The sequence below is a fragment of the Lathamus discolor genome, chromosome W (assembly GCF_037157495.1).
Source record: "Lathamus discolor isolate bLatDis1 chromosome W, bLatDis1.hap1, whole genome shotgun sequence".
NCBI classification, from domain to species: domain Eukaryota; kingdom Metazoa; phylum Chordata; class Aves; order Psittaciformes; family Psittacidae; genus Lathamus; species Lathamus discolor.
In genome coordinates, this window is record NC_088908.1 from 2,147,636 (window position 1) to 2,205,415 (window position 57,780).

The 57,780-nt window shown below is 47.4% G+C and overlaps 1 protein-coding gene across 3 annotated transcripts; it reads left to right on the forward strand.

Annotated features, from left to right (window-relative positions):
• The first annotated feature begins 11,240 nt into the window (after positions 1 to 11,240).
• LOC136004330 (zinc finger protein 319-like) lies at positions 11,241 to 32,388 on the forward strand. Of its 3 annotated transcripts, none has more exons than XM_065660753.1 (2): positions 11,241 to 11,841; positions 28,480 to 32,388. In XM_065660753.1, exon 2 carries the CDS (start codon positions 28,852 to 28,854, stop codon positions 30,505 to 30,507), a length of 1,656 nt encoding a protein of 551 aa, XP_065516825.1. In that variant the 5' UTR covers positions 11,241 to 11,841; positions 28,480 to 28,851; the 3' UTR covers positions 30,508 to 32,388. The 3 variants fall into 3 exon arrangements, with proteins under 3 accessions (XP_065516825.1, XP_065516823.1, XP_065516824.1); XM_065660751.1 differs by lacking the exon at positions 11,241 to 11,841 and adding an exon at positions 26,382 to 27,045; XM_065660752.1 differs by lacking the exon at positions 11,241 to 11,841 and adding an exon at positions 26,382 to 27,035.
• Positions 32,389 to 57,780: the final 25,392 nt, after the last annotated feature.

The following is a 57,780-nucleotide window of genomic DNA, read 5'->3' on the forward strand; positions in this document are numbered from 1 at the left end:
TGATGTATCCAAGCAGGCTGTTCCTTTATCTTCACTGCTGTAAAGGTAGTCAGTAATACCTGGTATGGTCCGCTCCACTTCTCCTGTAGAGGATGTCCTGAAAAATTCTTAACATAAAACCAGTCTCTGGATCTGAAAGGGTGAGTTGGATAATCCAAACCTCTCGCTCTTGTCTCTAATATTCTCTTATTTATTTCTTCTAATTGTTTTCCCAGATTGATCAGAAACTGCTGGAGATACCCTTCTCCCACTTCCTGAAGACTTTCTTCTTTAAACTGGGACTGATATGGTCTTCCATATAAAATTTTACATGGGTCAGCCTCTTCTTTCGACCGAGGTTTAGTTCAAATTCTTAATAGAGCCAGTGGTAAGGCTTGGTACCAATATAACCTGACATATTTTATTAATCTGTTGTTTGATCAAATGGTTCATCTTTTCTACTTGCCCACTGGCCTGAGGCCTGTATGGAACATGTAGTTGCCAATCAGTTTCTAATTTTTTGCTAATTTCTTGTAACTATTTTGCCCTAAAGTGCAAGCCTTGGTCAGAAGAAATTGCCTCTGGTACTCCAAAACAAGGTATTATATCGTTTAACAATGTTCCAATTACTTGTCTTGCATTATTTATTCTACAAGGGAATGCTTCTGGCCACCCTGAAAAGGTATTCGTTAAAGCCAACAAATATTGGTAACCTCCTGTTCTCTGTAATTCAGAAAAATTTATTTGCCAATGCTGTCCCGGATAACTTCCTCCCCAGTTGTACCAATTTGATTTCTATTTTCAATTTTAGGATTATTCTTGAGACAGAGCTGACATTGTCACTAATTGAACTATGGTATATAGATTCCTTCCTACAATTTGTTCATCTAGGTATTTATACAAAGAGTTGATCCCCCAATGAGTTTTATTATGTTCCTCCTGAACTAGCTTCCAGAATTGATTATAGGGAATTACAATTCGCCCATATCAGGTATCTGAACCCAACCCTCTTTGTTTTCCTGTCCTTTTGAGATCTTCAATCAATTTTCTATCCTCAAGGAGCTCCAGACATTCCTGGGAATGACTGGATGGTGCAGACTTTGGATCCATGATTATGGTGTTCTGGTAAGACGACTATATGTACTGTTAAAAGGAAATACTTTTGAACACACAAGAGAAACAGATTAAACATGCTACAGAAATTCTACAATTGCTAGAAGCTGTTCAGCTACCTGACGAAGTAGCTATTATGTACTTTAAAGGACATCAAGGTGACTGATCAGGAAATTGGAAATAATTTGGCCGATTTTGAAGCCAAACAAGCAGCTGAACAATCTAAAATCATGTCCTTAATCCCTGATGGCAAACTAACAATTGAGAAATCTAAACCTAGGTATTCAAAAGAGGATAGAAAATTGATTCAAGATCTAAAAGGACAGGAAAATAAAGAGGGTGGGGTTCAGATACCTGATGGGAGAATTGTAACCCCCTATAACCAACTCTGGAAGTTAGTTCAGGAGGAACATAATAAAACTCATTGTGATAGTAACTCTTTGTATAAACACTTAAACAAACAAATTGTAGGAAGAAATCTATATACTATAGTTCAATTAGCGACAAAACAATGTCAGCTATGTCTTAAGAATAATCCTAAAACTGAAAATAGAAATCAAATCAATTGTGAAAGGAAGTGGGGGACAGCAGTGGCAAACAGATTTTTCTGAATTATCAAGAAAAGAAGGTTATCGGCAATTGTTGGTGTTAAAGGATACTTTTTCAGGCTGGCCAGAAGCATTCCCTTGTAGGATAAATAATGCAAGACAAGTGATTAAAATATTATTTAACGAGATCATACCTCGTTTTGGAGTACCAGAGGCAATTTCTTCAGACCGAGGTTCGCAATTTAGTGCAAAATTGTTACAAGAAATTAGGAAAAAATTAGAAATTGATTGGCAACTACGTGTTCCATACAGGCCTCAGGCCAGTGGGCAAGTAGAAAATATGAACCGTCTGATTAAACAGATTAGTAAAATATGTCAGGAAACAAATTTATATTGGTACCAAGCTTTACCACTGGCTCTATTAAGAGTTCGAACTAAACCTTGGTCAAAAGAAGAGGTTAGCCCATTTGAGATTTTGTATGGAAGACCATATCAGTCCCAGTTTAAAGGAGAAAGTCTTCAGGAAGTGGGGGAAGGCTATCTCCGACAGTTTCTGATCCATCTGGGAAAACAGTTGAAGGAGATAAATAAGAGAACAGTAGGGACAAGAGCAAGAGGTCTGGATTATCCGATTCACCCTTTCAGATCTGGAGACTGGGTTTATGTTAAGAATTTTTCAGGACATCCTCTACAGGAGAAGTGGAGCGGGCCGTACCAGAGATTACTGGCCACCTTTACAGCAGTGAAGATAAAGGAACAACCTGCTTGAATACATCACTCAAGAATAAAGAAAGCACCAGAGCCAGAGAAGACATGGCAGGTCAAACCTTCAGGACCCTTGCATATGAAATCTCATAATTTGGACTCATATGATAACTGGCGCACAAACTTGGGACCAGAACTTATACCTGAAATTAGTGCAGAATGTCACTAAGGTTTTCAATCGTAGTGACTGTTGGGTGTGTGCACAGTTGCCTAAATCAGGAGAAAGCCTGGATCTCCCATTAATTGGAGTTCCAATTCCTAACACTGTCTCATGGACAAATTTGTGGGTGAACACTAGCAATCTGTATTCAAAGGAAAGGTTAAAATTTGGAATAGTTAATCCTAATGCAGGTAATAAATATTACACCTGTGCACAAAGATGTATTACACCGGGAACCAGGGTAGGAAATCATGCTTGTTTAAATGCCACAGATGTAGGTCACCATTCAAATTGCAATCACACTATTAATATAGATGGTATCGTAGTTCAGTGGTGGCCTATTCCTAAAGGGAAAGGATGGTATTGGTTATGTGGAGAAAATGCTTATAAGACTCTAGCCCCCAACTAGAAGGGGGCATGCACCTTAGGTGCTGTAATACCCAATTTTGCTAAACAGATTAAGCAAGGATTTAACCCTATTATTGAACAGCACACTGCATTTCATAGTTTTGTAAGAGGGCTAATTCCATCTTTGGGAATAAGTGAATTATAAATTATAAATATCTCAGCAACCATAGAGGAAATGGAAAATAAAAACATTGATATAATCTAGGCAGAACGAGAGATAACTAGCCTGTCTAAGGTGGTATTACAAAACCGAATGGCACTAGACATCACAAGGAGGGGTTTGTTCCATAATCAGTGAAAGTTGTTGCTCCTATATAGACCAAAGTGGCAGAATTGAAACAGATCTGGAGGAAATTTGGAAACAAACTAAGATATTTCATGAAATGGCCATGGATGACACCTCCTGGGGTTTTGAAAAAAAATATGGAAAGAGTTAACTTCATGGTTACCTGATCTCTCCTGGTCGAGGCAACTGGTTGCAGGTATATTGGTGTTAATTATTTGAATATTGATTACTTGTGGTATGATACAATGTTCTCTCTGGTGTTGTAAATGCTATGATAAATTATGAAGACTGGAAAAGGAGTGAAATCAAGCACCAAGTAGAAACGGGAAATTATTTCAAAAGACTTTTGATGATAATGGTAATATATAAAATGTTGCAAAAGAATTTGCAAAAGGACAGAAAAAGGGGGGATTTGAAACAAGGGGGACAGAAAATCACAAAATGGAATATATAAACCTTTAGAATCAGTTTTAAGTAATGTTAAGTTTGATGGCTTTGTAACAGCAGCAATGGAAAATTACTAAAGTGCAGGATACATAGAAAAAAAATAGAATGCAGCTAGAGAACACACTGAGCATTCTTGTACAAGATAAATCGTTATAGTTGACAGAGTTTTAAGAAAAACAGTCTAGAGGAACAGGACACAGGGATAAGGAGTATCTGGGAATGGCAGGTGTCCAGGATGGGCTACAGTTAAACTAACTGATAAGTAGGAGGATAGGAGGATTATTATGTCTCCTGTGCTAACGAACCAGTTAAACTGGTATGAGCATCTACTGCGTGTACTCCAAAGCCTGCCAGAAGTGATGAAGATTGTTGGAAGAAGTAAACAACCCTCAGAGACCACCACCACAATTCTGTACGCATGCGGGGAACTTTCTGGAAAATGACGTAATGTATGTATGCCCAGGGACTATATAAGGACAGCTTGTGGAGCAACAGAGGGACACACGTTAGGAGGAGCTATCCCCCATGTCTCCCGGCGCCGCAATAAAGAATACCTGCTTGTCAGCTTGAAAACTTTGTTGGCAAGTTTGTTCCTGGAGTTTTCTCCGAATCAAGAGGGACCTTGACACGCTTGTGAGGTGGGCTGATGCCAACCTTATGAAGTTCAACCACGACAAGTGCAAGGTACTACACCTGGGTCAGAGCAATCCCAGGCACAGCTACAGACTGGGCAAAGAAGAGATTCTGAGCAGCCCTGCAGAGAAGGACTTGGGGGTGCTGGTCGATGAGAAAATGAACATGAGCCGGCAGTGTGCGCTCGCAGCCCAGAAAGCCAACCGTATCCTGGGCTGCATCAAAAGGAGTGTGACCAGCAGGTCAAAGGAGGTGATCCTGCCCCTCTACTCTGCTCTCATGAGACCTCACTTGGAGTATTGTGTGCAGTTCTGGTGTCCTCAACATAAAAAGGACATGGAACTGCTGGAACAAGTCCAGAGGAGGGCCACGAGGATGATCAGGGGACTGGAGCACCTCCCGTATGAAGACAGGCTGAGGAAGTTGGGGCTGTTCAGCCTGGAGAAGAGAAGGCTTCTTGGAGACCTCATAGCAGCCTTCCAGTATCTGAAGGGGGCCTATAGGGATGCTGGGGAGGGACTCTTCATCGGGGACTGTAGTGACAAGACAAGGGGTAACGGGTTAAAACTTAAACAGGGGAAGTTTAGATTGGATATAAGGAGGAAATTCTTTCCTGTTAGGGTGGTGAGACACCGGAATCGGTTGCCCAGGGAGGTTGTGAGTGCTCTATCCCTGGCAGTGTTCAAGGCCAGGTTGGATGAAGCCTTGTGTGGAATGATTTAGTGTGAGGTGTCCCTGCCCATGGCAGGGAGGTTGGAACTAGATGATTTTGAGGTCCTTTCCAACCCTAACTATTCTATGATTCTATGATTCTATGGTCAACGGTTGTGGAGTTTGACAAATGGCCTCTTTTGTAGCAGTTCCAAGTTCTCTCTGTCCTCCTGTTATTTCATATCCTAGGCAGGAAACTTGGGTTTGAACTAGTTGGGGCCTTTTGTTTCGATACCCAATAACCATTCAGTCCCAGAAAATTTAATAATTCCACTGTCCACTGGATACATTCTTACTTTGTTTCTGTGGAAATTAATAGGTCTTCCACATATTGTAACAGAGTCCCCGTCTGAGTGGGTGGTTCTCATGATTCTAGTTCCAGTGCTAACTGATTTCCAGAAATCATTGGACTATTTTTAAACCCTTGAGGTAATACCGTCCAAATTAATTGGGTTTTCCTTCCTGTGTCAGGATTTTCCCATTCAAAAGCAGATAAATTCTGGTTTTCTTTGGCCAATGTTAAACAAAAGAAAGAGTCCTTTAAATCCAAGATGGCAAACCGTTTTTGATTATTATTCAATTTAGTCAATAAGGTATTTGAATTAGCTACTACTGGATGAATATCTTCTGCAAATCTGTTTATTGCTCTGAGATCTTGAACCAATCTGCAACTTTATTTCTTTACTGGCAAGATAGGATTGCTATATTCCAATTCGCATTCAATTAATAATCTATATTTTAAAATTGAACAGTGATTTTTTGATTTTGATTCTCCTTGATCTTCTAATTTTAAGGAATATTGTTTTATTCTAATTGGGCAGGCCCTCCTTTTTATTTCCACTTTAACAGGCAAAGCATTTTTCTCTTCACCTGGAACTTCAGATGCCCATACTCCCAGATATACCTGATTAGGGATTTCTTCTATTTCAGGGAGGTCCTCCTGTTTGCTTTTCTGTTGAATTAAAGGTAAACTCAAAACTGCAATTAATTGATTGTTTTTAACTCTTAATTCCATTTTGCCTTCTTTAAATGTTGCTTCTCGCCCTAATAAAGATTTTGAAGAATTCGGCATGTATAAAAATTTATGCATTCCTGTTTGTTTTCCCAATTTGTACTTTAAGGGTTTCAGAAAGAATGCTTCCCCCCCCCCCCTTTTTTTTTCTTGGTGGCCAGTAGCTCCCACAACTGTAACAAATTCTTTTCCCTCTTATTTAACGCCAAATAAGTTGCTTCTGTATCCACTAAAATTCCACTTTATTTCCTCTTGTCCCTAGTTTTAATTTAACCAGTGAATCAGTAGATTCCTCAGGTCTCTTTCAGTCTAGTTCCAGTTCGGTCCCTGGAGCCACCCCATAGCACTCCCCCCAGGGCAGTCTCACTTCCAACGTCCAAACTTCCCACAGCACGCACAGCGATCCAGTTCCACAGGAGAAGAATCCACTCCCCCACCTCTGCCCAACATCCCTCCACCTCTGCTTCGCCAGCACTCATCCCACGCTCAAACACAGGAGCTGCCCAAGCTCCCCTCCTTTCCCCCTTGGTTTTCCTTAACTTTAAGCATCTTTCCCTAGTATCACAGTCTGAACAACATCTCTCCAGCTTAGCTTTCATTTTTCTCTGTCATTTTCCAAAGCCAAAAATGAACGGATTTGGCAGAGCTATATCAATTTTGCATTCCTTCTGTCACTTGGGGTGGTTTCTTAAAGTGAAAAACATATCCGCATACATTACTTCATTCCATTTTCCTTGCCACCTCAAAGCCAACATTAATTGTAACAATGTATCATAGTTCAAAGTTCCATTTTTAGGCCATTCTTCAGGGCATACATGCCATGCCAGACCTTGATGTGAGGGATTGCCTCCCCTGTTATCAGAGAGCCATCCAGGAGAAAAAGGGCAGGCCTAGCAGCCTGTGGTTGGCATATGTAGGAGATATGATCTAGTCCAAATCCCCTGCTCAAGTAGGGTCATCTAAAGAAGGTACTGATAGTAGATATATAAAACAAAAAAAGGGGAATGCAAGGATTTTCTCCACACAGACAGTTAGCAAAAGTGCAATTTGTACTAAATTCTTTAAATTTCTCTAGTTTTGATTCTCTTTCCACAATACAGTGCTTGCGACGTCTGACGGATGATTCCTTGCCCAAACCACCAGTTCTATATAAAGACCTAAGCACTTTGTTCAGTTGTTACAAACAGAATTAAGCGTTATATAGGTTGGCTTTTATTTGCTATAATTTTGGCTATCGCAGTAATTCAGAGGGTTAGCCAATATACAAGGGGGTTAGAGGAATTCACTTGCTTAATCAAAAGTATTGTCTGTTGTAAACACCTATCATGCCTACTAAGCAGAACAAAGGCACAAACTACTGATAAGGGGAGAAGCAGAGGTCTGGTTCTACTGATAAGCAACTATTGACAAGGAAAAGAGGAGGCCTGAGTCTATGGATAAGGGGGAGAAACAGATGGTTTATGGCTGGGATACCGACCAAACCCTAAGGCTATGCGTGAAGACTAAAAGGTGAAAAGTTTAAGAAGAGGAAGACTCATTTACTTCATCTTGAAGACCCCTGCCCACAGGAGGAAGACTCATTTACTTCATCTTGAAACCCCTGCCCATGACCAGAGGGGGGCACTGCGCAGGCACAAAGGACCTTCTAGCTCATTATAATACGAAGCGGGGACAGATACTAAATATGTATAGGCGTATCAGTAATTTAATGCATATGTATAACTTAAGAGAATAAATGTAAAGGGAAAAACGACCCTGGGTGTGCATACTTTGGAGGTGCTATCCCCATGCACCTCAGCGCTGAATAAAGCATACCTACTTTACAACTTTAACGAGTTGTTGAGTCAATCCACGTATAAATTTGGCGAGCCAGGCAGGAGACCTCTGTTCTGCTGCAGGATCGGCTGAGGGGCGGACATCCTAGGCGCCCCAGGCCGCTTGCCTGGAGGAGCTCTGCTTCTCATCCGCTCACTGCAGGGACAGACAACAACCTGTACCGGCTGTGCCAGAAATGGTATGCTTGGAATTTAGGTACTTTAAGGGGCCTGTAAGGCGTACGCATGTCCCGGGGCTGCTGGTAAGGCATGCAGAGACATCCGGCGCACAGCGGAGTTCCCCTTGGCAGGTAGGGCTTGCAAGCAGGGGGCTCCTAGACCGATAGGGCGGCTGCAAGCGATCCTGAAGGCGGATCGGGTGAGCCCGGGTTTTCGCTGCATCCCAAGTTTTGGGAGCCAGGATGGACCTGCTAAGGGAAGCAGGTGAAGGGTAGGCAAACCCACCAGGTCTCCGCTGCATCTCAAATTCTGGGAACCAGGATGGACCTGCTACTGTAAGAAGCAGGAGAAGGGTAAGCGGAACCATAGTGTGAGTGTGTAGGATCCCATGTGTAAGTGTTTGTGTTTCTGTGTGACTGAGACATAGCTACGAAGCGAGTGTGGAGTCCTAATCTGCGGTTCCGTGTCTCTGAGAAGGGAGCGGCCGGAGAGGGATGAAGTGTTTATGTTTTTCTGTCTTGTGTCTTGTCTGTGTATAATCATTAAGCAGCTTAGAAAGTGGGGTAAGGTCCGGCTACCCCTCCCGCAGTGGACAGCTTTAAGAAATACAAGGGCAAGGGAATTCCCTATGTGCGAGTGTAACTGTATGTGACGGGTGGCATTTCACGTGGATATTGTGGCAGTGCTTTTGGCGTAGATTCCACTTTTATAACCACTCAGGGTACCGGTGGGACAGAGACTGCTCGGGGTGTCTTAGGAAACACTGGTGGGTGGGAAATTATAGTTATGCAATCAGTTATTCTCTGGGACCAGAAATAAAAATATTACTTTGTGGAGAAAAGCCACAAAATCCCGGAGGACTTCCGGGAAGTTAGAAAGGAAAACAGAGAAAGGGTTTGTAAAAGGTATCAAAGAAAATTTAAGGAGATGTGGTTACAAAGGAGAAAGTAAGATGGGAATATAACAATTAGTGTCTCTCTTTTTGGGACAATACACGGGGATATTAGGAAAAAGCTTCGTAACCTGACATATGAGTGCATAGTAACTTTTGAACAGTGGAACCTGCCGTGGATACTAGGGCAGTGTAAATTTTGCTGGAACTGAAACTATGATCTAACGACAGGGGAGTTGATCTGCAGAACCCAGAGATATTATTTTACTGAATCCCCTGAGAATATCATAAAACTTATGTGTAGGTGCTCTCATATATTTTTAAGTGCATTTGCAAAGCACTGGGAAAGAGAAGCTATAGAGATTTGTAAAAGATTGTTTGAGATGGGAGCCGGTCAAAACAAGGGAATTCTGAAGAAAAGCCCATTGGGTTACATTTTGGCACATTGGAAAGAACTGGGAGGGTCTTCTGGGGGCTCGGTAAACAAGAAAAAGTTGGTAAAATATTGTAACCAATGGTGGCCTTTATATACTTTGGAAGATCAGGAGAAATGGCCTAAAAATGGAACTCTGAATTATAATACATTTTTACAATTAATGTTGTTTTTGAGGTGGCCAGGAAAATGGGATGAAGTAATGTATGCAGATATGTTTTTCATTTTAAGAAAGCACCTGGAGTGGCAGACAGAATGTGAAATTAATATAGCTCTGCCAGATCCGTAATTTTGGCTTTGGAAAAGGACAGGGAAAAACAGAAAGCTAAGCTGGAGAGATGTTCAGCCTGTGATATTGGGATAGTAATCAGGAAAATTTTATATCACAGGTACCTCCGAGAGGAGCACCCTCTGCCTCTGTCTTATCAGATATTGATAAGGAGGAGGAGATTGCTGTCACTGGCAACAAGCAGCACATTCACATTCAGAGTTAAGAAAGGGTTAAACCAGAAGTGCTGTTGCAGAGGCAGGCATCTGCAGCCGCTGCAGAGCAGGGTGAGCAACTGTGAGAGAAAAAAAAAAGGAAAACCAAGGGAAAGGAGGGGAGCTCCCGCAGCTCCTCTGTTGGAGCATGGGATGGGTGCTGGGGCAGGCAAACAAGTGGGAACAGACATGTTGACAGACGGGACTGAGGGGTTGTTGAATAAATGTGGACGGGAGTGAAGGAGGAAGTATGGAGAGTGTATAGGAATCAGAAACAGATAGAAAAGTAAAAGCTGTGTCGTGCTTTAGCCACGGCTGCGCTGGTTGCTTTGAAACTGGTGGAGGAGGAACGTCGGTAACAAGTGGGGAGTGGCCTCCTCTTCTGGGGAACCGGATCGGTGTGTGTGCTATGAGGAGTTTGGACGCGGGGAGTGAGACTGCCCTGGTGGGGGGAGTGCCATGGGATGGCTCCGGTGACTGAACTGGAACTAGGCTGACGGGGATCAGGGGAATCTTCCCTAGCAGATCCACTGGTTATAATGGAGCCAGGGGACAAAAAAAAAAAAAAAAAAAAAGGAAGTGGAATTTTTGGTTGGTACGGACGCAAGGTATTCAGTTTTAAACAAAGCTTTAATGCCTTTGGGGACGATTATATTATAGTAAAAGGGGTGACTGACCAAGGTGAAAAGGCTTATTTTTGTAAACTATTAAAATATCAGTCGGGAAAACAATGGGGCATCCATAAGTTTTTGTATATGCCTAACTCCCCAAAAGCTCTTTTGGGGAGAGATTTGTTAGAACACTTGGGAGCGACCATTACTTTCAAAGGAGGTGAGATCACTTTAAAAGTAAACGACCAACAGTTTATAGAGGTATTAAAGCTTAGGTTTGATCACTAATCATGTCGAGGGAGAAGTCAGATTGAAGATATACTGGATCAGGTATTCCCAGGGGTATGAGCTACAAACATACCTGGAAGGGCCAAAAATGCACACCCCCCCCGGCAACCCCCCCCCCCCCCCCCCCCCCGATACAGAATAAGCTCAAGGAGAGAAAACAGCCAGCCAGGATTAAACAATACCCCCTGACCCCCCCCGAAAAGGGAAGATAGGGAAGGAATTTGTCCAATGACTGAAAATTTCCTACAGCTAGGACTGCTAAAAGAGTGCCAATCTGATTTTAACACCCCTATTTCACCTGTTCGTAAACCTGATGGGTCATACCGGGTGGTACAGGACTTACAGGCTGTTAAAATAACTGAGGATCCTTACCCTGTAGTAGCAAATTCATACACTTTGCTAACATGCTTAACATCAGAGATAACTTGGTTTACCGTTCTAGATTTGAAGAATGCTTTCTTTTGCCTCCCTCTCCATGAAGCCAGCCAGAAAACCTTTGCATTTGAATGGGAAAGCCCTAAAAGTGGGTGCAAAACCCAGCTCATGTAGAGGGTGTTGCCTCAAGGATTTAAGAACAGTCCCACTCTGAAGAACAACTTTCAAAAGACTTAGAGTCCTGGGATGCTCCGACAGAAGAAGGGAAGCTATTGCAGTATGTAGATGACATCTTAATTGCCACCCAGATAGAAGAGACCTGTGTGGCTTGGACAGTAAGCCTTTTAAATTTCCTGGGACTCCAGGGATATAGGGCGTCTAAGAAAAAGGCCCAGGTAGTGAAACAGAAAGTGATTTACCTGGGCTATGAGGTTAGCGCTGGACAACGGACTTTAGGGCAAGATCGTAAGGAAGCAATATGTCAAACCCTGAAACCCCGGACAATAAAAGAACTGCGGACCTTCCTGGGCATGACGGGGTGTTGCAGGTTGTGGATTTACAACTATGGGCTGTTTGTAAAGCCCCTATATACACTCATTGTCAATGGAAATAGAGACCTCCAGTGGACAAAGGAGGCCACGCGGGCCTTTGACCAGCTGAAGAATGCTCTCATGTCAGCTCCAGCTCTAGGACTTCCAGACACGTGAGTAAACCATTATTTTTATTTTCTCATGAGAGACAAGGGATTGCCCTGGGAATACTAGCACAAGTCTTCGGTCGATACCGATGAGAAGTTGTTTATTTTTCTAAGCAGTTAGACGTAGCAGCCAAAGGATGGCCTGGGTGCCTCAGAGCTGTTACAGCAGTCGTGCTGAATATCCAAGAAGCACGCGAATTTACCTTGGACCAGAAAATGACAATGCTAGTGTCCCATACAGTGTCTGCAGTGTTGGAAGTGAACTGTCATGGTTTAAACCCAACCACAAACCTCATTCACTCACTCCCCCCTCTTCTTGCCCTCCACCTGCTCCTGGAGGGACGGAGAGGAGAATCGAAAAGAATGCAACTCCCACGGGTTGAGATAAGGACAGTTTACTAACTAAGGTATAACACAAATCACTACTGCTACCACCAATAATAATAATGATAAAGGAAATAACAAGGGAAGAGAATACAACACCTCAGCACCAGCCAACAGATAACTTGCCCCACTCCCCCCAGCCGAGCACCGACTGATACCTCGTCCAACCCTGCAGTCCCAGCCCTTCCAGGCTGTCCCTTGATACAGAACAAGGCATTTGTAATTTTGAAATCCATCCAGACATTACTCAAAGGACTGTACTTGTATATGTTGTACTTGTATATATTGTATATATGTGTGTGCTTAAGAACTGCTTGTGCTTTTGTGAGGATAGATAATGATAATGAAATTGTGACTGTTAAGAATCATTCTAATTTTTGTATTTGTAATTTTACTAAGATCACTGGGTGTGACTTTACATATTCAGCACCAGTTGTATCCCACCAACTGATAAAATCCAATTACACAGTGTACCACGAGCTATTATCTACCCCTATTGGAATGGACCTTACGTTGGTAAAACAATTAATAGAACATCCAGACCTGATAAATATAATAAGAGGGGTCCAGGAAAATGGAAAGAAAACTTTAATTACTGTCCATCATGACACGGAAGAAATAATCAGAGTTCTATTAAGGGTAGGACAAGATACAAGCCACCACTGGTGGGATGTACTTTTTGGATGGTCACCAACTGCAACTGGTATACTGAATACGTTGTCACCCCATTGTTGTCCTTCTAATATTAGTTAGTCTTAGTTTCATATTGTCTATTGGATTATTTGTTTGGAACTGGCGAATGTTACAACGCATAATGATTTTGACCTCTCTATCAAATGCACATGGTAAGGCGCTGAGAGGTACCTTCTGCAGGAGTTGGTCGAAAAGGGGGAACATTGTTAAATGATATAATACCTTGTTTTGCAGTACCAGCAGCAATTTCTTCCGAACGAAGCTCGCACTTTAGCGTAAAATAGTTACAAGAAATTAGCAAAAATTAGAAATTGATTGGCAACTACATGTTCCGTACAGGCCTCAGGCCAGTGGACAAGTAGAAAAGATGATCAAACAACAGATTAGTAAAATATGTCAAGAAACTAATTTATATTGGTACCAAGCCTTACCACTGGCTCTATTAAGAATTTGAACTAAACCTCGCTATCTCCGATAGTTTCTGGTCAATCTGGGAAAACAATTAGAAGAAATAAGAGAATATTGGGGACAAGAGCGAGAGGTGTGGATTCTCCGACTTACCCTTTTAGATCCAGAGACTGGGTTTATGTTAAGAATTTTTCAGGAGATCCTCTACAGGAGAAGTGGAGTGGAGCAGACCGTACCAGATAATATTGACCACCTTTACAGCAGTGAAGATAAAGGAAGAACCTGCTTGGATATATTATTCAAAAATAAAGAAAGCACCAGTACCAGAGAAGACATGGCGGATAGAACCTTCAGGACCCTCACATATGAAATTGCATCAGTCATAATTTGGACTTATATGATAACTGGCATACCAGCTTGGGACCAATACTTACACCTGAAATTAATGTAGAATGTTACTAAAGTTGTTAATTGTAGTGACTCTTGAGTGTGTGCACAGTTGCCTAAATCAGGAGAAGATCAGGGCCTTCCATTAATTGGCGTTCCAATTTCCAACGCTATCTCATGGACAAATTTGTGGGTGAATACTAGCAGTCTACAAAACTGAATTGCTCTAGACATGCTATTGGCTTCACAAGGAGGAGTTTGTTCCATAATCAATGAAAGTTGCTGTTCCTGAAACAGATCTGGAGGAAATTTGGAAACAAACGAAAATATTTCATAAAATGGCCAAGGATGATACCTCCTGGGGGTTTGAAGAAATATGGAAAAAGTTAACTTTATGGTTACCTGATCTCTCCTGGTTAAGGCAACTGGTTGCAGGAATATTAATATTAATTGTTTTAATATTGATTACTTGTGGTATAACACAATTTTCTTTCTGGTATTGTAAATGATCTATGATAAGTTATGAAGATTGGAAAAAGAAATGAAATTTAAGCATCAAGTATAAACAGGAAACTACTTCAAAAAGACTCTAGATGGTAATGGTAGTATATAAAATATTGCAAAAGAATTTGCAAAAGGACAGAAAAAGGGGGGATTTGAGACAAGGAGGCACAAAACAAAAGCACAATGTAATCAGTTCTAAGTAATGTTAAGTTTGATGGCTTTGTAAGGGAAAGTAACTGCTGTGCTTGAAGGTAGTTGACTGTCCTGGTTTAAACCCAACCACAAACTTCATTCACTCACTCCCCCCCCCCCCCCCCCCCCCTTCTTGCCCTCCACCTGCTCCTGGAGGGACAGAGAGGAGAATCGAAAAGAATGCAACTCCCACGGGTTGAGATAAGAACAGTTTAGTAACTAAGGTATAACACAAACCACTGCTGCTACCACCAATAATAATAATGATAAAGGAAATAACAAGAGGAAAGAATACAACACCTCAACACCAGCCGACCAATAACTCGCCCCACTCTCCCCAGCCAAGCACTGACCAATACCTCATCCAACCCTCCAGTCCTCTAGCCCTTCCGGGTAACTCTCTGTTACATCTTGGGCATGACGTGCTGTGGTATGGAATACCTCTTTGGCTAGTTTGGGTCAGGTGTCCTGTCTCTGCTTCCTCCCAGCTTCCCCTCCTCCCTGGCAGAGCATGAGGCTCAGAAAGTTCTTGGCCAGACCAAACATTTGAGCAGCAACTAAAAACATTGGCGTTATCAGCACTGTTCCCAGGCCAAAAAATCAAAACACAGCACTGCACTAGCTACTAAGAAGGAGAAAAATACCTGCTACTGCTGAACCCAGGACATTGACATTGTTTCAGGACCTTAGTACAAAAGGTGTAAGAAAAGCAGAATAGAAAAACAGGACCTGGGGATGCGGAGTAGCTGGGACTAGCACATGTCCAGGATGGGCACAGTTAAACTCACTGATAAGTAGAAGGACAGGATGATTGCTATGTCTGTAATGTTAATTAAGCTGGTTATGAAGATTGTTGAGAAAAACGACCCTTAAAGACCACCATCACATTTTTGTATGCATGCGGGAAACTTTCTGGAAAATGATGCAATATGCCCAGTGACCATATAAGGATGGCCTGTATAGCAGTACGGTGACACGTGTTAGGAGGAGCTATCCCCTGTGTCTCCCGGCGCCCCAATAAAGAATACCTGCTTATCAGCTTGAAACTCTGTTGGTGAGTTTGTTCCTGGAGTTTTCTCCGAATCTCTGGGTATCAGTTGGCAGGTAGTGAGCAATTGTTTTCTCTTCCCTTGTTCTTTCCCTTATCATTATTATTATTGGTGGTAGCAGTAGTGGTTTTGTGTTATACCTTAGTTACTGGACTCTTCTTAACTCGTGGGAGTTACATTCTTTCGATTCTCCTCCCCATCCCTCAGGGAGCAGGGAGGAGGAAGAAGGGGGGGAGTGAGTGAGCGGCTGCATTGCTCCTGGGCCCTATCCCACCCAGAGTCAGCAAGGAGCCCACTCCCTGCCCAGGGAAGGGGATGCCACAAGCCTGGTGCTGGGCACCCTGGGCTGGCTTTCCCTGTGAGCCCCAGCTCACCACCCCAGTGAGCACCAGTAGAGCCAGGGAAGCAGATATCCATCCCACCACATGCCTCTGCAGTTTGGTTTTCAATCCCGTTAAAGGCTGAGCATAATTTTTCCCTGGATAAAACCAATTCTCTATTTACCCCTGGTCTAATCTTTACCACACCAGTGATCAATCCCTGGATCTCTGCAGCTGCAGGGCTCAGGAGCCAAAGCACCCAGTGAACCTGCTCGAGGAGGGACCACACTCCATGCGCCCTGTGCGGGGAATAGCTGCGGCCACCCTGGGGTTAGGGCACCCAGCTGGGGGAGAACAAGGTACGCTGTGTTCCCGGAAACATTCCCACTGCTGTGGGAGCTGGTGAAAGGTGTCTCTGTCCCTTGCTGGGGGGAGCTGCTTCCACTGACTGCCCCAGTATTGGTAGCCTCAGGGTGGGTGCTGCTGCAGGGAAACCATTGGCCACTGCCCCACATCTCTCCATGGCACGCAGCTCCTAGGCAACCCCCCTGTTGACCCCAAATCTGCTTGGTCCCCAGAAAAGATGCACCACGGCTCACCACACACCCAACCCATTTAATGTACGTACGAGGTGGTCGTGCCCGCAGGACCCTGTGTTCCCAGCTGGGCCCAGGCTGAGCTGAGCCCAAAAGAGGGGTTGCAGGTGGTGTCACTCCCACTTGCACCCTCTTTAGGCACCACATCCCTGTATCTCTGTGGTTCAAGAGGAAATAGCCACAAGGCTCAGCATCCCCCTTCCCCTTGTGCTTCCTGGCTAGCACAGTGCTGGCAACTGAGACCTGCCACCTCGCAGCATGTGAGAGCAGCCCCAGCCTGCTCCCCACATGTGGTACAGCCACAGCATGATGGGGAGCAATGTGAAGGTCACAGCCCAGGGAGGCACAAGTAGAATGTGGATGCTCTCCAGCCCCACTATGACCATCTCCTGGTGCCAGCACAGTTTCTTGAGGGTACACGACACATCCCCCCTTTTCTGAGGCTGAAAGAGCACCAAGCAACAAGGGGGGAGTGGGGCTGAGGCCGTGGGGAAGGACAAGGGGAGGGGAGGTCAGATTCATCATTAGCAGCATGGTGGTGGGGAGGTCGGTGGAGGAGCAGGGTCAGACCCACTCCTGCAGGGAGAGTGCGCAGTACAAGAGGATCCACGAGGTGCCCTTCCTCTGCATGATGATGACGTACATGAGGCTGAGGATTGTCATGGTTTAAGCCCAGCCGGTAACTCAGAATGACGCAGCCGCTCACTCACTCCCCTCCTTCTTCCTCCCCCTGCTCCCAGAGGGATGGGGAGGAGAATTGAAAGAATGTAACTCCCATGGGTTGAGATAAGAGCAGTCCAGTAACTAAGGTATAACACAAAATCACTTCTGCTAATACCAATAATAATAATGATAAGGGAAAGAACAAGGGAAGAGAATACAATTGCTTACCACCCACTGACCGATACCCAGCCCAACCCGAGCAGAGATCTAGCCCTTCTGAGTAACTGCCCCCAGTTTCTATACTGGGCATGACGTGATGTGGTATGGAATACCTCTTTGGCTAGTTTGGGTCAGGTGTCCTGTCTCTGCTTCCTCCCGGCTTCCTGTGCCCCTCCTCACTGGCAGAGCATGGGACTGAAAAATCCTTGATCAGAGTAAGCATTACTTAGCAACAACTAAAAAACATTGGTGTGTTATCAGCACTGTTCTCAAGCTAAAGTCAAAACCACAGCACTGCATCAGCTAATAAGGAGAAAAATGACTGCTACTGCTGAACCCAGGACAGTATCCACCCCTTATTCCATACCATTCACGTCATGCTCAGATCCCCTATTTTAAAATATAGCATTGCTTTTGTATCATATATATATATACACACAAATACACACACCCCCCCCCCCACAGATATATTTCCTTAGTCCATGGACCAGTCCCTGTAAAGCTGCTGAATTCATCCGTTCCATGATGTCGGGCTCCATCTCTTGTAACAGTCTTTCAGAGCAGGAGAGACGGTGTGCAGTGTTAGACTGTTGCCTGCTGATGACACCTCCGAACATGTCTGGACACTGCTGAGCTACTCTGGTTTCGTCAAAGCTCACTTATTGTTGGGATGATGGTAGGAGGGAAGTCAGGGCCAGTCGCTGGTGACCTGAAGACATCTAGTTGATGGGCTATAAAAGTACTACATAGCAGGCAACAGCATACAGTTGAGTTCATTGGCTGTTTTCCCCCAAAATCCTTGGGGGTACCCCTTGAGGTACACATTGGGCTTTGCCATCTTCCCGCATTACCCACCAAGTATATCCAGGTCCCTGAGCAAAAGCAATCCCACGAGTGGGCTTGCCTTTACCTGAAGCAGGAATAACCCAGACTGTCTTCCCCAGCAAATTATTTATGTGCACCACAGGAACTTTGTCCCCCTCTACAGTATGTAAAAGTTCTGACTGGCTGGGCCAGCCCTGTTGGCAGATCCTCTGGTGTTGACCAACCAGGTGGCCTTTGGTAAGTGTGTATCCAAATGTTTGAAAGTCCCATCACCCATTGCTCTCAGTGTAGTTTTTAACAGCCCATTGTACCGTTCGATTTTCCCAGAGGCTGGTGCATGGTAGGGGATGTGATATACCCACTCAATGCCATGCTCTTTGGCCTGAGTGTCTATAAGGTTGTTCCAGAAATAAGTCCCACTGTCTCAGTTCTCTCTGGGGTGCCATGTCACCACAAAATCTGTTTCTCAAGGCCCAGGATAGTGTTCCGGGCAGTGGCGTGGGGCACAGCGTATGTTTCCAGCCATCCGGTGGTTGCTTCCACCATGGTAAGCACATGGCGCTTGCCTTGGCGGGTTGGTGGGAGTGTGATATAATCAATCTGCCAGGCCTCTCCATATTGGGCTGTATTGGTCAGGCCAGTCTGGGCTGCCAGGCTTGGGGGGTCAGTCTGGTTTACCTGGGGGTGGTGATTTAGGGGGTCTCTGGTCTGCCAGGTCTCCAGGGTGTCACAGCGGGCAAAGGCTTGGTGGGCTGAGGGTGTTCATCCATGGTACCTGGATTGGGTGGGTGAGTGTCCTGGGTTGAGCAGCAGCAGTCATTTTTCTCCTTCTTAGGAGCTAGTACAGTGCTGTGTTTTGATCTTTTAGCCTTGGAACAGTGGTGATAACGCCGATGTTTTCAGTTGCTGCTCAAATGTTTGGTCTGGCCAAGGACTTTCTGAGCCTCATGCTCTGCCAGGGAGGAGGGGAGGCCGGGAGGAAGCAGAGACAGGACACCTGACCCAAACTAGCCAAAGAGGTATTCCATACCACAGCACGTCATGCCCAGGAGGTAACTGGGAGGGAGGCAGAAGGGCTAGAGGGACTGCAGGGTTGGACGAGGTATCGGTCGGTGCTCGGCTGGGGGGAGTGGGGCGAGTTATCGGTCGGCTGGTGTTGAGGTGTTGTATTCTTTCCTCTTGTTATTTCCTTTAGCACTGTTATTGGTGGTAGCAGCAGTGATTTGTGTTATACCTTAGTTACTGGGCTGTTCTTATCTCAACCCGTGGGAATTGCATTCTTTTTGATTCTCCTCTCCGTCCCTCCAGGAGCAGGGGGAGGGCAAGAAGTGGGGAGAGTGAGTGGACGAGGTTTGTGGTTGGGTTTAAACCACGACAGTTCTTTTTGGCGCCCAACGTGGGGCACGAAGGGTTGAGATAATGACGGAGATGATCAGATTAATAGTCGTCACAGTGCTGATTTATTGGCTCTCAAAGTTGTTTCTCTTGCTCTCAGAGCTTCAGAATGTAGTACATTACTTAGAGCCGGTATTCCCTGTGTTAGTGTTTATCAAGTGTGGGGCTTGGGCTAAGGTTTTTGTTTCACTGTACTTTATGGCAATGGCTTGTAATACGGTTGGGCTCCGGCAGCAGGGAGAGATGGATGTGGCCGTGGACTTGTACCCGGCCGTCCCGCTGCTCTTCACCGTCCTGGCCCTTGTCCTCACCTCCGTCTTCGTGAGGCTGCGGGGAGCCGAGGGGGAGCGGCCCCGGGAGCCGGCGGCGGCCGAACCGGCCCGGGAGAGCGGCCCCGGGGACCAGGCGGCGGCGGGAGCGGGACCGGAGGCCGGGAAGGAGGCGGCTGCTGAGCAGCGGGAGGAGGCGGCCGAGGAGCCGAGCCCCGCGGAGGAGCCGAGCCCCGCGGAGGAGCCGAGCCCCGCGGCCGAGCCCAGCCCCGCGGCGGCCGAGAGCGTCCCCCGGCAGCCGCCCGCCGAGCCGCAGGAGGATGCAGCAGCGCACGCAGCATTTCCCAGCAAGGCAGAGGAGGAAGAGCTGCACCCGGGAAGAGAGAAGCTGGTGGTGGGAGAGCCGGCAAGCACAGCAGCGACACCAGCCCCAGGGACAAGTACAGCAGCGTCATTGGAGAGTTCTGAAGGGTTTGAATGGCCTGTGGGTACCCTTGGGACCTGCCTGCTGATTGCGATGGGGATCAGCATGATGGCACACACACAGAGTGTGTTCTACCCACCGCCATTTTGTCTGATCTCAGAAGTTAAGCAGAGTCAGGTTTGGGTCTTGTCTGGGGTTAGACAACAATATGGGAGGACCAGGAGATCTTCCCCAAGGCTGGACAGTCATGAGTGGCAGTGTGTGTGGGACAGTATGAGCGAGTATCTGGTCCACTGGGCCCCTCCAGTGCTTTGGAAGCATTGGAGATGGAAGGCAGCTGTATGGAGTCCCCAGCAACAAGCTGCAGAAACTGCTGAAGGGGACAGTGAATTGTTTTGAGCCTGGTGGGCCATGACACTTCAGGCCATCAGGGCAGAGATGCAACATAGAGATGGACTCATGATCGAGGGGTGGACTTAGCAATGGACACTATTGCCCAGGTTATTCACGAGTGTGAACACTGCACACAGCCTCTCCTGCCCTGAGAGACTGTTACAAGAGATGGAGCCCGACATCATGGACCAGATGGACTCATCAGCTTTATAGGTCCATGCACTAAGAAATGATCTTTTTCTCTGTGTGTATGTAGATGTATATATATATATGTAAGAGTGATGGCATATTGAAGATGTGGGATCTGAGCATGACGTGAATGGTATGGAATAAGGGGTGGATAATGTCCTGGGTTGAGCAGCAGCAGTCAGTTTTCTCCTTCTTAGGAGCTAGTACAGTGCTGTGTTTTGATCTTTTGGCCTGGGAACAGTGGTGATAATGCCGATGTTTTCAGTTGCTGCTCGAATGTTTGGTCTGGCCAAGGACTTTCTGAGCCTCATGCTCTGCCAGGGAGGAGGGGAGGCTGGGAGGAAGCAGAGACAGGACACCTGACCCAAACTAGCCAAAGAGGTATTCCATACCACAGCACGTCATGCCCAGGAGGTAACTGGGAGGGAGGCAGAAGGGCTAGAGGGACTGCAGGGTTGGACGAGGTATCGGTCGGTGCTCGGCTGGGGGGAGTGGGGCGAGTTATCGGTCGGCTGGTGTTGAGGTGTTGTATTCTTTCCTCTTGTTATTTCCTTTAGCACTGTTATTATTGGTGGTAGCAGCAGTGATTTGTGTTATACCTTAGTTACTGGGCTGTTCTTATCTCAACCCGTGGGAGTTGCATTCTTTTTGATTCTCCTCTCCGTCCCTCCAGGAGCAGGAGGAGGGCAAGAAGTGGGGAGAGTGAGTGGACGAGGTTTGTGGTTGGGTTTAAACCACGACAGTGAGAGAAGGGTTGGGGTGATGCAGACCATCAGCATCCTGCCTCAGTTTCTCCAGACACATGCCCAGCATCCCACCCTTGAGCCAACCCCCACCCAGCTCCTCACCATAGAGCTGCTGGATGCCCTTGAGGTCATCCTCGGGCAGCTGGAAGTTCTCCATATCCATACACTGGTAGAAGGGGACCATGATAAGTGGTAAGAGAAAGGATTTGACTTCTCAGGTTTGAGCATTCTTGAAAGGCTCATTATGTAAAATGCCTTCCCTGTTTCCTGGTTTGGATATTAGCTTGGATATTGGGAACCGTTTCTTCACAGAGAGGGTGCTTAGGCATTGGAATAGGTTGCCCAGGGCAGTGGTGGAGTCACCGTCCCTGGAAGTGTTCAAAAACTGTAGATGTAGATGAAGCTACGTAAAAACATGTAGATGAGGCCCTCAGTGACATGGTTTAGTGGTGGGCTTGGCAGTGCTGGGATAATGGTTGGACTTGGTGATCTTAAAGGTCTTTTCCAACCTGGCTGATTCTATGATCGCGCTGGGGTTGCTGGAGTGCTCCAAGCCCAGCAAGTGCCCCAGCTCACACACAGCCACTTAGAAAAGGTGGTTCCCTGCAGCGAAAGGCACCATCAGCAAGGTGGGGTGGAGGACACAACGTCCTTGGCCACAACACTGCGAAGAGGGTGCTCCTGTGGAAGGTGTTCTGCTGCTCCTGCGCACACCAGAGCATTCCCCTGCCCTCAAACCCAGGGACCACCAGGCTCCTCTGGTTGCCTTCACCACCTCCTTGGCCCTCAGCTCACCAGACATGTTCTCCAGCATCCAGGGCTCATCCAAGTCAAAATGCGTGTCCCCCCCATGCCATGGCCAGGAAAGTAGGTGTGAGCCAAATCCCGCCCCCCCCCCCCGCTGCCATCAAAGGGGCAGCTGTTTCCATGGAAGCCAGAGGTGAAGAGCACCATGATGTTGGCCTCCTTCTTCTGCTTTTGCTGGAAGGGCACCTCCCGGAAAACCAGCAGTGTGGCATCCTCCCACACCCGGAATGCTCGGCGGATGGCCTCGTATGAGTGGTACCTACCCAGCTTCTCCCTGTAGTTTTGGATGCTGGGGGTACAGAGCTTACTGTGGGATGGCCTGGGACAGTGCTCACTCCCCAAGGGGGTCCATAACATTCCATGGGCTGGGGGAGCGGGGAGCCCAGGCTGGAGACATTAGGTACCTGAAGGTGAGATGACTGGCTCCAGCGATGCCCCATCAATGTGTACCGCTTCTGTCGCATGTTGGACTTCATGTGTGCCCCAAACTGGTTTGGGACTCCACAGTGGGGACGTTTTATCCACCTGCCAGGAGGGCATTAAGCCAGGGTGAGCCCACGGCAGCCACGGATGGCAAGGGGGGGGTCCTGGCTGCAGTGGGGCAGCCCCCAAAAGGGGAGATGCAGTTCCCATGGGAGATAGCACCCACATTTCCAGAGGCAGGCAGAGCTCTGGGAAAGAGTCAAAGAGCCCAGAAGTGGAGCTGCCTGCTGACAGAGCAGGAGGACATGAAGAAACTCACGCCTTGGTCTCCGCATCCAGGACACTGGTGACAGCAATGCTGTAGAACTTCTGCATCTTGGTGAGGGCTGTGGAGGTCTGAGCCAATGTCCTGGGTTCAGCAGTAGCAGTCATTTTTCTCCTTCTTAGTAGCTGGTGCAGTGCTGTGTTTTTGACTTTCAGCCTGGGAGCAATGCTGAAAACACCGATGTTTTTAGTTGCTGCTTAGTAATGTTTAGTCTGACCAAGGACTTTCTGAGTCTCATGCTCTGCCAGGGAGGAGAGGGAAGACGGAAGGAAGCAGAGACAGGACACGTGACCCAAACTGACCAAAGAGGTATTCCATACCACAGCACATCATGCTCAGTATAGAAACTGAGGGCAGCTCCTCGAAAAGCCCAGATGGCTGCTTGGGTCAGGCTGGGTATCAGTCGGCGGGTGGTGAGCAGTTGTATTCTTTCCCCTTGTTATTTCCCTTATCATTATTATTATTGGTGGTAGCAGTAGTGGTTTGTGTTATACCTTAGTTACTGGACTGCTCTTATCTCAACCTGTGGGAGTTACATTCTTTCGATTCTCCTCCCCATCCCTCTGGGAGCGGAGGGAGGAAGGTGGGGGAGCAAGCAAGCGGCTGCGTAGTTCTGGGTTGCCAGATGGGCTTAAACCATGACAACCAAGCACATGGTGGACAGGTACTTGTATAGCCACAGTCATGCCTGCACCAGGGAGTGTGAGTGTGACAGGCGGGACCTGGGGACACACAATTCCAGACCCTGGAAGGACAGGACCTGACTCATTCCCCCCCAGCACTATCCTCCAGTCATGGGACATTCATGCCCAGGCAGGCAGCACAGGCAAGCCAGAGCACACAGGCAGCAGTTGGGAAGCAGGGAAGAGCTCCAACCCTATCCTGTAACATTGTGGGGGGCATCCTCTGGTCTCAGGGGTCAGCCTTAGGCAGAAGGTAGCTGGCAGGGGCCAGATCCCCCCCCCCCCCCCCCCAAGCGAACCCAGGACCCCCCTTTGCTATATAGTGAAGAAGCAGCCCACCAAAACAAGTCCTGGGCTGATGGCATGCACCATCTTAAACCAAAGCTCTTCTTTTAGACCCAGCCTGGAGCATTGAGACACAAGGGGTTCCCAACCTCTCCCCTCCAAATTTCATCTTCTGCTGTTTGGCAAAAGGATCAGATACTGAAATTTCTCTACAAAGGCGGCAGCAGTGGGAGAGGGACACAGAATATGACCCAGGAACTTGTCCAAGCTGGCTTACAGTAGGGATATGCTCAGCCAAGAGAGTCCAGCTCCATGTCCTTGCCTCAAGCAAAGCATGCTCAGAGCCTCCTGGCAATGTGGCAGTGCCACTTCCAACAGTGCAAGACACTCTCCTTTTAGGAACAGCTTCCCACGCTACTTTCTTCCTCCTTCCCACAAGGCATCTATGACTTTTACAGAGATTTGGTTTTCTTCCTTTACAAAAAACTGCAAAACTAGCAACCGTGGGATGGCTGGAACCACCAGTGCTGACTGCAGCACATACAGCAGTGCAGGTGAAACACATTTCTTAGCCAGGAACTTAGACTTGGAAGTAGCCTGACTGGAGGCCGCAAACAGCCTAGAGATGCTGAGCAGGCAAGAGGAGCACAGGAAGTGAGAACCTGCAGGGCTCTGAGCTGTGCTGCAGAGCAGTCCTTGGTTGAACATCAGGCTCTTCAAGGCTCCGACATACACAGCCCCACTGGCCCCTACCTCAAGGGGAAGTAGAAGTACTTGTTCCCTGACTTGCAGTGGATTTGCTCCCACTGGACACACAGCAGGGGTGCTGAGTCCTCAAACTTCTCCACAATGTCCTGGAAAACAGATGCAGGAGTCAGTACTAGGAGGGTGCATCTGCCAGAGGACAGAGGCAACAGCTCCTTCCCTGAACCGAGTCAGAGATGAGGCCATCTGTGGCTGGAAGCCTCCGACTTCCCTCTGGAAGGTGATTTAACTCATACTGCCCCCAAGAGCTTCTCTTCCAACCCAGTGAAGTTTGTCTTGCTCAGTGAATTCCTCTGCCCTTGGCTGGACACCAGCTCTACTCTTCCCCTGCTCCCCATGCTGCACAGGGCTGTACCTGGAGCTCCACTACCTTTCCAGCCTGTCCGACAGGTCCTCCACACACCAGGCCAAGCTGATGTGGAATGACAGGTCCTGAAAGCAAAACGGACTGGATCGTAAGGGGTGAAGGAGGATCTGCTCAACGCACGGAACCATGGTGGGAGATCTGGTGTGATGCTGCCCTGCCTGGCATCACACAGGCAGGAGGATCCCGAAGCCGGGAGTCCCCTCTGCCAGATCAACAGTTGCAGAGCTGATATGGGCAGTGCCAGAGGTGAGATGAGTCCTGGACTCTCCCAGCCCAGCCTTTCTGGACACCAGTGGACAAGGCTGCCTGGTTCCCAGCCTCCCCACAGTCAGCAACTGCACAGAGAACCTTCCATGGCCAGTCCTGCAGTGGGTAGGTGGGTCACTTCAAAATAATACACAAGAGCCCCCTGCTCAGCTCTGGAAATAGAGAAATCAGGCTCTGGCCCTTCAAATTCCACAACCTGTCCCCAAAGCTAGTACCAAGCAAAAAGGCTGGACTGATGCCCCAGAAAAGTGCTCAAGAGACCCAAGCTTTACCCTCAGTCCCACGGTGCTCACCCCAAGCCCATTCTATCCTAGGATAATCCTGCTTCCATGCATAGCGGGGTGTCTGCTCTGGCCCTTTGCCCCAGAGACATGATTCTCAAGAGGCCACCAGACACTTAACATCCTTACTCGCCTGCACAGGGCATGATACAGAAGTCACAGATTTGTACTATTCCCATTCTCAACAAGATCATGTTCAGCGTGTGAAGTATGAGCAGCCCAGAAGAGACCACTTCAGAGCCTAACCTTCCTGTGCCTCTTGATTTGAGGTGAATATTTCAAGGACCTCTCACAGGGAACAAGCTGGCACATCCAGACTGGCAGGGAAGTACTGGAAGATGCCTCACCTTGTAGAATGTGGGAAGGTCAAATTCCCTACCTGTAGGTGGGTGTGGGGGCAGGCTGCCCCGCTGCTAACTCACCTGGTCTTGTTCTGGTTGGTGTAAACCTTCGCTTGGCTCCCGCCGTCCAAGGCCCGTACCGTCGCACTCACCTGGCCTGTGGAGGCCCCTGCGCGCCGCCGCCCCGGTGCTCTTCTTTCTCTTCCTCCTCCTCCGAGCTGCTGTATCCCACCAGCACTACCCTCATGGCCCCGCCGGGCCCTTCTAAGTCGTTGCTGCCAGGGCCCCTCCCGGTGCCAGCGGGGGTGCTGTTGTCGGCGCAGCCCAGCAGGGGGCAGCCTCCGTGGCTCGTCCCACCTCCTCCGTCGCCGTAGTTGGTCCGGCCGGCTTCGATCACTCTTTCTCTCCCTTCCTCTGCAGCCGCCGCCCGCTTCCGGTACCGGTGCATCTTTCTCTTCTCTCTGTCCTGGCTCCCGCCGCCACGAGGCTCGGGTGGAGAGCGGGCTGATAGGGGCCTTTCACCCGCCGCAGGTTGGGGGCCTGACTGCTGCCGTCGCTGCCTTTTGTGTGGGCCTCGCCAGGGCAGGCAGGGACACCTCCACCCAGCCCAGCGCGGGATTTCTCACAGCTCGGCGGCAGGGCAGGCCGCAGGGCATCGTCAGCGCGCCGGCCTGCGGGGCTACGGGAGCCGTCCTATGGGGAGAGGCGAGCGGCGGGACGGGCCTGGCCGCGGACTGTGGCGGCGGCCGCTGGCCTTCGAGCTCCCCGGCGACTCCCGGGCTCGCCGCGCCGTTCCCTGAGGCGGCCTCAGCCTTGGCCTGGCGGTGGGAGAGGGCTGCACCATGCCGGAGCAGGCCGTGCTGTGGGCTGCTGTTCCAGTTTGAAAGTACCTCTGAGTTCTTGTCTCCTTTCCTGGAATGGTTGTCGTTTCCCACTTCCCACGGAGGAATGAGTTAGGCTCGGAGCTGGCGCCTGCTCGGGTACCCGTGCAGATCCCTCGGTAAGCCAAGGTTGGTATTCCGCGTTCTCCTCCTCCTCCATGGGTTTGGGGTGCTGTGCTGACATGCTCCTGTCATGGTTAACGCTGCCTGAGGGGGAAGGTGGTAGCCGGGCTGAACTTATGTATCCATCCCATCGAGCTTGGTGCTAGGGACTGTTGCTGCCAGCCCTCCCTCTGTGTCCACAGGGAAGGTGATCTGTGTAGGAGAAAGAGACCTTGCCTTCTGGCAGGGCTGTGATGGTGCCTTTGGCATTTTGTTGCCCAAAACTTGCTGGTGGTCAAAATAATTCAGTGTCCCCACAGGCAGAAGCTGCCCAAATTGTGGGGAACGATCTGGCCTCAGCTGACAGCTGGGGGAGGTGGGAAGCGGGTTTCTCTAGTGCTTGTTATCACTTGGTTTTGAACACAACAAACACCTTGAAAGACCAAGGTTTTACTTCCCCTGGGTGGGGGTAGGTGGGTTGACCCATTCCTGTCTGTGCTCTGATGCACATGGGCTCATGGCCCAGGCTGTTTCTCACCAAGGTCTGGACCCTTTCTCTATCTTGAGGTGTGTTGGCTCTGCTGCTCACTGGTGGGTTTTACTCTTCTAAAGTTTATACCAGGTTTTCCTGGACATCTCTAGAAAGACTAGAACTTTTTAGGGAGCTATGATATTCTGCAGTAAGGCTAGGCAGCAGCTCTGGTGTAGGTTGTTCAGTTCCAGTGTACTTCTGTTCCATGGTTTGGTAGGAGGTTTAGCCAAGTTATTGCTTTAACACTTATCTTCACAGCAGGTTCTGTACATAATACCTGTGGGTTCTGTGTTTTGTTTGTGGATAGGATAATATCCTATCCACAAGGTGAAGGCAAGCCTTCACTCTGGTTCTTCCTAGTCTATAAGTGTTGCCAAGAGAGAGAGGAAATCTCATACATACATCCCTTGTGTATGTGCCTAATACCCAAGCTGCAGGAGGAGCACAACTGCTTCACAGGGGTGTTTCAGCTGAGGTGGGATCAGTTTGGGATCTGCCTCGATGTCTGTAAAATCTAATCCAGTAGCTTCTTGATTGCACAGTATTTGGTGTACCTCAGCTTGTGCAGAGACTGGTGTTCTCAGCCCATACCCCCAGCAGGGCTGGGCAATGCATCAATTGACAGCAGCTGGGTAGTGGCTTTGCTGTCTGGGACCTGGGCAGTTGTGCTTCCTCTTGTGAGAGCACATGGCTCAAACACATGCCTGACTGTGTGTGGGCAGAGCCTGACCCTCCCCAGGTCCAGTCATCCTTCCTCCAGCAGCAAGGGGAGGGTGGGGCTCTGGTTCTGGTCAGCAACTCCAAACTTGCCTCCTGGCAGCTTTGCAGGGATGCAGGAGAGTTTTCCAAGTGAGCTGTGGGGGGAGGTTGACTGGAGAGTTACCCATCTTTCCTCCGAGACCTGACACGAGCTGTCTTCTTCCTTGCAGAGAGAGCTGTTCCCTGGGCTGCTTCCCTCACCCTTCCCAAATGTGAGTACATCACAGCCAGCATGGAGAAGGACCTCCTCTTGTCTTCAAGGCACTTGCTTCTGCCTCCTGTTCTTTTGATGAAAAAAGAAAAAGCCAAACCAAATTAGTCCACAAAGAACTTATGCTGATCCAAGGAGGAGGCTCTGAAGTCTTGGTCGCTTCTTTGCTTCTCAGGATCCTGGCTGTGGTCTGGATTTTCTGTCCTTGACTTCAGCAGATCAGCTACAGGGAATCTGGATCTTGGATACTTTCAATTTTTGTTTTTACTTGAACCCTTTCCACCAAGAAACTGAAGCTGTTGCTGCTAAAATCCCGTGTTTTTCCCCAAGCATGTCAGAAAGCTGGCAGCAGCAACAGCAGCAACCACCACAGCCACCGCAGCAGCACCACACTGGGGCAGCTGCCCTCCCAGATCACTCCATCCCACCCAGCACTGCTGACAACCCCTTGGGCTGTGCTGTCTATGGCATCCTGCTCCAGCCAGACCCTGGTCTGCAGCACCAACAGCACACCTCCCTCCAGGCTGGCGAGCTATCCCACAAATGTGGAGTGTGTGGCCATGACCTTGCTCACCTCTCCAACCCCCATGAGCACCAGTGCTTGCCAGGCCATGACCGTTCTTTCCAGTGTACCCAGTGCCTGAAGATCTTCCACCAGGCCACTGACCTTCTTGAACACCAGTGCATCCAGGTGGAGCAGAAGCCCTTTGTGTGCGGTGTCTGCAAGATGGGCTTCTCCCTCCTGACCTCACTGGCGCAGCACCACAACATCCACAACAGCAATACTGTGAAGTGCTCTATCTGTGAGAAGACCTACAAGCCCCCTGAGGCAGAGCATTCACAGCCTCTCGATGTCTCAGAGAAACCCTACAGCTGCTCCATCTGTCAGAAAACCTTCAAGCACCTCTCAGAGCTGTCTCGACATGAGCGCATCCACACGGGCGAGAAGCCCTACAAGTGCACGCTGTGCGACAAGAGCTTCAGCCAGTCGTCCCACCTGGTGCACCACAAGCGAACGCACAGCTCAGAGCGGCCCTACAAGTGCACGGTGTGCGAAAAGACCTTCAAGCACCGCTCCCATCTGGTGCGCCACATGTATGCGCACTCTGGGGAGCACCTTTTCAAGTGCAACATCTGCGAGCTGCACTTCAAGGAGTCATCGGAGCTGTTGCAGCACCCCTGCACACCCAGCGGGGAGCGGCCCTTCCGCTGCGGTGAGTGCCAGAAGGCTTTCAAGCGTCCATCTGACCTGCGGCAGCATGAGCGCACGCACAGCGAGGAGCGGCCCTTCAAGTGTGACCTGTGCCAGATGAGCTTCAAGCAGCAATACACACTGATGCGCCACCGCCGCACACACAAGGCTGAGGAGCCCTTCAAGTGCAACCTGTGTGAGAAGGGCTTTGTGCAGCCCTCGCACTTGGTGTACCACCAGCACATGCACGGCATAGAAAACCTCTTCAAGTGCAACATGTGCCAGAAGGGCTTCAGCCAGTCCTCGGAGCTGCTGCAGCACAAGTGCATGCAGAAGGCAGAGTGTCCTTTCAAGTGCGGCATATGCAACAAGTCCTACAAGCGGGCCTCGGCGCTGCAGAAACACCAGCAGGCCCACTGCTCCGAGAAGCCCCTCAAGTGCGCACTCTGTGAGAGACGTTTCTTCTCCTCGTCCGAGTTTGTGCAGCACCGCTGTGATCCGGCCCGTGAGAAGCCCCTCCAGTGCCCTGACTGTGACAAGCGGTTCAGGTACGCCTCGGACCTACAGCGCCACCGGCGCGTGCACACCGGTGAGAAGCCCTACAAGTGCCCCTCCTGTGAGAAGGCCTTCAAGCAGCGTGAGCACCTCAACAAGCACCACAGCGTGCATGCTCGGGAGCAGCAGTACAAGTGCATGTGGTGTGGGGAGCGGTTCCTGGACTTGGGCCTGCTGCAGGAGCACAGCATCCAGCACACGGCTGAGGGTGCCTACCAGGTGGCTGCCTGCTTGTCATGAGCCTTCTGCCCCTTGGCAGCTTGCAGCTTGCACGTGATGCTCCGGAGCCTCAGCCTCCCCTTCCCTCTCCTCAGTTGTAGACAGAGTTTGGGGGATATGGAGGGCATGCAGGCAGGTAAACTTTCCTCTGTCTTCTGTGGTTGCTATACCACTTGTATTGCAGGGGCAATGGATGATGTGAAAAGCTCAAAGGGGTGGAGAGGAAAGGAGGGGGAGGTGGGGAGAGGAAGCGATGCCTTCAGTTGCTTCGTGTCCCCTGGACTGTAGTTCATGCTGTACCTACAGTTCCAGTGCTGGGAGCTCAGCTGTGGGCACCAGCCCTTCGCATGTGGCCTTTATTCCCTGCCCTGCCTGATGGGGTTGGTGCAGAGGGCTGGGTGACTCCTCCTGAGAGGGCTCAGGAGCAAGGCAGAGAGACAGCCCTCCCTTCTCCTGGGCTGCATTTCTCAGCAAGGAAGTAGCAGGATTCTGCTGCTGGGATCTCCCACCTTTTTTGGTCCAAGCTCAGTTGCAAGGACCACTTCAGTTTGTTAGTGTTTTCACTGCACCGAACTCACCTGCTCTCCTTCTTTCTAGAGTGTAGAAAGGGAAAAACCATGGGGGCTGCACAGCTCCAAAAAGCACTTTGGCATTGCTGCTTTTGCAGTTGCTGGCTGTCACACCCTGGTCCTGAGTGATCCTGCCCGTCCCTGCCAGCAGCATGGGGAGTAGTAGCAAGCGTTGTGCCGCTACCAGAGAATGTGGCAAGGAGGGTCTCCATACACTGCTCCTGACTGAGAGCCTGCTTCCTGAGGGACCCAGCTCTCTTGCCAAGACACCTCCCCAGCCCCTGGGCCCCTTTGTACCGCTTGGGCCATTAGCAACCCTCCAGAGGCATCAGGCAAATGGCCCTCCCAGCAGTTTGAACACTAAAGGGTGAGAACACTACTAATAACCTACAACTGAGAGGTGTTACCCTTGCCAACAGGAACCCACACTGCCACGTGCTAGGGGCTTGGTGGCTGATTTGCAGGGGAGAACCAGAGCGAGCCAGGAGCATCCATTCTGGCCTACAGGCTGGATCCACAGGGAGGGGAAGGTCAGCAGTGGGTAAAGGAAGAGTGCATTTTTTCCCCCTCTTGCGGGAGTCCTGTTTTACCCCTTTACTCTTTCTTTACCTCTTCTGTATTTTTCAGGTTTTGCACAGTTCTTGTAAACATCACTCTACAAATAAATTTCCCCTAGCAAGGTCAATGTAGCCTCATGTGTTTTCCTCTGTAGGAATTTGCTGGCTTCTCATGACTGAGAGACCTGTTACATGCCAGTTAGATGCCTTGGAGGTTGAAGGTGTGCTCACTGGGTTGCCCATCAGCCTTTTCCTCTCTGTCTTTGGAGATATTAAGATGTTAAACATCCATCTGTGGAGTTACTCAGGCCCTTGCTGGATGCGGTCCTGGACAATCTGCTGTAGCTGACCTTGTGCAAGCAGGTTGGACGATGATTCCCAGGGGTCCCTGCCTGCCTCAGCTCTTCTGTGCTGTTGGCTGGCCCTTGTGTGAGGTAAGAGTGATGTGATAAGCTGTAATTAGTGAGCAGCAGCCAGTAAATTGCCCATGTGCTGCACAGGTGGTAAGGACAAGGTTAATAAACGTTGTACACAGCAAGTATAGGCAGATGAACCTTGCAGAGGGCTGGGCAGTGTCTGCTTTGCTGGTCAGGGATGCTCATCTAAAAGGTGGAGTAGGGCTTTTGTTTTGAGGATGGTGAAGGGGGACAGGGACAGTTCAGTGACAGGTCTGACCCTGGGGCTCAGTCCTCTTCATCTGCAGCTTTAAGTAGGTTAAAGCAGACCTAGCTCTCTGCTGCCCAAGGAAGAGGGACCGATGGTTATCTTCATGCTGCCTCAAAGATGTCAAACTTCCTACTGAGTTTTGTTTGGTTTTATTTCCTTTTTTATTTTGTTTTGCCTTTTTTTTAAGCAGTTTGTTAATTAAAAATACTGTATAGTTTAACTTGATGTCATACTGGATCTTTTAAACAAACAAAAGTGATAACTTGGATTTTTAAAGAGCTCTTTGGTTTTAAGTAGCTGGTTTTTGCTGTTTAATATGTAGCAAGTTCAGTGTATGCTTTACTGCCAGCTGGGGAGTATGGCACCCATCTGAACCCTCGCTCTGCTCCTGACTGAGCTCCACATAGCTGCCACTGGTCCCACAGAGCCAGGGGTTCAGCAGCAGCCAGGATCAGTGCCCAGAGCTGAGAGCTTGCAGGGAAGCTCATCTTTAGTAGGAGCAGGATGTGAAATGGAGGCCGCTGGAGCCTCCGGAGGCTTTTGTGGCTCTATTTCTTTCTGGGGCAGCTGCTGGCTAGAGGAGGGGGTTGGAGGAATTGTTGGCATGGCCCCTGGGTGGCTGTGCCCTGCTCTCTTCCTTCTCCAGAGGCTTGAGTGGCTGGACAGCCTTGGGTGCTTGGGGTAGTGTGCTCCAGGCACAGCTCTGCACCGTGCGCTGGCCGTGAAGCTGCTGGATCCCATCCCCTTGGTACCTTTTGGGCACAGGGACTGGTGGGGAGCTTTTGTTTCCCTCAAGCTGCGCAGCTGGGAAAGCCCTTTTTGTCCCAGCAAAGAGCTCCAGCTCTGCTTAGGATCTGGCAGCAGCCAAGCGGCACCCTGGGCAGATAGAGCATCATCTGGTCTGCGTGGTGAGGGCCCCATGCCTGGGAGAGAGGGGATGCTATGGGGAACTTGGTGGGGACAAGTTTAGGTCATCAACTGGTGCCTCCAGGTTCAAAAACATCTTGGTGCAATATTAGAGTATCATTAAGTAGGACTGGCTGTGGTGACTTGGTCACTTCTTGTTTGCTGCAATGCAGCTGCCCAAATCCAGAAGCCCATGTTGGCTTCTGCTGCCAGACCTTAGTGCTAGTGGGTGGAGGACCCATTTGGACCAGGCTGCTGAGTGGCCACCAAGAGCCTCAGGGGTGTTTTTATAGGTGGGTTTTCTAGTTGGAAGCAGCTGTCTTGTTTAGGGGTAGGCTGCTGGAGCAGGTTGAGCTCTGCTGCTGTACCTTTAGGTCCTGTTTTGACTTGTGAGGTGATGGAAATGGCAGGAGGCATGTGAGTGGCAGGAGTGTGGTGCTGGGTGGGGAGGCAGGGGCTGGCCAGGGACCTACCACCAAGGGCTCTGCTAACTGCTGGTGTTTCCTTTTCAAACAAAAGAGCAGTTGTGGCCAAAGCCTCTTGTGATTAAAATGTGTTTCTACTCTGTACTTCTGTTGCACTTCACTTCTGACATTTATTTCAAGAGACTTTCAGGCTTCTTCATGCTGCCTCCACTTGGCCTCTATCATCACTCACTGCCCCTGTCATGGTTTAAGCCCAGCTGGTAACTTAGAAGCATGCAGCCACTTGCTCACTCCCCCCTTCTTTCCACCACCCACCCCAAGGGATGGGGAGGATAATTGAAAGAATTTAAACCCCACAGGTTGAGATAAGCACAGTCCAGCCACTAAAGTATAAGACTACTACTAATGATAAGGGAAGTAACAAAGGGGGAGAAAATAAAACTAAAAAGGGAAGGGAAAAAAAACAAATCAATAAACCCGAGTGATGCCCAATACAACCGCTCACCACCTGCCAAAGGATACCCAGCCTGACCCAAGCAGTGATCTGGGCCTTCCAGGTGACTCCGCCCATTTTCTATACTGGGCACGATGTGCTGTGGTATGGAATATCCCTTTGGCTAGTTTGGGTCAGGTGTCCTGTCTCTGCTCCCTCATGGTTTCCCGTGCCCCTCCTCACTGGCAGAGCATGAGAGACTGAAAAGTCCTTGATCAGGGTAAACATTACTTAGCAGCAACTAAAAGCATTGGAGTTATCAGCATTGTTCTCAGACTAAAGTCGAAAACACAGCACTGCACTAGGTACTAGGAAGGAGAAAAATAACTGTTACAGCTGAACCAAAGACAGTATCTACCCCTTATTCCGTACCATTCCTGTCATGCTCAGATCCCACATTTTTCAGTATACCATCACTTTTGGTCTCTTGATATATATTTTTGTATATATATATACACACACAAAGCAAGAGATATCATTCCTTAGTCCATGGACCATCCCTATAAAGCTGTTGAATTCATTCAGTCCATGATGTCAGGCTCCATCTCTTGTACCAGTCTTTCAGAGCAGGAGAGATGGTGTCTAGTGCTGGATTGTTGCCTGCTGATGACACCACCTAACTCGTCTGGTTTCATTAAAGTTCATTCTTTGTTGGGGTGATGATTGGAGGGAAGTCAGGGTCAGTTGATGGTGGCCTGAGGACAGTTCTGAGAGACTCCCACTGCTGCTGTGTTATATAGCAGTTGAACACATATAATTGAATTCATTGGCTGTTTCCCCCCAAATTAAATCCCCTTGAGGTACACCCCAGACTTCCCCATCTTCATCAATGTATTGCAGGTGTTCTGGAGCTTGTCCCTGTTCCAGTGCAGTCTGGATCAGTCCATGGCATATGGAAGGGCTGTGTTTCCACCCCTGGGGCAGTCGATTCCAAGTGTAGTGGATGCCTCTCCAAGTAAAAGCGAGCTGTGGCCTGCACTCTGCTGCCAAATGAATCGAGACAAATGCACTGGCACTTGTGGTTGCGATTGGCACTTGTTGGTCTTCGATCTTCAGCAATCCCACAACAGAAGGATCCTCTGAGAGACCAGGCAAGGTGGACAGCTGCTCAATTTCCTCTGTCTCCAAAGCAGCAATATTAAAAGCCCATTGGTACACTTTTGGGTCTTTGAAGTACCCTCTCCTGTGACAGTCTATGCCAAGGATGCATGGAGCCTCTGGACCAGTCACAATGGGGTGCTTTTGCCACTCCTTCCCAGTTAGGCTGATTTCAGCCTCCAGTACAGTCAACTCTTGGGATCCTCCTGTCACTGCAGAAGTATAAATGGGTCCCACCTCTTGACAGCTTGATGGCATCAGTGTACACTGTGCACTGATATCTACTAGAGCCTTATACTCCTGTGGGACTGATGTGCCAGGCCATCTGATCCACACAGTCCAGTAAACCTGATTGTCCCTCTTCCACCTGGCTGGAGGCAGGGCCCCTCTAATAGTGATCATAAGAGACTGGTGCAGCAACTTTTCTTGGGAGGATCATCCTTGACCATTGTTTTCCTCTTCAATTCACCCACCCCTTCCTCCAGAGCTGAGGTAGGTTTTCCATCCCACTTTCTCATCTCTCCTCCGTGATCCCACAGGTAAAACCATAGGGTGGCCTGTGGCATATACCTCCTATATCTTCTCTCTCGAGCTGTAGGGTGCCTTCTGTTAATAGCTGAGATGTGGGTTGGTACACGTGGGGAGCTGGATAGATCGCATAGATTGTCTCTCAAGTGTTTGAACTCCTGAGACAGTTTTTCCACAGCTGAAATGATGGAAGGGGTGAGATTGTCTTCAAATTCTTGGAGTTTCTGAATCATCTCATTGACTGTTGGTGGCGTTACTTCATTCCAGGTTATTTCTGCCACTGAGTGGGCATATGATGATGGTGCATTCCGTGTAAATTTCTGCTACATGGGTCATGTACATTTGACTTCATCTGGATCTACGGGTGCATTCCCAGCATCCAGCCTACTATAGATCATCTCTACAATGGCTGATTCCCTCAGAAACTGGAGGCCTCTCTCTATCGTGGTGTGCTTGGCCAAACTACTCATAACATCATCCTTGTATGGAAACCTTTCTTTTACAGCTGCCAGGAGCCGACTCCAAAGGCTGAGGGACCATTTCTCTTTTGCAATCGCTTTGTCAGTTCCCCCTTCCCTATCAAGTGATCCCAGCTGCTTCGCTTCCCTACCTTCTAGTTCGTGTCTGTCAGCCCCATTGTTCCAGCATCGGAGCAGCCGGTGACAATGTGCTCACCTGGATGACGAGTGAAATCTTTTTGCATATTCTGCAGCTTGGTCGAGGTCAGGGATTGAGAAGTCACTTCTTCCTCTTCCTCTGATTCCTGTAGTAATTCTCATTTAGATGTCACCCATCTAGTATGTGCATTGCGTCTTCATCTTCCTTCACTGCAGAGGTTGCTTTTCATGCTTCTTGTTTGCTTTTCCCCTCGCCTTATAGGGGCAACCGATATTGGCATGGATTGGTCATTTGGTTTGGCTGCAGTGTCTGTTGTCGGGGTTTGAGTAGCTGCTCTGCTTGTGGCTGGGGTTGGGGTAGCTGCTGTGCTTGGGGTTTGAGTAGCTGCTCTGCTTGTGGCTGGGGTTGGGGTAGCTGCTATGCTTGGGGTTTGAGCATCTGATGAAGAGAAAAGCATGCAAAACTTTTAAGTTTCCTTGCTCCTAGGACAGTCTGGCCCAGGCCAGTTCCTGGACTTAACTGCTTTAACCTGCCTACAAGTTAGAGCCCCTCAGACTACAGACAAAGGATGAGCACTGCACCTTTCTTACATGTGTTCCCTCCTGGTGGGCTGATGACCTTCCTCAAAACTATCTGAACTATGTCAGAATTCAGATGAATCAGACGAGATCTTCCAGGGCCACATGCACCAGCTATGTGGCTGCTCTCTGAAGCAAATGCTCTGCGGCATCTGGACAGGGCCTGAGCTTTTCCTTTGTGAACCATCAGTGCTGCCAACTCTTATAGTACTTAATCTTGTATTGCAAACTCCTAGAGTCAGAATCGGGAGAGTCTTTGTTGCACTGTTTTAAAATACATTTCCAGTCCTCATAGTTCTCTAAAAATTCGATGTGAGGTAAGGACTGGAAGGCAAAGAAAAAGAGCTCCAAAATATTAAGTCAGTCTAAGTATATTAAAATTATAGAGAAGAGTTATAAAATTATGAAAATAATTCCATGAGCATGTGTAGGACTTTGCTTACTGCCAACCAAAAGTGACTCTATTTCAGAGCCCTAATTAATAAACTGCAGAGTCAATCTTTGCTTGTTCCTTCTTTCCCTTTGATTCATGACTTTACAGAGTATAGTTTGGTGAGTAAAGCATGCTCCAGAAATATGCCCGGTTCTGGACACAAAACAGCTTTGGAAGTATAAAAGGGTGCTAGGGGGCATACTGGAAACTACAGAGCAGTAATTCTGACTTCCTGACATGGTAAGATAATAGCATAAACCCACTCAGCACATGGATAAACACAGTGTGTTGCAAAGTAGCTGACATGGTTTCTGCAAAGGGAAATCCTGCCTCATGGTTCTGATGGACTTCTATAAATGCACTAGTAAGAAAACAATAAATTTGGATTTTTAAAAAGCCATTGACTGTGTCCTACACGAAAGGACATGCAAGAACTGTGGACTGGAGGATAGGTCCTTTTATGGATTCTAAGCTTGTTAAAAGATAAGAAACAGATGGTAGGGCTTAACATATTTTTAAGGATGAAGAAGCATCTGCAGTGAGTCCCCATAAAAACTAGTGCTGAGACCAGTTTTATTTAACACATTGTCCTGGGTTCAGCAGTAGCAGTCATTTTTCTCCTTCTTAGTAGCTGGTGCAGTGCTGTGTGTTTGACTTTCAGCCTGGGAACAGCGCTGATAGCACTGATGTTTTTAGTTCCTGCTAAGTAATGTTTATTCTGACCAAGGACTTTCTGAATCTCATGCTCTGCCAGGGAGGAGGGGAAGCCGGGAGGAAGCAGAGAGAGGGCACTTGACCCAAACTAGCCAAAGGGGTATTCCATACCACAGCACATCATGCCCAGTATAGAAACTGGGGGCAGTTACCCAGAAGGGCTAGATTGCTTCTCGGGTCAGGCTGGGTATCGGTCGGCAGGTGGTGAGCAGTTGTATTCTCTTCTCTTGTTCTTTCCCTTATCATTATTATTATTGGTAGTAGCAGTAGTGGTTTTGTGTTATACCTTAGTTACTGGACTGCTCTTATCTCAACCTGTGGGAGTTACATTCTTTCGATTCTCCTCCCCATCCCTCTGGGAGCGGGGGGAGGAAGGGGGGGAGTGAGTGAGCGGCTGCATGGCTCTGGGTTGCCGGCTGGGGTTAAACCACGACAGTTCTTTGTGGCACCCAACATGGGGCACGAAGGGTTGAGATAATGACAGATCTGACTGGAGTGTGTCTAATCGTATTTGTGATAAGCACTTATTGTTTCAGATTAATAGTCACTCATCCCAATGCTGTTTTATTGCCTCTCAAAGTTGTTGCTCTTGATCTCAGAGTTTCAGCATGTCGTACCTCACTTACATGTGGTATTTGCTGTTTTAGTGTTTATCAGCTGGGAGGCCTGGGCTACAGTTCTTGTTTTGCTGTATTTCATGTCAATGACTTGTGATACAATAGACTCATTGACCATGAATCTGGGCTGGTATGTGTTCCTGGTGTGGTCATCACCTCTATAATTTGGGAGGTATATAATGGAAGTGTTTAGCAATTATACATCTTTTTTTCCCCTCCTCTGGTGGTCAGCCTATGAAGGAGACATTCCCTCACACCCTCTGCTCCCCCACCAGACTATTTACAGTGGGAGTAGAATCTGGAAGAGTAATAGATCCTGGATATCCTTTCAATGCCCTTGAAAGCACCTTGCTTCTCTTGCTGGGAAGCAGCTTGTTGCTGTATATGCTCTCTATGTTTTGCCTACGGCCACACCACCCTGAGAATGCCCTATCTTGTCCGATCGTGGAAGCTAAGCAGTGTCTGGCTCAAGTCTTGTCTAGGATTAGACAACGATATAGGAGGACCACCAACAGATTTTCCTCAAGGCTGGACAGTCATGAGTGGCAAGGTGTGTGGGACAGTATGGGCAAATATTTAAGCCAGTGGGCCCCTCCAGTGCTTTGGAAGCGTCAGAGATGGAAGGCAGTTGTATGGAGTCCCTGATGACAAGTTGCAGAAACTGCTGAAGGAGAGGGTGAATCGGGTCAGTTTGCCCAGGTGAAAGCCATCCAGCTGGCCTTGGACATTGCTGAATGAGAAAATTGGCCAGTACTTTATACTGACTCATGGATGGTGGCAAATACCCTGTAGGGGTGTTTGCAGCAATGGAAGCAGAGCAACTGGCAACGCAGAGGTAAACCCATCTGGGCTGCTGCACTGTGGCAAGATATCACTGCCTGGGTGCAGAACCTGGTGGTGAAGGTACGCCATGTAGATGCACATGTACCCAAGAGTTGGGCCACTGAGGAACACCAGAACAACCCACAAGTGTATCAAGCTGCTAAGATTGAAGTGGCTCAGATGGAATTAGATTGGCAACATAAGGGTGAATTATTTTTGGCCTGGTGGGCCCATGACACTTCAGGCCATCAAGGCAGAGATGCAAAATACAGATGGGCTTGTTATCGAGGGGTGGACTTAACAATGGACACTATTACCCAGGTTATTCACAAATGTGAAACATGTTCTGCAATTAAGCAAGCCAAGCAGTTAAAGCCTCTTTGGTATGGAGGATGATGGCTGAAGTACAAATATGGGGAGGCCTGGCAGATTGACTATATCACACTCTGTCCTGCTTTGAAAGATTGTTACAAGAGTTGGAGCCCGACATCATGGACCGGATGAACTCAGCAGCTTTATAGGGATTGGTCCATACACTAAGGAATGATATCTCTCTCTTTGTGTGTGTGGATTTATATATATATGAAACAAGAGTGATGGTATATTGAAAAATGTGGGATCTGAGCATGATGTAAATGGTATGGAATAAGGGGTGGATGCTGTCCTGGGTTCAGCAGTAGAAGTCATTTTTCTCCTTAGTAGCTGGTGCAGTGCTGTGTTTTTGACTTTCAGCCTGGGAACAGTGCTGATAACACCGATGTTTTTAGTTGTTGCTCAGTAATGTTTACTCTGACCAAGGACTTTTCTGAGTCTCATGCTCTGCCAGGGAGGAGGGAAAGCCAGGAGGAAGCAGAAACAGGAATGTGAACTGGCCACATACCTGGAAGGGCTAGATCACTGCTCGGGTCAGGCTGGGTATCAGTTGGCTGGTGGTGAGAAATTGTATTCTCTTCCCTTGTTATTTCCCTTATCATTAAATAGTGTCTCCACTGCAGGGCAGTGAGAGAGTACAGGGCTTAACAGAACACTGGTCTGACCTACTAGGACATTTCTGAAGTGTTTACTTTTGTCGACCCGTCGCACAACAACAGACATTTGGGCAGCATAACATAGCCCATTTGGTTATCTGTTGCTGAGCATCCCATGTCACTAGGAATGCCTTCTGTGGTTTTCTATTTCACTCACTCATGCCTTGAAGCCTTGCATCTTGCAAAGTCACCGTGAACCTGGGAATTGTTAGCCAAGATCTTTCAGGAAGAGCTACTTTCTGCTTTCACACTTGTAATGCTGTCTGTGCTCATGTGTATGATATGTTATCTTCCTTTGCAACATATTACAAAGTTCCCTTTCTAAGCCTTTTACAAAACTGACATGGCTTCCCTAGGCACAGACCTCTCTTCTAGACCTGGAGGAGCAAGACCTGCTTCCTAGATCTCCCAATAAATACCATTTTGCAGTTTGGGCAGTGCAAGAAAGGCCATGTGAAATAGTGAACAAAATGTCACATCTTCTCATCTTCTGTTTTTCTTTTCCTTAATTAATTTCAGCAAATCTAACTTTCTTTCAGAGCAGCCTGGAAAGTATTGATACAAAACTGTACAGCTGCACTGCTGTTTTCCAGCCAATCCACTCATGTACAGAAAGCTAAAAGTCTGAAGAGCAGACACTTTAGCTCATCTACATGTATTTTCCTGAAATACTGCTTTGGTCGTTTTGATGTTTCTGGCACTTTATGCAATATTCTCGTAAAGAACTTAGGGAATTATTGGGAATGTGAAAACAAAAACTCTAGAAAACAGATTTCTTTCCATATTCATCCCACTCCTTTGATTGGAGAGAGCAACAATAGGTAAAGACAGACAGCAGTATGATACAGTAATTCATCATCTGATTGATAATAAAACTGCTGTCAGTATCAATCACTGAAGAGCTCAGTTTAAACATATTTAAGGCAAAGCAAATCAATTAACAAATTGTTATTAAAAATCTTCTTGTGCAAATGCTTTATGGTTTTTCATCTTTGGTTAATGAGGCAGGTTGACCCTGGCTGGACACCAGATGCCCATCAAGCTGCTCTATCACTCCCTCTCCTTAGCTGGACAGGGGAGACAAAATATAATGAAAAGCCTATGGTTCATGATAAGAACAGGGAGAGATCACTCACCAATTACCTTTGCAGGCAAAACAGACTCAACTCGGGGAAATTAGTTTCATTTATTACAAATCAAATCAGACAAGGATAATGAGAAATAGAAATTAAGTCTTAAAACAACTTCCCCTCATCCCTCCCTTCTTCTCAAGTTCAACTTTACTCCCAAATTCTCTACCTCCTACCCCCGAGTGGCATTTCATCACACTTGTCTCTGCCACTCCTTCCTCTTCAGGACTGCTCACACTCTTCCCCTGCTGCAGTGCAGGGTCCCTTCCATGGGAGATAGTTCTCTATGCACTACCTCCCGTATGAAGACAGGCTGAGGAAGTTGGGGCTGTTCAGCCTGGAGAAGAGAAGGCTCATAGCAGCCTTCCAGTACCTGAAGGGGGCCTATAGGGATGCTGGGGAGGGACTCTTTGTCAGGGACTGTAGTGACAGGACAAGGGGTAATGGGTTAAAACTTAAACAGGGGAAGTTTAGATTGGATATAAGGAGGAAATTCTTTCCTGTTAGGGTGGTGAGACACTGGAATCGGTTGCCCAGGGAGGTTGTGAGTGCTCCATCCCTGGCAGTGTTCAAGGCCAGGTTGGATGAAGCCTTGTGTTGGATGGTTTAGTGAGAGGTGTCCCTGTCCATGGCAGGGGGGTTGGAACTAGATGATCTTGAGGTCCTTTCCAACCCTAACCATTCTATGATTCTATGATTCTCCAAAGTGGGTCTTTCCCGCAGGGTGCAGTTCTTCATGAACCGCTCCAGTGTGGGTCCCTTCTACAGGGTGCAGTCCTTCAGAAACGGACTTCTCCAGTGTGGGTCCCCCACAAGGTCATGAGTCCTGCCAGCAAACCTGCTCCAGAGTGGTCTCCTTTCTCCCCATGTCCACAGTTCTGCCAGGAGCCTGATCCAGCATGGGCTTCCACAGTGTCAAGGCTTCCTTTGGGCACATCTACTTGCTCTGGCTTGGGGTCCTCCATGGGCTGCAGGTAGATATCTGCTCCACTGTTAACCTCCATGGGCTGCAGGGGAACAGCCTGACTCACCATGATCTTCACCGTGGGCTGCAGGGGAATATCTGCTCCAGCGCCTGAAGCACCTCCTCCTCTCCTTCACTGACCTTGGTGTCTGCAGAGCTGTTTCTCTTACATATTCTCACTCCTCTCTTCTGGCTGCTGTTGCACAGCAGTTTTTTCCCCTCTTAAATATGTTAGCCCAGAGGTGCTACCACTGTCGCTGATTGGTTCAGCCTTGGCTAGTGGTGGGTCTGTCCTGAAGCCGGCTGGCACTGTCTGTATCAGTCATAGAAGCTTTTAGCAGCTCCTCACAGAAACCACCCCTGTAGCACCCCCCGCTACCAAAACCTTGCCACGCAAACCAAGTACAGTTATCAAATCTATGAAAGCATTGTATTAAAAGCAAGTTATTTAGAAAACCCAGCAGAAGCATATTTAGAAATGGCACACTATGAAGTTGCTAAGCTTTCTCTTTCTCCTGTGAGGTACTGAGCATTATAAGTTTTTATTGTGTTGAAAAGCAGTTCTGAAAAAAAAGTATGCAAATGATTTGTACTATATGTTAAATCAGACTTATGAGTTGATTCTGAACCCCTCTAATACATTTCTTTGGGAGAATAAATGATAGCCACAAGTATCATTAGTAGTAAAATACTGGGGGCTTCAGATATAATGTGATGTCTCTATTCTAACAAGCAAGCTAAGCATGAGGCAATACGAGATTCATTATTTCCTTCCCTTAAGATGTCGGGGTTGTAAATAGTTAGAAGCTAATCATGGGGCCATCATTCATTGGCCCAATTAGCTATTTTTGCCAAGATTAAACATGCCTTCAGCTGACATCACATAATAAATGACATATTTATAGCAAACTGTAAAGGATAGCAGTTCAGTTCATTTAATTTTTATAACTTTTCATCTCTCTCTTTCTATACTCAGTTTTCCCTGCTGCCTATTGCTCTCTGTAGCTAGGATTGGCATTTTTTGTACATTGATGTACATTGCCTATTAATCAAGGGAACTCCTTAAAGTCCCTCTCATAGACTGGGCAATGGCCATCTATCCTTATGACCTGAAATTGGTTGAAACAAGAAGCAGCATAGAATTTGTTATATACCACACATTGGAAATTTTGCATGTAAAAGCTGCATAAAATTGCTGAGGTTTAAAGTTGATTCATCAGAGTGCTTTTGTCCAGAAGAAGCATGGTCCCTTACAATATCTGTCCTTGGTTCAGCAGTAGCTGGTGCAGTGCTGTGTTTTCAACTTCAGTCTGGGAACAGTGCTGGTAACATACCGATGTTTTTAGTTCTTGCTAAGTAATGTTTACTCCAATTAAAGACTAGTTCTTGCTAAGTAATGTTTACTCCAATTAAAGACTTTCTCAGTCTCATGCTCTACCAGTGAGGAGGGGCATGGGAAGCCATGAGGAAGCAGAGACAGGACACCTGACCCAAACGAGCCAAAGGGGTATTCCATACCACAGCACATCATGCCCAGTATATAAACTGGGGGCAGTTACCTGGAAGGCCCAGATCGCTGCTTGGGTCAGGCTGGGTATCAGTATGCGGGTGGTGAGCAATTGTATTGGGCATCACTCAGGTTTATTGGTTTGTTTTTTTTCCCTTCCCTTTTTAGTTTTATTTTCTCTCCCCTTGTTACTTCCCTTATCATTATTAGTAGTGCTATATTATACCTTAGTGCCTGGACTGCTTTTATCTCAACCCATGGGGTTTACATTCTTTCGATTGTCCTTCCCATCCTTGAGGGGCAGGGGGGGGTAGGAGAAGAGGGGGAGCGAGTGAGTGGCATTGCTCTGAGTTATTGGCTGGGCTTAAACCATGACAACTTTTGTAAGGGCAAAGTAGACAGAGAAAAAGCAGAGAAAGAATGAATGATAGATGTATGATTCTATGTGGATAGATGTCCTGCAGAGAAATCTAGTTCAAGGTGTGTGACCTTGCTTCCTCTTCCTTTCCTCCAGGCTTTGCAGTAATCCCTTACACAAAGATGAAATTCACCCCAAATTAGGCACTCTGAAGTCTTCGTTCAGCCTGACATCTAGTGGTCTTAAATAGAAACATTTTCATCAACTCGGGACTTTTTCCTCACACTTCCCGTTTGGATATTACGCACTCAGCCTGAACATCAGAGAATCATAGAAGGGTTGGAAAGGACCTTAAAGATCATATAGTTCCAACCCCCCTGCCATGGGCAGGGACACCTTTCACTAGAGCAGGTTGCTCCAAGCCCCGTCCAACCTGGCCTTGAACACTGCCAGGGATGAGGCATCCACAGCTTCTTTGGGCAACCTGTTCCACTGTCTCATTGCCCTCACAGAAAAGACTTTCTTCCTTATATCTAATCTAAATCTCCCCTCTATCAGCTTAAAGCCATTACCCCTTGTCCTATCACTACATGCCCTTATAAGAATTCCCTCCCCAGATTTCTTTTAGGCCCCCTTTAGGTAATGGAAGGCTGCTGTAAGGTCTCCCCGGAGCCTACTCTTCTCCAAGCTGAACTACTCCAGCTCTCTCAACGTATCTTCAAAGGAGAGGTGCTCCAGCCCTCTGATTATCTTTGTGCCCTCCTCTGAACTCGCTCAAGCAGGTCCACATCCTTCTGATGTCCGAGGGCCCAGAGCTTAATGTAGTACTCCAGGTGGGGTCATAGAATCATAGAATAGTTAGGGTTGGAAAGGACCTCAAGATCATCTAGTTCCAACCCCCCTGCCATGGGCAGGGACACCTCACACTAAACCATCCCACCCAAGGCTTCATCCAACCTGGCCTTGAACACTGCCAGGGATGGAGCACTCACAACCTCCCTGGGCAACCGATTCCAGTGTCTCACCACCCTAACAGGAAAGAATTTCCTCCTTATATCCAATCTAAACTTCCCCTGTTTAAGTTTTAACCCGTTACCCCTTGTCCTGTCACTACAGTCCCTAATCAAGAGTCCCTCCCCAGCATCCCTGCAGACACCCTTCAGATACTGGAAGGCTGCTATGAGGTCTCCAAGAAGCCTTCTCTTCTACAGGCTGAACAGCCCCAACTTTCTCAGCCTGTCTTCATATGGGAGGTGCTCCACCCCCTTATCCTCATGGGGCTCCTCTGGATTTGCTCCAACAGCTCCATGTCCTTTTTATGTTGAGGACACCAGAACTGCACACAATACTCCAAGTGAGGTCTCACGAGAGCAGAGTAGAGGGGCAGGATCACCTCCTTCGACCTGCTGGTCACGCTCCTTTTGATGCAGCCCAGGATACGGTCAATCGAGCCATTGACCACAATTCTTTGTGTGCGGCCATCCAGCCAGTTCTTTATCCACCGAGTGGTCCATCCATCAAATTGATATCTCTCCAATTTAGAGAGAAGGATGTCGTGTGGGACAGTGTCAAACGCTTTGCACAAGTCCAGGTAGATGACGTCAACTGCTTTACCCTTATCCATCAATTCTGTAGCCCCATCATAGAAGGCCACCAAATTGGTCAGGCAGGATTTCCCCTTAGTGAGGCCATGCTGGCTGCCACCAAGCACCTTGTTGTTTTTCATGTGCCTTAGCATGCCGTCCAGGAGAATGTGCTCCAAGATTTTACCAGGCACAGTGGTGAGACTGACTGGTCTGTAATTCCCTGGGTCTTCCATTTTCCCCTTCTTGAAAATGGGGGTTATATTTCCCTTTTTCCAGTCATCAGGGACTTCACCTGACTGCCATGATTTTTCAAATATGATGGCCTGTGGCTTAGCAACTTCATTCGCCAGCTCCTTCAGGAACTGCGGATGGATTCCATCAGGTCCCATGGACTTGTGCGTGTTCAGATTTTGAAGATGGTCTCGAACCAGATCCTCTCCTACAGTGGGCCCAAGGTCTTCATTCTCACAGTCCCTGAGTCTACCTTCTAAGACCCGGGTGGTGCAGTCAGAGCCTTTGCCAGTGAAGACCGAGGCAAAGAAGTCATTCAGAACCTCAGCCTTCTCTAAATCCTGTGTAGCCAGTTCTCCCGAAAGCTTCCTCAGGGGGCCTATGTTGTCCCTAGTCTGTTTTTTGTTTGCTACATACCTGTAGAATCCCTTCCTGTTATCCTTAACATCCCTGGCTAGGTTTAATTCTAACTGGGCATTAGCCTTCCTAACCTGGTCCCTAGCTTCCCGGACAACATCCCTGTACTCTACCCAGGCCACCTGTCCTTGCTTCCATTTTTTATAAGCCTCTTTTTTCCTTTGAATTTTCCTCAGCAGCTCCTTATCCATCCAAGGAGGTCTCCTGGCCCTCCTGCTGCACTTCCTTCTAGTTGCGATGCAGCACTCCTGAGCTTGTAGCAGGTGATCCTTGAATATCAACCAACAGTCTTGGGCCCCCCTGCCCTCCAGGGCTATATCCCATGGAACCTTACTAAGCAGGCTCCTGAAGAGGCCAAAGTCTGCTCTTTTGAAGTCCAGGGCAGTGAGCTTGCTACACGCTCTTCTCACTCTCCTGGGGATCTCAAATTCGACCATCTCGTGATCACTGCATCCAGGGCTGCCCTGGAGTACCACATTCTCAACAAGCCCTTCCCTGTTGGTGAGCACAAGGTCAAGCATGGCACCTCTCCTTGTCGGCTCCTCTATTACTTGCAGAAGGAAGTTGTCTTCCACACAATCGAGGAACCTCCTGGATTGCTTGTGCCGTGCAGTGCCATCATTCCAACAGATGTCAGGGTGGTTGAAATCCCCCATGAGAACAAGGGTCTGCGAGCGTGAGGCTTTTCCTATCTGTCTGTAGAGTGCTTCATCCACAGGTTCTCCTTGATCTGGCGGCCTGTAACAGATTCCCCCAGTAATGTCTCCCACGGCTGTTTTCCCTTTAACCCTGACCCACAAACTCTCTGTAAACTGCTCACCTGCCCCCAGACAGAGTTCCATACTCTCCAGCCTATCCCTAACATAAAGGGCTTCCCCCCCCTCCCCCCGCCAGGCCTGTCCTTTCTAAAGAGCCTGTAACCTTCCATTCCAACACTCCAGTCATAGGAGCCATCCCACCATGTTTCTGTGATGCCTATTATATCATACCCCTGTAGATGTGTACACATCTCTAATTCCTCTTGTTTGTTCCCCATGCTACGGGCGTTTGTATAGAGGCATCTGAGACGAGCTCCAATTGAAGCCGGCTCGTTGGCTGGAGCAGCCGGAATATATGTACATTGTTCTGAGCAGTTATTATAGGTGTTGGCAACTGACTGGGTGTGTTGGGATGGAATGATGCCTCCCTCCCCCAACACATCTAGTTTAAAGCCTCCTTGACCAGTCTGGCAAGCCTCCTACCAAAACTGTTCTTCCCCTTCTTTACCAGAGCAGCTCCACCAGCCCCTAGTAGACCTGGCCTACTAACTTCAGTCCTATGTTCAAGGCACCCAAACCCCTGACTATGACACCACCCTTTTAACCATTTATTAACCTGGCCAGTCCTCCTAGCTTTTTCTTGGTCCTCCCCTGTGTCCTGGAGAATTGACGAAAAGACTATCTGAGCACCGGAGCCCCTAACCACCTCTCCCAGGGCTCTGTAGTCTTTCTTTATGGTCCCCAGTCTACTACTACCTATATCCCTAGCACCCACATGGATCACCAGGAACGGGTAATAGTCTGTGGAACTTACTAGAGCAGGCAGCCTCTCTGTAACATCCCTGATCCGTCCCCCTGGTAGGCAGCACACCTCCCTCGAGACCGGGTCAGGCCGACAGACGAGTGCTTCCATCTCTTTCAAAGTAGAGTCCCCTATTACTATGACCTGCCGCTTTTTCTTTGTAGCGCCAGTAGGGATCTTTACCTGTGCATCATCCGGCTGTTCGTGGTGCAAGTGCGTTTCCTTGTTAGTCTCCTGCAGGACAGCAAAGCGGTTCTGCGTGGGGACAACAGATTTTGGAGGAAGCCCCTTGCCTTTAATTGTCCTTTTCCTCCTTCTTTTGTTATTTTTCTTTGTCACTAATTCCCAATTTCCCGGGTTGGTGGCCTCCTTCTTTCCTTCATGAGTTGGAGGGGAAGCTTGAGGCCCCTGCACAGTTTGGGGCTGGAGCAAGCAGCCCTGCTTCCTCTCAGCTACCCTGACATCTTGAAGCCCGCTAATAGCATTCCGCAGCTCAGCCACCTGCTGCAGGAGGACCTCCACCAGGGAGCACGGAGTGCATCCCTGCCCATCGTGCACCTTTCCCTCACAAGGCCAGTGCGGGCACCCTCTACACTCCGAGCTCTGCACTGCAGCCTCCCCTGTCATCTGCTCTGTCTGGGTGCCTACGCTGGCCACCGCCGGGGCAGCCAGAGCAGAGCTCCCAGAGCGGGCCCTGGCCATACGACGGGTGCTCACCATCCCGCTCACCATCCCGCTCACCATCCCGCTCGCCTGCCCGTGCGAACTGCCTCGCCGCGCTCCTGATCGCTCACACTCCCTGGAGCAGGTTTTTAACCACTCAGGGTTGGTGCTGCTGCTCCTGGCTTCGCCCCCTGTGAGTCAGCAGCTCGCGTCAGCAGAGCTGCTGGCTCCTGGGCAGGTCCTGTCGAGGACTTGAAGCTCCCTCGGTAGCTCTGGCTGCTCTGAGTTGAGGCTCCTGGACGTTGATCATGAGAGCAGAGTAGACGGGGAGAATCACCTCCCTCAACCTGATGATCATGCTCTTTTTGATGCAGCCCAACTGGCCTGGGTTCAGCAGTAGCAGTCATTTTTCTCCTTCTTAGTAGCTGGTGCAGTGCTGTGTTTTTGACTTTCAGACTGGGAACAACACTGATAACACCGATGCTTTTAGTTGTTGCTAAGTAATGTTTACTCTGACCAATGACTTTCTGAGTCTCATGCTCTGCCAGGGAGGAGGGCAAGTCGGGAGGAAGCAGAGACAGGACACCTGACCCAAACTAGACAAAGGGGTATTCCATACCACAGCACATCATGCTCAGTATAGAAACTGGGGGCAGTTCCCTGAAAGGCCCAGATCACTGCTCAGGTTGGTCTGGGTATCGGTCAGCGGGTGGTGAGCGGTTGTATTCTTTCCCCTTGTTATTTCCCTTATCATTATTATTATTATTGGTAGCAGTAGTGGTTTTGTATTATACCTTAGTTACTGGACTGCTCTTATCTCAACCTGTGGGAGTTACATTCTTTCCATTCTCTTCCCCATACTTCCAGGAGCAGAGGGAGGAAGGGGGGAAAGGGAGTGAACAAGCGGCTGCATGGTTCTGGGTTGCCGGCTGGGCTTAAACCACGACACCAGCACAGGGTTGGCTTTCTGGCCTGCTAGCACACACTGCTGGGTCATGTTGAGTTTCTTGTCAACCAACATCCCCAAGTCCTCCTCAGGGCTGCTCTCAGTCTGTTCTCCACCCAGCCTGTATTTGGCTTGGGATTGCCTCAACCTCCCTGCAGAACCTTTTCTTGTTGATCTTCATGAAGTTTGCATAGGCCCACCACTCTAGCCTGTCAAGGACCCTCTGGATGGCATCCCTTCCCTCCAATGTGTCTACTGCACAACCCACCTTAGTGTCATTGGCAAACTTGCTGAGGACACGCTCAATCCCACTGTTCACATTGCTGATAAAGATGTTGAATAATGCTGGTCCCAATACTGACCCCTGAGGAATGCCACTCGTCACTGATCTCCACTTGGGCATTGAGCCGTTGACAGCAGCTCTTTGAATGTCGCCATCCAGCCAATTTCTTATCCACCAAGTGGTCTGTCCATCAAATCCATGCCTCTCCAGTTTAGAGACATGGATGTCATGTGGGACAGTGTCAAATGCTTTGCACAAGTCCAGGCAGACAACCACCAACACTGTAGCCCTGTCACAGAAGGCCACCAAATTTGTCAGGCACAATTTGCCCTTAGTGAAGCCATGCTGGCTGTCACCAACCACCTCGTTGTTTACCATGTGCCTTAACATACTTTCCAGGAGAATCTGCTCCATGATCCTGCTAGGCACCAAAGTGAGACTGACTGGTCTGTAGATCCCCAGGTCTTGCATTTTTCCCTTTTTTAAAAATGGGCGTTATATTTCCCCTTCTCCAGTGAGTGGGAACTTCACTGGACTGCCATGACTTCTCATGTGAAAGTTTACTATTTCAGATTGAGGGCATGTGGCCTTTTCTAGTATTTTTGCCTGAAAATTATTTAAATCAGCATTTTTATTTGAATTCTGCTTACCTTTCAGGTGAACCAAAAAATTTTAAAAGTATATTTAAAAGACCAAGTGCAACAACTCTGAGAGCAAATAAATCAGCATTGTGACGAGTGACTATTAATCCGAAACAATGAATGCTTATCACAAATACTATTAGACACACTCTGGTCAGATCTGTCGTTATCTCAACCCTTTGTGCCCCACATTGGGCGCCACAAAGAACTGTTGTAGGTTAAGCCCAGCCGGTAACTCAACCACGCAGCCGATTGCTCACTCCCCTCCTTCTTCCCTTCACCCCGCTCCCAGAAGGATGGTGGAGGAGAATGGAAAGAATGTAACTCTTATGGGTTGAGATAAGAACAATTCAGTAACTAAGGTATAACACAAAACTACTACTGCTACCACCAATAATAACAATAAGGGGAATAACAAGGGGAGAGAATATAAAACTAAAAGGGAAAAGGAAAAGAAAACAATAAACACAAGTGATGCACAATGCATTTGCTCACCACCTGCCTACCGATACCCAGCCTGACCCAAGCAGCAATCTGGACCTTCTGGGTAACTCCCTCCAGTTTCTATATTGGGCATGATGTGCTGTGGTATGGAATACCCCTTTGGGTAGTTTGGGTCAGGTGTCCTGTCTCTGCTTCCTCCTGGCTTCCTGTGCCCCTCCTCACTGACAGAGCATGAGAGACACTGAAAAGTCCTTGATCAGGGTAAACATTACTTAGCAGCAACTAAAAGCATTGGAGTTATCAGCATTGTTCTCAGACTAAAGTCAAAAACACAGCACTGCACTAGGTACTAGGAAGGAGAAAAATAACTGTTTCAGCTGAACCCAGGGCAGTATGTCAATCAATATTCAAAAGAATCAGCTTGCCATGGGTCTTTCCATGTGTACACACATGTTGTGAAAGAAGAACATATCTGTTACATGACAAGTGAAATAACTGTACTATGCCACACAACTGCTCTATTTTTAAAAAATAGTCATATTTCAGGTTTTCTGGAATAGTAATACTACCTTTAGACATGGTGGTCAGTAAAAGTGATATGTGAAAATTCATCTTGGATTATGTAACTCATTCTTCCCTTCTCATTATTCTGATTTAAGGATTTAATATCTCTTTCAGCTATTACTTTCAAAGAGAGACCCAAGAACTACTGGTATGGAATGCAGTCCCAGAAAAGTCTATACCTATAAAGGACGGATAACAGCAGAAAACAGTTGGGTGTTCTTTTGTTTTTTGGTTTTTTTTTCCAATGAGGTGAATAGCAACTCCATGCTGTTTATATTTGGTCACATAATTTCAAAAATTATGCAACAGCAAAAGGGCATTCCAGGAAGGAAAAGAGAAATTATACTAGAGGCATAGAAAACTTTCCAGATGAAAGGAGTATATAAGGAGTATTTGGATTAGTTGGAGTGCTGTTAAAGAAGACATCTCCTGTCATGAATGTTACCAAACTCCATTTTAAAATCAATTATGATTTGGCCTTTTACTTCTGCCACTATAATTGAGAAGCTGTTTATTAATCTACCCTGAGGAATTTCCTTTTAATTTCCTACTTTTATAAAACTATTTTATATCCATTTGTCCTTATTCCAGATACTTTCTAACATGTAAGTAGCTCTTAGTTCCCATGTTCAGTTATAGTACTCCCTTCTCAGTCTTCTTTTTGATGGACTAAAAGTAAATCTTTTTCAGTCATCTTCTGCACCTGAGCCCTTACTCTTCTTACATATAAGTGACAAGAAGTTCAGATGAAGTTAGGGGTGCACAAAAACATTAATTCTTCCTAATAGCTACCAAATACCTCGCTGACACATCCCAAGATCTCATTTACTGATTTACTACAATCTCATTCTCTCTATATGCAGTCATCCTTTAAGCATTTTCAAGCAATTATCTCCTGGTTTATAGCAAAAATTCTTGTTATTAGTTCTTAAGTGCTTTGTACTTTGCACAAATCAATTTCATTGCATTTAATCAGTACCTGACTTGGTTTTATATCAGAGTAATTAATAGAATTATTAAGACTTTTCTCAAGTGAGAAACTTTACTAGTAACCCCCCCTTCAATGTTACTCTTCTCTGTTTCTCTTAACCAGTGCCTCAAATTCCTGAGTGGTTCTAGATAAACCAATCTTCTCCAATTCAGTTAATAATTTTTTTCAAGACAAAACACCAGATTGAATAACAAATAAATGAGATCTAGTAAATTGTTTTTGTCAAGAAAATTGGTTATGAAAATGATACAGCAAGTTTGGCTTGATCTACATCTAGTGAATCTATCCTGTTTCATTTACTCTCCAGATCTCACTTCCTTCTGATTTTTGCCATGTCCTTACATTCTACTAAGCTCAGGCTAGTATCTGGTATCACAGCAATGAGGGCTTCAAAGAAATCTGTACAGCCTAAGTGTCTGTGCAGAGGCAAGATCAGGTACAACCAGCATTATCTTTGACAGACGTTTGTCCAACCTGCTCTCAAAAACTAACATGACTGTGAAAATCTTCAATTGACCACATCCAGTGTTACACTCCAGTTGGAAGTAGCTCCTTGATTCAAGTCCTCTCTGCAACTAAAGATGATGTTTTACTTTTTTCCCACACAAAACAGAAAACTATTGATCATTTTCCTTTTTTTTATAATAGCCTCACTATATGGATAGACTGTGGCTGTTAAACAGTCTTCTTTCTTGCAGTTTAAACAAACCCAATTCCCTCAGTCTCTTTAACAGCATGTTTTTACAAACAAGCATGAATGAAACATGGTAACAAGTACAGTGAGTGTTGTGCAACACGCGTGGCATGCATGTGTATAAACAAATATACACAAGATCTGCCTGAGCTTGGTAACTAGTGTAGCTATTGTTTCACTGTGTATCAGTCACATAGATGCACCTGCTGCCCACTCAAAGTATTTTTTTTTTTGCCTCTCTACATATCTGAAGTTCTGATCCTACAGACTTTAAAACTTATGTCACTTCAATCTCTACAGAATTCATGCCTTTTGTTTTTGATGACTACTTCAAAAGAATTATTAACACATACAAAGCTACATTATGTAGAGTGCCTAAGATAGCTGAATACATTCATTACATCTATGAACTGCACAAAAAAATCTACCAGTTTCTAAGAGTATTCAAAACTATTCAAATAATATTAAAATGAAATTTCAGTCAATGTGTAACTTTCCACTACTAGTCTTCCTGCAAAAACTCATCACGGGATAATCCAGTGGTGACTGTCTGTGTGGTCCCAAAGTACCCTGCTCTTTCTGGAAGAGACAGATCTTTGTAAATGGCTGCTGCTCTGCCACACCTATTTTGCCAGCAAAAGCATGTTGCTCATACATAGATAAAGCAGAAGAAAAGTACCTGTCCTGGGTTCAGCAGTAGCAGTCATTTTTCTCCTTAGTAGCTGGTGCAGTGCTGTGTTTTTGATTTTCAGCCTGGGAAAAACACTGATAATACTGATGTTTTTAGTTGTTGCTAAGTAATGCTTACTCCGACCAAGGACTTTCTGAGTCTCATGCTCTGCCAGGGAGGAGGGGAAGCCAGGAGGAAGCAGAGACAGGACATCTGACCCAAACTAACCAAAGAGGTATTCCATACCACAGCACGTTATGCCCAGTATAGAAACTGGGGGCAGTTACCCAGAAGGGCTAGATCACTGCTTGGGTCGGGCTGGGTATCGTTCGGCGGGTGGTAAGCGGTTGTATTCTCTTCCCTTGTTATTTCCCTTATCATTATTATTAGTGGTAGCAGTAGTGGTTTTGTGTTATACCTTAGTTACTGGACTGCTCTTATCTCAACCCATGGGAGTTACATTCTTTCAATTCTCTTCACCATCCCTCTGGGAGCAGGGGGAGGAAGGGGGGAAGGGGAGTGAGCAAGTGGCTGCTTAGTTCTGAGTTACTGGCTGGGCTTAAACCACGACAGTACCTTACGTTACTGTCATGGGTTCAGCAGTAGCAGTCATTTTTCTCCTTATTAGTAGCTGGTGCAGTGCTGTGTTTTTGACTTTAGCCTGAGAACAATGCTGATAACACACAGTTGCAGAGGGTTCACCTGCCCTGGAGGAGAGAATTGGCCTTGTAAAAAGCTCTTAGGTTGGGGGCATATGGGGACACTATGGTCTCTTCCTTTGTTTAAAATTGTACTGCTACATAGAAAACTATTTAAGATTCTGAGATTAAAATATCATCATTCTGTTGTTTGGTGCTTTAGATACTCAGCTGTGTTCTGGCCTCTACTCCAATGCACATTTACATGTTTATAACAAACAGTCAATTAATACAAACACATGAACATAGTTTGAAGCAGGAACTGAAATTTAGAGATTTTCTCTCTGAAGTAGATGAACAGCCATGTAACATCGCCTGCCCACAAATTCATCAAAATTCCATTTAAAACAAGGTGGGTATTTTGATCCTATGATTCCATATGTGATAATCAAAAAAGACGTTCAGGAGATAGAATGTATAAACAGAGACATACTAAATCATTAGACTACAAACACCTGGAGACTTATCTTGGAAACCTGAGCCTTGCCATGTTCCAAGATCTCCCATCTTGTGCTGCAAGGGACTCCTAAGGCTTTTCCAGTGAAGTCTTTCTCCATGTAGAAGCCTTAGTAGAAGCCTTAGAAGCCTAGAACTTTCTAGATTTTATAATTTTTAAAAAATCAATCTATCATTTTGACAGCTGTCTCCTGGGTTCAGCAGTAGCAGTCTTCCTCCTTCTGTGTATCTGTTGCAGTGCTGTGCTTTTGACTTTCAGGCTGGGAACAATGCTGATCACACTGATGTTTTAGTTGTTGCCAAGTAATTTTTACTCCGATCACGGACTTTTTCAGTCTTATGCTGACCAGAGTGTGTCTAATTGTATTTGTGATACGCACTTATTGTTTCGGATTAACAGTCATTTGTTACAATGTTGATTTATTTGCTCTCGGAGTTGTTGCGCTTGATCTCAGAGTTTCAGCATGTCGTACCTTACTTGCAGTCAGTATTTGCTGGTTTAGTGTTTATCGGCTTTGGGGCCTGGGCTAAGGTTCTTGTTTTGTTGTACTTCATGGTAATGACTTGTAATACAATAGACTCATTGATCATGGAACTGGGCTGGGATGCGTTCTCGGAGTGGTCATCACCTCTGTACTATGGGAGGCATGTAATGGGAATTTTTAACAATTACACATCTTTCCTTCACTCGGGGGGTCAACCTATGGCAGAGACATTCCCTCACACCCTCTGCTCCCCCACCAGACTATTTACAGTGGGAGTAGAATCTGGAAAAGTTAAAGATCTTGAATATCCATTCAATGCCCTTGAAAGCATCCTGCTCCTTTTGCTGGGAAGCAGCTTGTTGCTGTATATGCTCTCTATGTTTTGCCTACGGCCACACCACCCTGAGAATGCCCTATCTTGTCCGATCGTGGAAGCTAAGCAGTGTCTGGCTCAAGTCTTGTCTAGGATTAGACAACGATATAGGAGGACCACCAACAGATTTTCCTCAAGGCTGGACAGTCATGAGTGGCAAGGTGTGTGGGACAGTATGGGCAAATATTTAAGCCAGTGGGCCCCTCCAGTGCTTTGGAAGCGTCAGAGATGGAAGGCAGTTGTATGGAGTCCCTGATGACAAGTTGCAGAAACTGCTGAAGGAGAGGGTGAATCGGGTCAGTTTGCCCAGGTGAAAGCCATCCAGCTGGCCTTGGACATTGCTGAATGAGAAAAGTGGCCGGTACTTTATCTCTATACTGACTCATGGATGGTGGCAAATACCCTGTGGGGATGTTAGCAGCAATGGAAGCAAAGCAACTGGCAACGCAGAGGTAAACCCATCTGGGCAAGATATCACTGCCTGGGTGCAGAACCTGGTGGTGAAGGTGTACCACGTGGATGCTCATGTACTCAAGAGTCGTGCCACTGAAGAACACCAGAACAACCCACAAGTGTATCAAGCTGCTAAGATTGAAGTGGCTCAGATGGAATTAGATTGGCAACATAAGGGTGAATTACTTTTGGCCTGGTGGGCCCATGACACCTCAGGCCATCAAGGCAGAGAGGCAACATACAGATGGGCTCATGATCGAGGGGTGGACTTAACAGTGGACACTATTACCCAGGTTATTCATGAATGTGAAATGTGCTGCAATTACGCAAGCCAAGCAGTTAAAGCCTCTTTGGTATGGAGGACGATGGCTGAAGTACAAATATGGGGAGGCCTGGCAGATTGACTGTATTACATTCCCATCAACCCGCCAAGGAAAGCGCCATGTGCTTACCATGGTGGAAGAAACCACTGGATGGCCGGAAACATGCACTGTGCCCCACGCCACTGCCCGGAACACTGTCCCGAGCCTTCACAAACAGATTTTGTGGTGACACGGCACCCCAGAGAGAATTGAGTCAGACAGTGGGACTTATTTCTGGAACAAGCTTATAGACACTTGGGCCAAAGAGCATGGCATTAAGTGGGTATATCACATCCCCTACCATGTACCAGCCTCTGGGAAAATCGAACGGTACAATGGGCTGTTAAAACTACACTGAGAGCAATGGGTGATGGGACTTTCAAACATTGGGATACACATTTACCAGAAGCCACCTGGTTGGTCAATACTAGGGGATCTTCGAACAGGGTTGGCCCAGCCCAGTCAGACCTTTTACGTTCTGTAGAGGGGGATAAAGTTCCTGTGGTGAACATGAAGAATTTGCTGGGGAAGCCAGTCTGGGTTATTCCTGCTTCAGGTAAAGGTAAACCCAATCATGGGATTGCTTTTGCTCAGGGACCCAGATATACTTGGTGGGTAATGTGGGAAGATGGGGAAGTCTGGTGTGTACCTCAAGGGGATTTGATTTTAGGGGAAACCAGCCAATGAACTAAATTGTATGCTGTTTCCTGCTATATAATGCTTTTATAGCCCATCAGCTAGATGCCCATCTCCACCACTCTGGGCT

Excerpts from the sequence above, each read along its gene's own strand:
- LOC136004330 (XM_065660753.1), top strand. The coding sequence starts at position 28,852 with ATGTCAGAAAGCTGGCAGCAGCAACAGCAGCAACCACCACAGCCACCG.